This window comes from Haemorhous mexicanus, chromosome 2 (genome assembly GCF_027477595.1).
Source record: "Haemorhous mexicanus isolate bHaeMex1 chromosome 2, bHaeMex1.pri, whole genome shotgun sequence".
NCBI classification, from domain to species: Eukaryota; Metazoa; Chordata; class Aves; order Passeriformes; family Fringillidae; genus Haemorhous; species Haemorhous mexicanus.
Window position 1 is genome coordinate 11804198 of NC_082342.1, and position 71345 is coordinate 11875542.

At 46.3% G+C, this 71345-nt stretch overlaps 2 protein-coding genes across 4 annotated transcripts; both read right to left on the minus strand.

The window, feature by feature from the left end:
• Nucleotides 1-30255: 30255 nt before the first annotated feature.
• LOC132339743 (ragulator complex protein LAMTOR1-like) lies at nt 30256-32725 on the minus strand. The gene is made up of 4 exons (XM_059870221.1): nt 32668-32725; nt 32227-32350; nt 31252-31378; nt 30256-30977 (listed from the first exon to the last, which is right to left on the minus strand). Exons 1-4 carry the CDS (start codon nt 32723-32725, stop codon nt 30885-30887), a joined length of 402 nt encoding a protein of 133 aa, XP_059726204.1. The 3' UTR covers nt 30256-30884.
• Nucleotides 32726-34052: 1327 nt separating this feature from the next.
• On the minus strand, nt 34053-52536 carry C2H21orf91 (chromosome 2 C21orf91 homolog). 3 transcript variants are annotated; one of them, XM_059872984.1, is made up of 5 exons: nt 52437-52536; nt 51904-52033; nt 39180-39695; nt 36100-36162; nt 34053-35073 (listed from the first exon to the last, which is right to left on the minus strand). In XM_059872984.1, the coding sequence occupies exons 2-5, from the start codon at nt 52025-52027 to the stop codon at nt 34913-34915; spliced, it is 864 nt and encodes a 287-aa protein (XP_059728967.1). In that variant the 5' UTR covers nt 52028-52033; nt 52437-52536; the 3' UTR covers nt 34053-34912. The 3 variants fall into 3 exon arrangements, with proteins under 3 accessions (XP_059728967.1, XP_059728974.1, XP_059728957.1); XM_059872991.1 differs by lacking the exon at nt 52437-52536 and adding an exon at nt 52372-52393; XM_059872974.1 differs by lacking the exons at nt 36100-36162; nt 52437-52536.
• Nucleotides 52537-71345: the final 18809 nt, after the last annotated feature.

Here is a 71345-nt window from a genome sequence, read left to right on the forward strand (position 1 = left end):
ATTGTTAGCTTTTCTGTGGGAGCTCAGCACATCACTCCTGATGTCCAGAGCTACCGAGAGAACCCTTGGGGGGCTCGGGAGTCTTGGAATGTAGCCAAAAGCACTTGGTGGCTTGATTTTGATCCATCTAGGGATGTGCCACTGATGTATGAGGAGATGGAACCTGTGAGAATCACTTGGGTGTGAATGGTGAAGGGAAGACATCATTATAGGGTAAATCACAGATTTTGGGGTTTTGGTACAGGGGGATTGTGGAGACAAGATGGAGGAATCAGGGTGTGTCACAAGGCTCTTCTTTCTTCTTCTTGTCTTCCATCTTCTGTTCTGGTGTTGGCTCTTGTGGATTGGTCTAGGGTGAGGGTGTACTTGGTGACAAGGGTGATAGGTATTGGGGACAAAAAGTAAATATGATATACGTAGTTCTTGTTATAAAAGATGCGACCGCCTTGGGGGTGGGCAGAGTGCCTTTGGCTGCCATGCTGGTCAGATCCTTCGGGCAGAGAAGAGACTTTGTAGATAAGAAACAATAAACAATTCTGAAGACCAAAAAAACCTAGAGTCCAGACTCATCTTTTGAGGCCCAGAGTGCAGGAACCATCCTAAGCGTGTGTCGGAGCAGAGACAGACAGCCGAACCCCATACTCTTCCATGAACTTGCACAATTAATTTTTCGCAGCACAGGGTGTTGCAATCACAAATATGTTACAGAGCAAAGCCAAGAATAAGTGAAGAACCTCTGGACGGGATCACAGTGTTCACTCATGGCTCAGGGAAGACACACAAGTCAGTGATCACGTGGATGAACTCAACGACAGGGGAATGGGACTCAAACGTGAAGATGGTTCAAGGCTCTCCACAAACTGTGGAGTTGGCAGCTGTCGTCCAAGCATTTCAGTTGTTCAAGCAACCTCTCAACTTGGTCACAGATTCTGCATATGACGCGGGTGTGGTCAGGCGATTGGAAGGTTTGCTTTTGAAAGAGGCCAGCAATGAAGTTTTATATTCATATCTGGCGAGCATGAAAACATTGCTAGAAAGCAGGGAGCATGAATATTTTATCACTCACATCAGAGCTCACACAACACTTCCAGGATTTCTAGCGGAAGGGAATGCTCGAGCAGACAGGTTGACAATGCCCATTTCACAAACACTTCCAGACATTTTTGAGCAGGCAAGACTAAGTCATGCGTTTTTTCATCAGAATGCACAGGCGCTGATGGAATCCTTCCATCTCACAAAAACTCAGGTGAGGGAAATCATTAGTGCTTGTCCGGATTGTCAGCTTGTGCAGCCATGTGCTTCCACAGGAGCAGTCAATCCACAAGGACTGCAAAGTCTTCAACTGTGGCAAGCTGACGTCACAAAATATCCATCATTTGGGAGGTTTAAAAATGTTCATGCTTCAGTAGACACATTCTCAGAAGCAGTCTTTGCTTCAGCACATGCAGGGGAAACAGCAGATCACGCTTGTCAACATTTCTTGCAAGCATTTGCATCATTAGGCGTACCTCAAGAAATAAAAACAGACAATGGCCCAACATATACAGGCAGGGTGTGGATGCCATGGGACAGGGAGAGAGAAACGGCAAGTGTTTCTCACAGCGGCTTGTGAGAGGTTTTAGGGAGTTGGAAAGATGTAATAACCTGTTGACCATAAACAACTTGCAGGTGCTGTTTTTCTACCTTGTTTCTCCGTTCCTCTCAAGGACAGTGCGTGAGAAAGATGTTTGTGTTTGTTAGCCAATAGAATAGAATCTATCGTACCTCTCTATAAAAACCGCGCGGTTCATTTGAATAAAGCGCTTCTTCGCCTTTGCTACGATCCTGCCTCTCGTTTCTTCCTGCCCTGACCTCGGCTTGCGAGCGACAGGCAGGGTGCTTGACCCGGCGTGTGTCCTGCATCAATTGGCCTTCGCAGAGTGCGGCGGACCCCAAGGACCTTTGCTGGACTCCGCAGGGGCGCGTTGTGCCCACGCGGCTTGACCATGCTCAGACACTTTCTTTCCCCAGAGAAGTACCTGCCTTTTCCCCGCGCCCTTCTCCTTGGGCTTTTGCCTGCGGGGCTGCCCTGGTCGTTGGGACTCGCAGGTGGGGGCTGCTTTCCCGGGACTTGCATGCTTTGCGAATTGTTGGGGTTGGGTGCCGGTTTTTCTGCGAAGGGGGATCAGCAAGCAGAAGAGGACTGGGTTTTCTCCGTGTGGAGGCACCTTCTTTCCTTTGGGGGGTTTTCGGTGCCTGACACCTCGCTGATTGACTTGCTGGTATGGGCCAGGGTTCATGAAGTCCCGATGGGCATGACTGATGCTTTTGACCTGGGGCGGTGTCAGGTACTGTGTGCTCGGCTTGCGAAGGGGTTTTACAGTGGGGACGACACAGTATCCCCGCTGTTGGCTGTGTGAGATTTCTTATGCATGGCTCTCTGGGAGCAGGCCAAAGGACCGGACATGGGCAGTTTGAGAGGTGGGGGTGTTGCTGGCGATTTGGAGGCGCGGTCGTCCGGTCGCAGCTCGCCGTCAGTGCGCAGCTTGTCCCCCTCGTTCCCGGCGGCTCGGCCCCGCCCCCCTTCAGAAGATGGGGCTGGGAGTTGGCTGCAGCAGAAGATCCGCCTTTCCCTGCCTCTGCTGCCGAGGAGTCGGGATTCTCCTGTGTGGAAACTCAGCACATCACTCCTGATGTCTAGAGCTACCAAGAGAACCTCTGGGGGGGCTCAGGAGTCTTGGAATGTTGCCAGAAGCACTTGGTGGCTTGATTTTGATCCATCTAGAGATGTGCCACTTGTGTATGAAGAGATGAAACTTGTTAGAATCACTCAAGTGTGAATGGTGAAGAGAAGACATAATTATAGGGTGAAACACAAATTTTGGAGTTTTAGTACAGAGAAGTTATGGAGACAAGATAGAAAAATCAGGGCGTGTCACAAGGCTCTTCTTTCTTCTTCTTGTCGTCCATCTTCTGTAGTAATGTTGGCACTTGCAGATTAGTCTGGAGTGAAGGTGCACATAGTGACGAGAGTGATAAGTATTGAGAATGAAGAGTAAATATGATATACGTAGTTTTTACTATAAAAAGACGCGACCGCCTCGTGGGCGGTCAGAGTGCCTTCGGCTGCCGTGCTGGTCAGATCCAAGTCAGGCAGTGAAAGAACTTTGTAGATAAGAAACAATAAACAATTCTGAAGACCGAAAAACCTAGAGTCCAGACTCATCTTTTGAGGCCCAGCGTGCAAAGAACCATCCTACGTGTGTGTGGGAGGAGAGACGGACATCCGAACCCCATACCTGGCATCCCTGGGTGGGCCACAAAGTTGGGCTGCAAGGACTGCGCTGCAAGGGCTGCAAGGGCAGTGCCCAAGCGGGCAGCTCCCGGCGGGCAACTCCCGGAGCTGGGCAGGTTCCCAGGAGACCACTGATAACTCCTTGGGAAAGCAGCCAGAGTGATCCGAAGAAGCGGCAGCCAAAAAGGACATCGCACTCCATTTCTGACGAAGGAGACTCGTACCAGAACAACTCGGATCGGGATTGGAAAGGCACCTCCGACCCCATCTCCTGCGACCTGCTGGACAGAGACCGGGAGCCTTCGGACTGCTCTGACGACGCAAATTCGGTAAGAAGGTCAAAAATTAAGAACATGGAGAACACATACTCCCAGGAACAAACAGGTTCTGTCAGCTTTACAAAGCGTGGCAGAGGCAAACACAAAGGGAATTCCCTAAGAGAGCGCTCAAAGATTTATTGCTGTGGGTGAGATTTAATTATCCACATTTGGAAACCCGTGTGTTATTCGAAGTGGGTTTCTGGCAAGAAGTTAATAGGCACGTATATATTTTGGCCACAAAAGGCGATGAGAGGGCCTTGAAATTGCTGTCTCCAGCAAGGACCATGTTAGAAGCTATCACGGCAAGATCTCGGAGGATGGCCAGGAGATCATTAGTTGTGAATCCCACAGGGGTGGGGGGAGGAGAGCAAGGCTCGAAGCAGAGATTGCCTCTGGTCCCAACCGGCCCTGGGGAAACAGATCCTGATGAAAGGGAGCAGGGAGCAGTTTTGCTGCCTCCAGTCCCACTACCCCGAAAGTCCAAGAGGCCTCCAAAACGCCCTGAAACCCCAGAAACAGCAGGGAGTTCAGGTTCCGATTTGGACGCAAATACAGTCCTTACCCCAGATGAATTAAGATTTTCATCCAGCGAACCTGAGGAGTCAGGGCGCCCTGTAGGGGCGAACCTTCCCAGTTCGCGAAAACAACAGGGGAAGGGGACGGGAAAAGCGTCGAAGTCGGGAAGGGGGGTCGAAGGGGGACCAGAAGGGGAGGAGAGATTGCTCTCTAGCGGCGGGCGTGGCTGCGTGGCGGCGGCGGGAGCCTGGAGGCAGTGGGGGACGCGAGTTTCGGCGTGGGGTTTGAGAGCAAAACGCCAACAGCGGCAGCCTAAGCTGGCACAGTGCCAAAGACGCGCGCGGAGAGCGGGACCCACAGGACGTCTAGGAAGGGCTCTCAGAATATGGCGTCCACGTCGGACGCGGGCAGTGGGCTGGGAGCAGCTGCAGAGCCCCAAGCGGCACCCGTAGGTAGACGTAGAAGACTTGTGATGATGCAGGACCTGGAAGTCGAGCCGCAGCGGTCTGCTCGGATTGCGCAGTGCATGCAGGCACAGGTGGGGCAGGGGTTGTACGCGCGAGCAGGGGGCGTGGATACAGCGTCAGAGGAGGAGGAGAGAGAGTCAGGGACAGACATAGGGGAGGAGTCATCAGAGGCGGAGTGGGACGGAGACAGTGACGTCAGTTCAGGGGAGACAGGAGGCATTCCCGAACCTGTGCATGCGCGGAGAGTGCGGAAGGAAAGCGGCCGGGGGCGGGCCCTGTGACATTGCGGGCGAGGAGGGGCCGTGCTCAGGGTTCCAGATCCTAGGGCTCCACCCCCTCTCTGGTTCCGGCTTCCCCGATCCCAATCCCTGCGGTTCAAACCTCTCCCACTCCTGAGGGACGTTCATGTATTCAGGCTTCATTGTTGGCTCATTCAAAACCTGTGCGAGCTCGGTTCCAAAAATCAAAAACGCTGCATTCAGCCGAAGCGGCTGAAGAGCCGATTGAGTCTGTGACGTCATCACAGTCATCCAGGCAGACCACAGCGCCACCTAGTGGGGGGAGGACCACAGTGCAGGACATGCCAGATCCGGTCGGTCGCGCCACAGCGCCATCTCGTGGCAAAACAGCAACAATGCAGCAGTTTTTCCCAACAACGTACAAAAAGAAAACAATAACAAAGAAGGAAAAGGCAACACAGCAGACAGATTTTCCGTCAACTTCGGAGCTTCAAGGATTTGAAGACACGTCATCAGAAGTGGAAGAAGAAGAAGAAGAAGGAAAAGACATGATACAAATTAGAGCTTCAGAGGGAACTCCAGCATGGATGTTTACAATAGCAGAAGCAGCAAAAAGCTTTCTGCATTCATTTGATACAACAAAGAAGAAGAAGCCACGAGGATTTGAAATTCCTTTTTCGGATTTGGGGGCGAGACCGAAAACCTCAAGCCAAAAGATGTGGACCAAGGAATCACCAACGACTTCCAGGGTTCCACTGCGCATGCTGTTGCCATCAGAACTACCAGAGGAGGAGTTTCCAGAGGAAGAAGAAGAGCAACCAAAGAGGTCAATAGATTGGAAAAACATCAGAAATAAGCTGTCCGAGGAGAAGGGTTTGCTAAGAGGATCAGGAGATCTGACAATGCCAGTGAGGTATGATGCACAGGGACAGAACCCAAGGTGGGAAAGGCTGGGTCATGACGTGGTCAAAGACTTAGCAAAGGCCATTCAGAACAATGGGTTGAATTCACGGTACTTCAAACAACTGCTGAAGGGGACATTCGACATGTATGAATTTACACCATATGACATCCGAAGCCTTGTGTCAATTATCCTCACAGACACAGAGAATCTCATCTGGGACAGAAGATGGCGAAGATATCTCGAAGAGTTGAGGAACAGTTACCAAGGCGGACCAAATGCGAACCTCACTGTAGCACAGTTGGCAGGGGATCCTCCAAACGACAATCCAGCGGAACAAGCAGCGCGATTTCCGAGGCGAGTGCTGAATGACATCAAGGAAGCAGCGCGAAGAGCGATCCTGCAGATTCCACCAGCAGGAGTTCCAGATATCCCATTCTCATCCATCAAGCAAGGTCCCACAAAACCATTTTCATCATACATAGATCGACTCTCACAAGCTGTGGATCGACAGGTGACAGACAAACAGGTAAAGTGGCCACTCATGGAAAGTTTAGCCTATGGTGGTGCCAACCCGGATTGCCAACGGGTCATCTCAGCAATGCCAGGACGGCCATCCTTGGCAGAGATGGTGGAGGCTTGCAGCAAAGTGGGAACGTCTCAGCATGTTGCGTTGATCGTGAGGGACGAGTTGAGAGGAGAGTGGGAAGAACAGATAAAGGAACAGGTGAAAGGGCATCTAGAAAAACAATCAGAGGAGAAGACGCTGGAAAAGATGCTCCAACAACAGAAGAGCGAAATAATGAGCGAAGTTCATGCAGCCATCAAGAAGAACAACCCATTAGGAGGACAATGTTACAGGTCTTCAAAAACGATCCTCACAGACTTAGAAATAGCAGCACAGATCATCATGAAGGGAAGAACAAGGCTGCTGACGATGGCAGGAAGGGAATTTTCAATCATCCATCTACCTCTGAAGAAAGATTACTTTGAGTGGGTGATGCAGAAATCAAAAGACTTGTTATTTGCATTGTTGGCTGTTCCAGGGATTTGTACAATTCATTTTCCACAACACAGGGTGTTGCAGTCGCAAATATGCTACAGAGCAAAGCCAAGAGTAAGCAAAGAACCTCTGGACAGGATCACAGTGTTCGCAGACGGCTCAGGAAAGACACACAAGTCGGTGATCACATGGATGAACTCAACGACAGGGGAATGGGACTCAAATGTGAAGATGGTTCAGGGCTCTCCACAAACTGTGGAGTTGGCAGCAGTCGTTCGAGCCTTTCAGTTGTTCAAGCAACCTCTCAACTTGGTCACAGATTCTGCATATGTTGCGGGTGTGGTCAGGCGATTGGAGGGTTCGCTTTTGAAAGAAGTCAACAATGAAGTTTCATATTTATATCTGGCGAGCATCAAAACATTGCTAGAGAGCAGGGAACACAAATATTTCATCACTCACATCACGGCTCACACAACTTCCAGGATTTCTAGTGGAAGGGAACGCTCGAGCAGACAGGTTGACAATGCCCATTTCACAGACACTTCCAGACATTTTTGAGCAGACAAGACTAAGTCATGCATTTTTTCATCAGAATGCACAGGCGCTGATGGAATCCTTCCCTCTCACAAAAACTCAGGCGAGAGAGATCATCAGTGCTTGTCCAGACTGTCAACTTGTGCAGCCACCGGCTTCAACAGGGGCAGTCAATCCACGAGGGCTGCAAAGTCTTCAACTATGGCAGGCAGACGTCACAAAGTATCCATCATTTGGGAGGCTCAAAAATGTTCACGTTTCAGTAGATACATTCTCAGGGGCAGTTTTTGCTTCAGCACATGCAGGGGAAACAGCAGATCCTGCTTGTCGGCACTTCCTGCAAGCATTTGCATCGTTAGGCGTGCCTCAGGAGATAAAAACAGATAATGGTCCAACATATACAGGCAGGGTGCTTGACAGGTTCCTGAAGAGGTGGGGAGTCAAACACACGTTCAGTATTCCACATTCACCTACAGGTCAGGCAATCATTGAAAGGACACATCATACCCTGAAATCCCTTCTGGACAGGCAGAGAAGGGGTGAGCCAGAGGCAACGCCTCACATGAAATTGAACAAAGCATTGTATGTGTTGAACTTTCTCAATAGTTCATCTTCAGAGCCCAATCCACCAATCTTGAGACATTTTTCAAACAGCTCTCAGGCAAGATTAAGGGAGAATCCTTTCGTCTTGATCAGAAACCCCTAGTCAGGACAAATAGAGTGTCCTTTCAGACTAATCACTTGGGGCAAGGGTTTTGCTTGTGTTTCCACAGGGTGAGGTCCGAAGTGGGTCAGCGCAGCACGTGAAACTGTTCCGGACAAAAGAACAGGAGAGCACTGATCCCAGAAACAGAGAGACGGGAACCAGACAGAAGAGGAGGTTGAAGTTACGAATGGCGGTTCAGAGAAGACAAAAGGATAAAAGGACTTCAGGGTTTTTTTTTTCTCTTTGGGGAAAAAAGTTTGGGAGGAAAAATGGCAATGTTTTGTTACAGGGATGGGATCATGAGGTTCGTGATACTCATGTGTTTCATTTCATCATCAATCGCTTCAAATGACAAAGCAAATTTACCAGTTAAACAGCCAAAGAAAAATGTTTGGGAAGCTTTAGCTCAGGCAGCAAATTTAGACAGTATTTGCCTGACACATTCCAGACCAGGGAGTCCATTTTCGGCATGCATGATTGGGATGCCGGTGGACAAGTGGCCAATTCCAGGACACGCTCCAGTCAAAATCTGGCAGGTCGTTAAAGATCCTGTGACAGAGTGACGTGCTTGGACGCATCTTATTCCTGTGGATTCTACTGAACCTCAGGAATTGGAGATTTTTGGGTCCATGACAATGGAGCTGTGCATGCAATTCGAGATCTTAAATGTGGCAAAAAATAAGACCATTGATGTCACACCAAATAATGAATATTATAAAAATGCATCAGCTTGGTGCAGAAACACAATAACAACTACAGGGTGTTCTGGATTGCAAGGCAGGATGTATTCTATTACCATCTGTATGGCAGTTGTCTAGGTGTTAAGTGGGCAATTTCCCCTTATCTCTCTCCCTGAGAGATCACAATCACTCCTCCCTCAGCAGGGGGCATCCCGTGATAAGAGGCTATAGAATGTCACTGCATGGCTGATAAGAACTGTAACATCCCATTGTGAGATGGTCCGCCCAGAGGGAGGAGCTGAGCATTGCTATCCAGATATAATCAGGAGATTCTGACACACCAGCACAGCTTCTCCACTGGATTCACCAGAGGAACAGCAGCTGCTTCTACTTCCACGGATCTGCGGAGGAAGAATCACCCTTTTTCTACAGGACCCCCCTGCTCCAACAGAACCACACCTGACACCTCAGGAGGACTGCAGCCACTTTTTCCAACTGGACTGCTGCCAGCACCCTGACCAACAGGGTGTCAGGTTGAGTTCTGACCCTGTCATTTTAGTGTACTGCATTGTTTTTATTTTATCATTTTATGTTTTTTCCCCCCTTCCCTATTAAAGAACTGTTATTTCCTGCTCCCGTATTTTTTTTCTTGCCTGAGAGCCCCTTAATTTAAAATTCATAGCAATTTGGAGGGGTGGGGAGGGTTTGCATTCTCCATCTCAGGGGAAGCTCCTGCCTTCTTTAGCAGGCACCTGTCTTATCCAAACCAAGACAGATTTTGGCGCCCAACTTGAGGCTCGAGGGCACAGAAACAAAAAGGGAATAACAGTTCTTGAGTAATCTAATTTTTGTGTGGCTATACAAACCTCATCAAGTGACACCATGTGGTCCAGTTTACCCTGGTTTGGGTAGCACGTGATCATGGCTGTATTTCTCCCATTTGTAGGCCCTTATCTTAACATGGGTCCTATAACCAAGGCTACTGTGGCTATTATCTGGTTTGTCTTATGGGTGAATAAGGTGAGGAATTCATGGATTTTTAACTTCCTCTGGAAGGCAGGCACATGGATTCACAGCTATCACACCTTAACTATGTGTTTTTGGGGTTACTTTAATAATGGCACCTGCTGTAAGGAAATGACACCAGGGGAAATCTTCTCCCAACCCTTTAATCACCTCTTTGGGTCCACCCCACCAGTTTTTGAAGGGTTCAGATCCAATCTAAACATCAATGATATCATACAGTGGCTGGTGTTGCTGATAGGCCTGTTCTATTTAGCATTTAGAGAGAGAGAGAGACTAACCTGGATAACTACCCTGACACCTACATCAGAACCTAACACGCCACCAGAGTCCAGGGATGCTGTTGCCCCAGAGCCTACTCTTACCCCACAGCCCGCCCCAGATGTGAACTACCCAGATTGGGTGGGGGGTCTGGTGAAGGAGATACGTGAGATAGGCCAGACCCTGAAGGAGTACACTTCCCCAGCTGGTGCAGAGCCCTCCCCCTGCCTTGAAGAGAGAGAATCTAATAGTGCAGCAGCAGAACCCACAGATGTTACAACTGTCCAGGTTCCAGCTGAACTGCAGAGGCAGTCACAGCCAGCAGCAGTTGCCCCTGTAGAAACAAGGAGATCTAAAACAAAAGCAGAGCACCCAGATAGGGGAGGGCCCTCACAACCCACAGGGGAGCCAGAGGTTGCAATCATCACCGAGTCCCTGACTTACGAAAGTCTCCGTAATCTACACAAAGACATTGTACGACGGGGACGTGAGGCTTATACAACCTGGCTACTTCGGGTCTGGGACCTTATGGGTACAGGTGTGCAACTGGATGGTGGTGAGGCAAGGAAATCTGGGACCCTTAACTCAGGACTCTGGTATCAATCAGATTTTTGTAAGGGAGCCAGGGTCTCTTTCCCTCTGGGAGCGGCTTTTAACAAGTGTCAGAGAGAGATTTGTCCACAGGGAAAGAATGCAGGAGCAGCACCACAGAATGTGCTGGAAGACCCTTGAGGAAGGGATCCAACAGCTGAGGGAAGTGGCAGTATTGGAGGTACTCTTTGGGAGGGATGGACAGCATGATAATGACCCCGACCAGGTCAGGTGCACAGGGCAGATGCTGTGGAGTCTGGCAAATCTGGGGCCATCTCAATACACCACTTTCATTGCAACGATCAATGCTGATACCAACCGAGAGACAGTGGGTTCTGCGGCAAACAAACTTAGAAATTATGAAAGTATGATCAATGGCCCCATGCAAGCTCATGTCTCTGCCGTGGTCCAAGAACTCAGAGAGGAGATGAGGGAGATGAGGGAGGCGGTGAGAAGGAACAATTCCCATATTGCACCAGTGCGAGTCACAGGCCCCAGAGTTAGAGCCCAACATTTCCCACCTAGAGAGAGAGGGTACACCCCACGGGCTGACTTGTGGTTCTTTCTGAGGGACCATGGGGAAGACATGGGAAAGTGGGATGGAAAACCCACTTCAGTCCTGGCAGCAAGGGTGCGTCAACTCAAGGAGGGAAACACTAACCGAGAGAACTCCAGTAAAGTGAAGGTAGCCTCAACCTCCCATGACCGAGCTGCTGAGTATGATCCGTCAGATCCCCTTGAGGTTACCTCTACCATGTATGCCCAGGGAAGAAATAATAACCAGGGTTAGGGGGGCCCTGCCTCCAGCCAGGGAGAGGCACGGGAAAATCGGATTTTCTGGACGGTGTGGATCCGATGGCCTGGCACATCAGAACCACAAAGGTACGATGCTTTAGTTGATACTGGTGCACAGTGTACCCTGATACCATCGGGACATGTGGGGGCCGAACCTGTTTCCATTGCCGGGGTGACGGGGGGATCACAGCAATTGACCCTTTTGGAAGCTGAGATGAGCCTGACTGGGAAAGACTGGAAGAACATCCTATTGTGACTGGCCCAGAGGCCCCATGTATTCTAGGCATAGACTTCCTCCGGAATGGCTATTACAAAGACCCAAAAGGACTCAGATGGGCTTTTGGCATAGCTGCTGTAGAGGCAGAGAACATTAAGCAGTTGAACACCTTGCCTGGACTGTCAGAAAACCCATCCGCAGTAGGACTCTTGAATGTGGAAGAGCAACGAGTGCCAATCGCCACCTCGACGGTGCACCGCCGGCAGTATCGGACGAATCGAGACGCCGTGATCCCCATCCACAAAATGATCCGTGAGCTGGAGAGCCAAGGGGTGGTCAGCAAGACTCACTCACCCTTTAACAGTCCCATTTGGCCTGGGCGCAAGTCTGACAAAGAATGGAGATTGACTGTGGACTATCGTGGCTTGAATGAAGTGACTCCACCACTGAGCGCTGCTGTGCCAGACATGCTGGAACTCCAGTACGAGCTGGAGTCCAAGGCAGCAAAGTGGTATGCCACCATTGACATTGCTAAAGCGTTTTTCTCCATTCCTCTGGCAGCAGATTGCAGGCCTCAGTTTGCTTTCTCCTGGAGGGGCATGCAGTACACCTGGAACCGACTGCCCCAGGGGTGGAAGCACAGCCCCACCATCTGCCATGGACTGATCCAGACTGCACTGGAAAAGGGTGAGGCCCCAGAACATCTGCAATACATCGATGACATCATTGTGTGGGGGAACACGGCAGTGGAAGTATTTGAGAAAGGAAAGAAAATCATCCAGATTCTGCTAGAAGCCGGTTGCGCCATCAAGAAGAGCAAAGTCAAGGGACCTGCTCAAGAGATCCAGTTCCTGGGAGTAAAGTGGCAAGATGGACGGCGTCAGATTCCCATTGAGGTCATCAACAAGATCACCGCGATGTCTCCACCAACTAGCAAGAAGGAAACACAAGCTTTCCTGGGTGCCATAGGCTTTTGGAGGATGCACATTCCCGAGTACAGTCAGATCGTGAGCCCTCTTTACCTGGTCACCTGCAAGAAGAACGAGTTCCACTGGGGCCCTGAGCAGCAACAAGCTTTTGCCCAGATTAAGCAAGAAATTGCTCATGCTGTTGCCCTTGGCCCAGTCAGGACGGGACCAGAGGTAAAGAACGTACTCTACTCTGCAGCTGGGAACCATGGTTTGTCCTGGAGCCTTTGGCAGAAGGTGCCTGGGGAGACTCGAGGCCGACCACTGGGATTCTGGAGTCGAAGCTTCAGAGGGTCCGAAGCCAACTACACTCCCACAGAAAAGGAAATCTTGGCTGCCTACGAAGGAGTTCAAGCTGCCTCAGAGGTGACTGGCACGGAAGCACAACTCCTCCTGGCACCCCGACTACCGGTGCTGGGGTGGATGTTCAAAGGAAAGGCTCCCACCACCCACCATGCCACTGATGCTACATGGAGTAAATGGATTGCCCTCATCACACAGCGCACCCGTATTGGAAACCTGAATCGCCCTGGGATTTTAGAGATAATTACAAACTGGCCGGAAGGTGAAGATTTTGGTCTTTCTGATGAAGAGGAACAAGAGCAAGTAACACGTGCCGAAGAAGCTCCACCATACAACCAACTCCCAGCAGAGGAAACACGCTACGCTCTTTTCACTGACGGTTCCTGTCGCATCGTAGGGTTGAACCGGAAGTGGAAAGCAGCCGTATGGAGCCCCACACGACAGGTTGCTCAGGCTATCGAAGGAGAAGGTGGATCAAGTCAACTTGCTGAACTCAAAGCTGTTCAGCTAGCTCTGGACATTGCTGAGAGAGAGAAATGGCCAAAGCTCTATCTTTATACTGATTCGTGGATGGTAGCCAATGCTCTGTGGGGCTGGCTGGAAAGGTGGAAAAAGGCCAACTGGCAGCGTAAGGGAAAACCAATCTGGGCTGCTGAGGAATGGAAAGAAATTGCCGCTCGGTTGGAGAACCTACCTGTGAAAGTCCGCCACGTAGATGCCCACATCCCCAAGAGCCGGGCTAATGAGGAACATCGAAACAACGAACAGGTAGATCAAGCAGCAAAAATAGAGGTGTCGAAGATAGACTTAGATTGGCAACATAAGGGAGAGTTGTTCCTAGCTCAATAGGCCCATAATGCCTCAGGTCATCAAGGTAGAGATGCCACCTATAGGTGGGCACGAGACCAAGGAGTAGATTTAACCAAAGACAGTATTTCTCAGGTTATCCATGACTGTGAAACATGTGCTGCCATCAAGCACGCCAAGAGAGTGAAGCCCCTGTGGTATGGTGGGTGGTGGTCCAAGTACAAGTATGGGGAGGCCTGGCAGATTGACTACATCACACTGCCCCAGACACGCCAAGGCAAGTGCTACGTGCTGACCATGGTGGAAGCCACCACGGGATGGTTGGAGACCCACCCTGTGCCTCACGCCACTGCCCGGAACACCATCCTGGGCCTGGAAAAGCAAGTGCTGTGGAGACATGGAACCCCTGAGAGAATTGAGTCGGACAATGGGACCCATTTCAAGAACGGCCTAATCAACACCTGGGCCAGGGAATGGTATTGAATGGATATACCATATCCCCTACCATGCACCAGCTGCCGGGAAAGTTGAACGGTGCAATGGACTACTCAAGACTACCCTGAAGGCACTTGGTGGGGGGACTTTTAGAAATTGGGAGATGAACTTAGCAAAGGCCACCTGGATGGTCAACACCAGAGGGTCTATCAATTGAGCTGGTCCTGCCCAGTCTGAACCCCTGCACACTGTAGATGGAGATAAAGTCCCTGTTGTACACATGAAAGGTATTTTAGGAAAGACTGTTTGGATCACTCCCACCTCAGGCAAAGACAAACCCATCCGTGGAATTGTTTTTGCTCAAGGACCTGGTTACACTTGGTGGGTAATGCAGAAAGATGGAGAAAGCCATTGTGTACCACAGGGAAACCTAGGCTTAAGTGAGAACTGTGTGTAAGGATTCATTGTGATGCAGATGGAAATAGAATAAGGGGTGGATAATGTTCTGGATTGCAAGGCAGGATGTATTCTATTACCATCTGTATGGCAGTTGTCTAGGTGTTAAGTGGGCAATTTCCCCTTATCTCTCTCCCTGAGAGATCACAATCACTCCTCCCTCAGCAGGGGGCATCCCGTGATAAGAGGCTATTGAATGTCACTGCATGGCTGATAAGAACTGTAACATCCCATTGTGAGATGGTCCGCCCAGAGGGAGGAGCCGAGCATTGCTATCCAGATATAATCAGGAGATTCTGACACACCAGCACAGCTTCTCCACTGGATTCACCAGAGGAACAGCAGCTGCTTCTACTTCCACGGATCTGCGGAGGAAGAATCACCCTTTTTCTACAGGACCCCCCTGCTCCAACAGAACCACACCTGACACCTCAGGAGGACTGCAGCCACTTTTTCCAATTGGACTGCTGCCAGCACCCTGACCAACAGGGTGTCAGGTTGAGTTCTGACCCTGTCATTTTAGTGTACTGCATTGTTTTTATTTTATCATTTTATGTTTTTTCCCCCCTTCCCTATTAAAGAACTGTTATTTCCTGCTCCCGTATTTTTTTTCTTGCCTGAGAGCCCCTTAATTTAAAATTCATAGCAATTTGGAGGGGTGGGGAGGGTTTGCATTGTCCATTTCAGGGGAAGCTCCCGCCTTCTTTAGCAGGCACCCGTCTTATCCAAACCAAGACACAGGGTCACTCCAGGTTCCAATGCAATTGCCAAAGGGGTTGTTTTTGATTTGCGGGGACAGAATTAGGTATGGTGTTCTTGCGAATGCAATGGGAGGTCCATTCAGCATCGGAAAGATTTCAATGTTGTCACCAGATTAAAATATGCTAAAAAAGCCAAAACGCAAAGAAAAAAGAACATTACAACATTACAGCACGAATTGCAATGATGCAGTGTATACTTGGGACAAGGCAAGGAGAACTGCGACAGCAATTTTCTCACCTTAGACAGCGTCGGGGGTGGCCTTGACTCAATTGGACCACATGGGTTGTTGGCCGAGTAAACATGCTCAATCAGTCTCTCTTGCATTGAGTGACATGTTGAAAGACATGAGCAGTGTAAGACAGGCAACTCTGCAAAACAGGGCAGCAGTCGATGATCTGTTGCTTGCCCATGGACATGGATTCAAAGAATTTGCGGGGATGTGTTGCATGAATCTCTCAGATCATTCACAATCAATTACAGAAAATATCAAAAAGATAAAAGACAGCATAGAAAAACTTGGTGAGATCACTGGATCATGGATTGATGATGTAGTGAAGTTTTTTGATCTTTCTCCCATATGGAGAGAGCTCTTGAAGGTAGGGTTTTACATTTTATTAATTCTTGTAGTTCTCATGGTTTTCATAACATGCATCCTTTTGAGTGAACGGCACATTGTATGTTCAGTTACAAAGGAGGTGCTTTTTGTGCAAACAGAAGGGGGAGATGTGGGAGCTCAGCACATCACTCCTGATGTCCAGAGCTACCAAGAGAACTCTTGGGGGGCTCGGGAGTCTTGGAATATTGCCAAAACACTTGGTGGCTTGATTTTGATCCATCTAGGGATGTGCCACCGATGTATGAGGAGATGGAACCTGTGAGAATCACTTGGGTGTGAATGGTGAAGGGAAGACATCATTATAGGGTAAATCACAGATTTTGGGGTTTTGGTACAGGGGGGTTGTGGAGACAAGATGGAGGAATCAGGGCGTGTCACCAGGCTCTTCTTTCTTCTTCTTGTCTTCCATCTTCTGTTGTGGTGTTGGCACTTGTGGATTGGTCTAGGGTGAGGGTGTACTTGGTGACGAGGGTGATAGGTATTGGGGATAAAAAGTAAATATGATATACGTAGTTCTTGTTATAAAAGATGCGACCGCCTTGGGGGTGGGCAGAGTGCCTTTGGCTGCCATGCTGGTCAGATCCTTCAGGCAGAGAAGAGACTTTGTAGATAAAAAACAATAAACAATTCTGAAGACCAAAAAAACCTAGAGTCCAGACTCATCTTTTGAGGCCCAGCGTGCAAGAACCATCCTAAGCGTGTGTCGGAGCAGAGACAGACAGCCGAACCCCATACTCTTCCAGGAACTTGCACAATTAATTTTTCGCAGCACAGGGTGTTGCAATCACAAATATGTTACAGAGCAAAGCCAAGAATAAGTGAAGAACCTCTGGACGGGATCACAGTGTTCACTCATGGCTCAGGGAAGACACACAAGTCGGTGATCACGTGGATGAACTCAGCGACAGGGGAATGGGACTCAAACGTGAAGACGGTTCAAGGCTCTCCACAAACTGTGGAGTTGGCAGCTGTTGTCTGAGCATTTCAGTTGTTCAAGCAACTTCTCAACTTGGTCACAGATTCTGCATATGACGCGGGTGTGGTCAGGCGATTGGAAGGTTTGCTTTTGAAAGAGGCCAGCAATGAAGTTTTATATTCATATCTGGCGAGCATGAAAACATTGCTAGAAAGTAGGGAGCATGAATATTTTACCACTCACATCAGAGCTCACACAACACTTTCAGGATTTCTAGCGGAAGGGAATGCTCGAGCAGACAGGTTGACAATGCCCATTTCACAAACACTTCCAGACATTTTTGAGCAGGCAAGACTAAGTCATGCCTCAAGTTTTTTCATCAGAATGCACAGGCGCTGATGGAATCCTTCCCTCTCACAAAAACTCAGGTGAGGGAAATCATTAGTGCTGGTCCGGATTGTCAGCTTGTGGAGCCATGTGCTTCCACAGGAGCAGTCAATCCACGAGGACTGCAAAGTCTTCAACTGTGGCAAGCTGACATCACAAAATATCCATCATTTGGGAGGTTTAAACATGTTCATGTTTCAGTAGACACATTCTCAGAAGCAGTCTTTGCTTCAGCACATGCAGGGGAAACAGCAGATCCTGCTTGTCGACATTTCTTGCAAGCATTTGCATCATTAGGCGTACCTCAAGAAATAAAAAAAGACAATGGCCCAACATATACAGGCAGGGTGTGGATGCCATGGGACAGGGAGAGAGAAACGGCAAGCGTTTCTCACAGCGGCTTGTGAGAGGTTTTAGGGAGTTGGAAAGATGTGATAACCTGTTGACCATAAACAACTTGCAGATGCTGTTTTTCTACCTTGTTTTTCCACCTTGTTTTTCTGTTCCTCTCAAGGACAGTGCGTGAGAAAGATGTTTGTGTTTGTTAGCCAATAGAATAGAATCTATCGTACCTCTCTATAAAAACCGCGCGGTTCGTTTGAATAAAGTGCTTCTTCGCCTTTGCTACGATCCGGCCTCTCATTTGTTCCTGCCCCGACCCCAGCTTGCGAGCGACAGGCAGGGTGCTTGACCCGGCGTTTGTCCTGCATCAACTGGCCTTCGCAGAGTGCGGCGGACCCCAAGGACCTTTGCTGGACCCCTCGGGGGCGTGTTGTGCCCACATGGCTTGACCGTGCTCGGACACTTTCTTTCCCCAGAGAGGTACCTGCCTTTCCCCCGCGCCCTTCTCCTTGGGCTTTTGCCTGCAGGGCTGCCCTGGTAGTTGGGACTCGCAGGTGGGGGCTGCTTTCCCGGGACTTGCACGCTTTGCGAATTGTTGGGGTTGGGTGCCGGTTTTTCCGCGATGGGGGATCATCAAGCGGAAGAGGACTGGGTTTTCTCCGTGTGGAGGCACCTTCTTTCCTTTGGGGGGTTTTTGGTGCCTGACGCCTCGCTGATTGACTTGCTGGTATGGGCCAGGGTTTATGGGTGGTGATGGACTGAGAGTGGGTGATCTGAGGGGTGGTAACTGAATTGGAAATTTGGTGGGAGGAGGAGGAGGAAATTTGGAAGGTTTTCATCCTGTGTTCTGTGTGTTTCTCTTGTAGTCTTAGGTTAATAAAGTTTTTTTTCCTTTCATTCTTAAGTTGGAGCCTGCTCTGCTCTGTCTCTGATCACATCTCACAGTAGATACCAGGGAAGAGGTATTTTCGTGGGGGCTATGGCATTAGGCCAAGCTCAAACCATGACAGCAGGTCTGGTCTTTGCTATTGTTTTCACACCCTCTCCCCGTCATCATCCCGGCGGGGACTCGGATTACTCATCTTGTGTTTTTTCAGTCGTTTGTCCCCAGGACTGCCTCGCAGACCCATGGGACCGGTGGCTGCGAATCTGACGGACTGCCACGGGCCCTCTGGTCTGCGACCATTTCCGAACAGTGACCCCAGATGATGTGTACCTTGACGCTACCGGGTGTCCACCCGCAGATGATCAGGCTGCAAGGTTTGACTGACACGGGGGCGGACGTGACTACCATCTCCCACTCTCTGTGGCCATCTACATGGCCTTTGGACCCCGTAGGGACGCCCATGTTGGGGGTGGGGGGTCCAGTAGGGTTCTCATCAGCAACACGAGTGGGCAGGTGGTGGCTGTTTGGCCCTATGTCATTTCAACCCTGCTCACTCTGTGGGGGCGGGATGTGTTGGCAGCCTGGGGGGTGCGGATCGGGGTGGATTTTTGGTAGGAGCCACTGCGATGGAGGGCGACAGATACCCAGAGCTGCCTTTACGTTGGCTGGTGGAAAAACCCATTTGGGTTCCTCAGTGGCCCCTGACGGAAGAGAAGTTGTTCGCCCTCCACCAACAGGTAAAGAAGCAGTTGCAGCAGGGGCACATTAAGCCTTCAGTGAGTCCCCGGAATACTCCTGTCTTCGTGATTAGAAAGATGTCTGGGAAGTGGAGGCTGTTACAGGACCTCTGGAGAGTCAGTGAGGTGATGGAGGGCATGGGGGCGCTGCAACCTGTATGCCCTCACCCACCATGATCCCTGAGGGGTGGGTGATCTTGGTCATTGACTTGAAAGATTATTTCTTTACCAATACTTTACACCCAGATGACAAGTTCGCTTCTACGGTGCCTTCTGTCAACAATGCCAAGCCAGCATGGAGATATCAATGGAAGGTTCTACCACAGGGCTGTTGCAACAGCCCAATTATTTGCCAGTGGTACGTGGCTCAGGCCTTATCTGGAGTGCGCGATCAGTTCCTTGACGCGTGTTGTTATCATTACATGGATGACATCCTGGTGGCTGCGCCCAACCAGGATGAGTTGCTGAGGATATGGCCTCAGTTGTTTGCTGCCCTGCATGCTTACAGGCTGCGGGTGGTCCTGGAGAAGGTCCAACAGCAACCTCTGTGGAAATATTTAGGGGTCAAGATTCTTGACTGTACAGTTCAGCATCAGGAGGTGCAGTTTTCGGATTCTGTTCGGACGTTGAATGATGCCCAGAAGTTGATGGGTGTCATCAGCTGGTTGCGTCATTACTTGGGACTGACCAGAGAGCAGTTGTCCCCACTGTATGATAATCTGGTAGGGGACCCTGACCTGAGGTTGCCTCAGGAGCTAAGCCCTGCAGTGCGACGGGTGCTGGAGGAGGTGGAGAGGGCTGTTTCTGCTTGTCAAGTTCACCGAATAGATCCTTCCATTGATATCACTCTTTTTGTCACCAATCCCGATCTTCATCCTATGGGCATCATTGGCCAGTGGAATGATAGGTGGTCTGATTCCCTGCATGTCCTGGAATGGGTCTTTCTACCCCACAGCCAAGGAAAACAGCGCCATCGCTGTACAAGCTGATTGCTCGTTTGATAGTCAAATGCCATCAGCAGTGTTTGCAGTTGATGGCTGCCGATCCAGCAGCAATTGTTCTCCCAGTGGCGCAAGAGGATTTTGAATGGAGTCTTGCTGTTAGTGCTCCTTTGAAAAGCACACTGGAGAACTTCTCTGGGCAGATCACTTATCAGATACCCAGTCATAAGTTGTTGCAGCTGGCAAAGAAAACGAGTTTGTTATTGTGACCGAAGAGCAGCAGGGTGCTGGTTGAGGGGCCCACTGTCTTTACTGATGGTTGGGGGAAAACAGGCAAGGCCACTGTCACCTGGAAGGATGAGTCTGGGTGGCAGACACTGGAGGCCCATGTGTCGGGTTCGGCCCAACTGGTTGAGTTGAAAGCTGTTGCCATGGCTTTCCAGGAATTCTCCCAGGTGCCTCTGAATGTGGTGACTGACTCCGCCTATGTGGCGGACAGGGCTGGGCGTTTGGACTGTGCACTCCTGAAGGAAGTTGACAACGCAGCTTTGTTTCAGTTGTTGAAAGCCTTGTGGAGTGCAATTCAGGCCCGGGTCCATCCCTATTACGTCTTACACACTCGGAGTCACACCAGCTTGCCGGGTTTCATAGCAGAGGGTAATGCCAGGGTTGATAGGTTGGCTAACCCTGCATGGGTAGTGCCTCAGCCTGATGTGATTGCGCAGGTCAGGGCATCACATGACTTTTTCCACCAAAGTGCACATACGCTGCAGAAACAGTTTCATCTGACACCAACTGAAGCTCGTGACATCCCTGTTTTGCTGCGCCTTTGCCGGCGGGGGTGAACCCCAGGGGCTTGAAGGCTTTGCAGCTTTGGCAAACGGACGTCACTCACGTGGCTGAATTTGGCCGACTTAAGTATGTGCACGTGTCTATTAACACATTTTCCTCTGCCGTGTGGGCCACTGCTCACACTGGGGAAAAGAGTCGTGATGTGATTGCCCATTGGAGGATGGCTTTCGCAGTCTTGGGGATACCTTCCTCTGTGAAAACGGACAATGGCCCTGCCTATGTCTCACAGAAGACAAGGCAGTTCCTACGCCAGTGGGGAGTGTCGCACAAGCTTGGTATTGCACACTCCCCAACGGGCCAGGCCATTGTCGAGCGTGCTCACGGTACCTTGAAAAGTGTACTGGGCAGGCAGAAGAGGGGAATGCCTGGAGAAACACCACATAGTAGGTTGGAAAAGGCATTGTACACAATCAACCATTTGACAGTGCCACAGAATTCAGAGAATTCTGTCATTCTGAATCACTTTCTTTCAGTGCGGTCATCGGATGAGGCGCACTTGCCTCGAGCGAAGGTCCAGGTACAGGATCTTCCCACCAATAGGTGGGAGGGCCCGCATGACCTTATCACTTGGGGCCGTGGGTATGCATGTGTCTCCACAGATACTAGAGTGCGATGAGTACCTGCAAAGTGTGTCCGCCCTGACTTGCGACAGCAGAACTGAAATGTGGCCGACAGACAACCTTTGAATGACAATCAAGACAACAACCAAGAAGATGACCAAGATAGCGGCCAAGATGATGACCATCCATCAGATGGCCCATCCATGAGCAGGGACTGAATTCCATCCTGCCTTTGAAAAGGACTGTTCTGAGAACTGGTTTTGGACTGATGGTGTGTTTTATAAAAGACAATCACAAGACCAGATCTCTCTGGCCATTTTAATTGGCATCCAATGAAGGGACCTCGGGAGCCGTGTTTGTTCTCCTTCTGCAAGGGGCCCCACAGAGGACTACAAACATCGCCTCCATTTTTTAAATAAAACTAAAAGGGGTACCTGTGGATGCCATGGGACAGGGAGAGAGAAACGGCAAGCGTTTCTCACAGTGGCTTGTGAGAGATTTCAGGGAGTTGGAAAGATGTGATAACCTGTTGACCACAAACAACTTGCAGGTGCTGTTTTTCTACCTTGTTTTTCCACCTTGTTTTTCCGTTCCTCTCAAGGACAGTGCGTGAGAAAGATGTTTGTGTTTGTTAGCCAATAGAATAGAATCTATCGTACCTCTCTATAAAAACCGCGCGGTTCGTTTGAATAAAGCGCTTCTTCGCCTTTGCTACGATCCGGCCTCTCGTCTGTTCCTGCCCTGACCCCGGCATGCGAGCGACACTGGAACGGTTGGATGGATGGGCAGAATCCAATGGGATGAAGTTCATTAAGTCCAAGTGCCGAGTCCTGCACTTTGGCCACAATAACACCCTGCAACGTTATAGGCTGGGGACGGTGTGGCTGGACAGTGCTCAGGAGGAAAGGGACCAGGGGGTGCTGGTTGACAGTTGGCTGAACACGAGCCAGCAGTGTGCCCAGGTGGCAAAGAGGGCCAATGGCATCCTGGCTAGTATCAGGAATAGTGTGGCCAGCGGGAGCAGGGAGGTCATTCTTCCCCTGTACTCAGCACTGGTGAGGCCTCACCTTGAGTATTGCGTCCAGTTCTGGGCCCCTCAGTTTAGGAGGGACGTTGAGATGCTTGAGCGTGTCCAAAGGAGAGCAACAAGGCTGGTGAGGGGCTTGGAACACAAGCCGTATGAAGAACGACTGAGGGAGCTGGGGTTGTTCAGCCTGGAGAAATGAGACTCAGAGGTGACCTTATCACTCTCTTCAACTTTCTGAAGGGTGGCTGTGGTGAGCTGGGGGTTGGTCTCTTTCTCCGGGCAACAGACAGAACAAGAGGACACAGTCTCAAGCTGTGCCAAGGGAGATAAAGGCTAGAATTAAGGAGGAAGTTTTTCACAGAGAGAGTGGTCAAATAATGGAATCATCTGCCCAGGGAGGTGGTGGAGACACCATCCCTCAATGTGTTTAAAAAAAGACTGGATGTGGCACTTGGATGCCATGTTCTAGTTGAGGTGTTAGAACATGGGTTGGACTTGATGATCTTAAAGGTCTCTTCCAACCTAGAAATTCTGTGATTCTGTCATTCCGTGTAAGTCCCTTCTGGAGTCCCCACTGGCTGAGTCAGCAGCAGGGCTTTGCAAGCAGCGTTTCTGATATCATTAAGTACTACTCTAGGCAGGTATGCTGCTTGATCTTCAGACCTGTCATGTGGAGGGTCTCCTGCTCAATCTGCCAGTGTCAATGCAGCATAGGGGCCCCTGGCATAAATTTCAAGTAATCTATTCAAGAATTTTCTCCATTTCAGGTCCCATAAGATGCATTGTGATTCTGTCAATATTATGGAGGAGATATAGCAACAGTCATATGGTGTTAAATTTACATTACTATATATTCCTTTCAGCAATTGCTTGAAATACAGTGAGCCTAATCCATTTTCCCTTACTTCTTTTCTCAAATATTTAATATCATCATAATTCCATGGTTCCCATCTTGGATTAGCACCTTCTCTAACTGGCTTGGCTAAGAGTGGCTCTTTAGCTAGATCAAAATCTTTTTCTTTTATTGCTTAGCATCTTACTGCTGCCCAGTCTGTTACGGAGTATTGCTGAGTCTTTTTCGGAGGATGTCTTGATGTGGGCAGAGGCAGGGGGAAGATAGGTCTCTTTCCCAGTTTGAGTCTGCTGGGCTTGAGATTGATGAATCTGCTTCTTCCTCAGAAACAAAACAATCATCATCTCCTCCTCTGTCCATAACAGTCCAGTGGTTGCCTTCTTCAATATCATATTCAGTTACTTTGTCCTGACCTCTCTCCTCTCCATGAGTTTCTGTACAGAGACCATGTTCTCTGCAGTGAATTTGTACCTGCAGTGCTCTGCAACATGAAGCAGAATTCCCAGTCACACAGGAGCCCACTGGGCACACCGCTGCCCCTGAGGTGGCACTCATGGGCAGGAGGGCATAGTAATGCATCCCCAGGGAGAAGGGACATGGGGCAGGATGGGCTCCAGAGCTGAGATCCCAGTGGTCAGCCTTGGCCATTAACCATGACCGACTTTCATTCCCCTCCCTGGAATTCCACCCTAAATACCAGTCTCCCCACCTTGGCATCTTCCCTCCAACATCAGCACAAACAGAGAGTTCCATCTCTGGAAGGGGAGATATGAGGTGGGATATGGTGTTTTCCCTCCACAAAAGGCTGAGCAAGAGTGTGAGATACTTCCCATTTCCCCTCCCAGGATTTCTGCTTAGGTAAAGGCTCTCCACTGTGATTTGAAGAACTTGGGTCCAGGTACCCAGCTAGGAAAACTGCTTCAAGGCAGCATCACCAGAGCAGCCACTGGCATCCTGCCCTTCACACCCAGGACCTCCCTTGCTCTGAACCATCTGGAAGTTTTCCATCAGGAAGCTTTCCCTTCCACAGGCTGATGCAGGAAAGCTGCTGGCACCTTGCAAAGCTGTTGATGTGGGGTGAGGGGGTCACTTTGTGGAGAGGGAAGCTGCAGACAGCAGACCAGACTCTCTCAGAGGTCAGGGGCACCGAGCAGGGGCAGTCGCTTTCCCCAGCACCAGCGGAGGGTCTTACTCTGCAGGAAACCATGGATGAAGGAGATCCTCTCTGGCAGTGGCTGCTCCAGCACAGACTCCCCCTCCTTGCTCCCGTGGCTGGAAGAGTGCAGGGTTTGAATTAACTCCTTCTGGAGGGATTAGACCAACGCTGAGTTTTGTGCGGCAGGGTTTGCTGAGCCAGGGGCAGGCTCTGGGGCACTGCTCTGCCTTCAGCCCCCACACCAGGGCCAGCAGAGCCAGGAGCAACTGCATGATGCATGGGAGTGGAATCCCCTGGAATCCCCCTGCTGGGAGAGCAGCTGGAGCCAGGCAGCCAACATCCCCCTCCCCACCCCCCACCACGGGCACTGCTTCCTATTCTGCCTGCCAGCCCCAGCATCCAGCACAGCACAGGGAGTGTGTGGTGGCCCCCTGGCTGGGAAGCCTTGGGCTTTTCTTGCTGGATTTTGAGGAGGCTGAAGCTTCCTCTTGCACTTATTAGTGACTACACTCTTCCTGAGCAGCCACCAGTTAATGGAACATCTTGAGTTGGAAGAGGCCCACAAGGGTCATTGAACCCAACTGCAGCTCAGAAATGGCATGCCCAAAACCCACACCAATCATGCTTGACCAGCACTGCTTCAGTACTGTCACTTACTCCCAAGGTGCCAAAACCAGGAACCTGGTCTGGGACAGGGGCTGCCACGAGGATTTGCTCCTCCTCACAGACTTCCCCTTGTGCCACCAGGAGCTCTTCAGATCAGCCAGCTGCTGTGGCAGCTGCCCTGCTGCCACCCCACTTTATGAAGCAATGGCCAGGCCTCTTTAGAGAGCATGTGCCACCAGGATCCCTACTAATCCGAGCTGGAGCACAGGCCCAGGAGATTAACCAGGTCTGACTAAATATATCTGTGGTGCAGGCAGCTCCTTCCTCCCCACCCACTGCCGGCAGATCCCTGTTCCAGGCAGGCTCTCCTTACCCTGTGCAGGAGGTAATCACAGCAGACAGACTCAAAGTGAGCCTCCCACCAGAAGAGTTTGAAAGCAATGCATGGCAGCCCCACACCCTCTCAATTTGTTTTGCCAGCTCCTTAACCACCAGGCTTCATCCCACCTCTGATGCCCATTATGGCTTGTAGATTTTGGTTGCCCCTTGCTCCCAGGGAACAAACATGATTCTTGAAGGAGGCATTCCTCCCACCCCAGCCCAGCCACCTCAGGTCCCAGGGCAGAGCACACAGGCTCCATCCTGACCACACTATACTCAGCAGCAACCTGACATCCCCAGGCAACAGAAGCACTTCATGAGGCACAAACTGTCATTCTTTACACTGCTTTCCAGATACAAGGTTTCCTCAGGATCCCAAGGCTGCCACTCAGGAAAACTTGCTGGGCTGTTCCCTCATCAGAGCAGCATCAACAGAAATGGATAATGATCAGTGCAGCTGCAGGAACCCCTGTACCACTGGCAGCAGCACTCAGGTCTTTTCTTCAATGCCAGGAGCAAACCCAGATGTTAAGTGCCAGATGTGATAACAAGTCTCAAATGACAGGAGCTCTGACCAAAACATTCCCTGGGCAGCTCTGTGGGATCCAAGAGCTTTGCAGGCAGACCCCAGCTGTGCAGTGGCACAGAGGAGGTGCAGATCCCAGCATCTCATAGACCAGAGGAGGAATAAATACCCCAAGACCCCCCCTCCCACCCTACCCAAGACAGGAGCCTCTTAGCTCCTGGGGGCTGAGGCCATGGCTCCAGGGACAGCACAGACCCAGCTGTGGGTCTGAAATTTCTACACAGCTCCCCATACTCACATTTTGTGGATAATTTTGATGAAGACACTACAGTCCTGGAGCTGGGACGGATCATGGAGGGGAGCAGGACAAACCTTTGTGCTGTTCACCTAGAAATGGAGTGGGACAGTCAGAAGGCAGTAACCAAGATAACTCTGTGCTGTGCCACTCACCACCTCCAGTCCTGGCAGGGGACAGCAAGACTGGTCTGGGAGTGAAATCCACCCCTTTAAACCACCCCTTCCCAGAGAACAGATGAATATGATCCCCACAGCTCCACGTCTGGGAGTCTGGCACAGGTCCCATTTATCACACTGCTGGAGCCCCTCTTCCCTGAAGAGGCTGAGAGACCTGGGGGTGTTCAGCCTGAAGAAAAGAAAGCTCCAGGGAGACCTTATAGCCCCTGCCAGTGCCTAAAGGGGCTCTAAAAGAGCAGGAAAGGGACTTTGGACAAAGGCCTGGAGTGACAGGACAAGAGGGAATGGCTTCCCACTAGCAGAGAGTGGGGTTAGATAGGATATTGGGAAGAAATTCTTCCCTGAGAGGGCTGTCCAGAGAAGCCATGGCTGCCCTATCTCTGGAAGTGTTCAAGGTTAGGCTGGATATGGTTTGGAGCAAGCTGGTCTAGTGGGAGGTCTCCCTGCCCATGGCAAGGCACTCCAGTTGAATGAGCTTAAAAGTCCTTTCTAACCCAAACCATTCTGAGATTTTGCTTGGGCACAGCAGTGCTTTGTGAGACAAATCCAACAACCCCTCTGCAGTACAGCTGCTGCCTGCTTCAGGCTCAGCTCCATCTCCCAGGCAGTTTCCATGACCAGCCCAAGCCATTCCAGCATTTCTGGTTACTCAACAGGAAGGGTGAGCAAGGCTTCTCCTGCAAACACCCACCTGCCCCGGAACAGTAGGAACTGGACTACCCTAGGGCCCGCCCCAGCCACAATTCCTCCTGTGGCAAGCCCTAGCATTGTGCCCCAAAGCTGCCAGAGCTGGCAGCAGCAACAATGCAGCAAGCTCCAGCACAGGAGCGGGAGCTTTCTTAATCAAGGAGAGCAGCAACTCCTGCATCCTGAAGAGACATCGTGGCCAGCCTATCAGGTCCCTGCCCACACCTAAAAACAACAAAAAAGGTAAAGTACAGTAACTATGTTCCAAAACAATTTAGGCCCAGAATCAGGTATTTGTGCCCACCAAGGAAGGATGTGTCCCTGCATCTGGCCAGCTGTGCAGTGGCAGCCAGCATCCTCCTGCTTCCCCACAGGCTCAGAATGGGGAGCAATGCTGAGCAGCAGCCAGGTCTACTCCCACAGATTAGGATCCTGACAAGGGGTCAATGGAAAACTGCTGCTTGAGCTCCTCATTCTACTGCTGTGCCTTCCTCCCTCCCTCACTTCCAAATGTCACTAATATTTCTTGCCCAGCAAGGCAGTGGCCAAGCCATTGAAGCGCTGCCAGCTCCCCTTCCCACTGCTGCTAGTGAAAGAACCACCTGCTGGGGGCACAGAGAGCTCACAGCTGCATTGGGTGGGAGCAGGGATGAGCTGCCCTGATGGGATCTGGGATCACTGCCAGGTCCCCTTCACAGCGACCTTTGCCTCCACGCTGGCTGTCCCCAGTGCCACCCAGGTAGTCTTCCAGGGAAGGGGACTGCTCGGAGCCAAAAAATGACCCAGATGAGGAGGAGGCTCCTCATCCAATATTGCAGCTGGATACCCGCACCATGACTACAGAGCTCCCACTGCTGTCAGCCCAGGTGGGAAGGTTCTCCCTCAAATTTTGGCTAAAACCCAGCTCCTTGGCCTACGACTGGGTCACTCAGCAACTACTGTCCCTCCCCCCGGTGGCATAGCCAAGACTTCTCCGTAAAAATCCGCCTAAAGGCACCGAACAAAGGCACTCGAGTAGCACTGGATGCAGACCCTCGGAGAAAACCGTCGAGCTGGGTTTCATCAGAACCAGTCTGCAAACACACTGATGCCTGATGTGAGATCTGGACGGGCAGGGCCATCCGCTCCTGCCGCGGTCACAGCCTGGCCTGTCACTGGTGACACTGGCCACCGTGAGCGTCTGAGACAACGCCATGACCCGCCGTGAAGGACGTGCCATTCGTGACGGCAGGCGGGAAGTGGTTGGGGAGCCCGCCAGCGGCCGTGAGCGCCTTCCAGCTGCATTCCCGCAGAGAGCAGCTGCAGGGGGGCGGTGGGCACCGGGGAACGAGCTCCGGAGGTGGCGGCGGCCGCGGCGGCATTGTCCTTCCCCTCCTTCCCCTGCGCCGCTCCGGTCACAACAAGGCCAAAGCCCGCGCTACGGAACTCCCGACGTGCCAGCGCGCCGGGGGCTGTCCCGGGCCAGGGGTCCGGCTGCGGGAAGCACCCATGCGGGGTGAGCGACCCACGGCAGCCCCCGACACGGACGGGTCCGCAGCTGGAAGGGGCAGAGGGGGAGAGCAGCCGCCGACCCGAGCGCCCGGGTGTTGGCGAGCCCGGCGCGGCCAGCCGCGGCCCCGGGGACCCGCACCTCGGGGGTTGGCGAGGGGCCGGGCCGGGAGCCGTACGCTGCGGCGAGGCGGCGGAGATGGGGTTAATCTGCCACGAGAGCGGCAAGCCGGGAAGGGCCGGGGAGCCAGCGGCCACGCACCGAAGAAAAGTTGAGCTTTTCTGCAGCGGGGCTGGCAGGTAGCGGCTCCCCTTCCTGGCCCTGCGCCACCCCACGTCACCGCGCCGGGGCCGCGCTCGTTAAAGGCGCACCGCACAGAAACCTCCGTGGGGAGGGGAATCGTCCGAGCCTGGACGCGCTCGCTGCCGTCACCCTGCCCCAGCCGAGTGACGGAGAGCTGTGCCGGTGGGGCCGGCACAGAGCCGCTCCCGGCCCCAGAGCAGCTCGGGGAAGCCGGGGCTCGGCAGAGAATGGCCCCCGATGCTACGTCTCCCTCTAATCTGACTGGAGTCACATCCCAGCTGACCCCTGAAAAACTACCCCGATACGCACACATCCCGCGGCCACAGATTCGACGGGAACGGGACCCTACTGGTCCCCAGCTAGACCAGGGAGGACTCGGACGAGGAAGGGATGCTCACACCTCGCTGGTGTTCCGGAGACCCTCGGAAGGCATCTCCGCAACACCCGGGCTGCCTGAGGAGGCTCGGGGCCGCAGGATGGGGCTGCCCCGAGCACGGCAACAGGAAGGGCACAAGGAGAAGGTTCTTTCAAACCTGCGCTGGGGATAGCAAAGGAACCCGCGAGGAACGCGGCCGTCGAATGCCGCTGGCGAAGCCCAGAGAAACGAAGCCAAGCCCCGAGAAAAGAAGAACCACACTCCCGTCCTTAGGGAAGGGGACCCGCCGAGGGAACCACCGGAGCCCGCCTCGTGTCAGCTTTACCCGTACCATGGCCGGGGAATCCTGTCCGTCTTCATCTCCGGCACCGTTGCCGAGGGTCCAGTTCTAGCCGGGGTCCGGTCCCGGCCCACGGCCGCTCATATTCGAAGGGCCGCGCCGGCCCGCCCCCCCGGCGGCCCGTTGGGCACGGCCCGGCCGGGGCGGGGCCCGGCACCCACGGCGGGCTGCAGGGGGCACGCTCTGCCCGCCGCCGGGACACTGTGAGCATCCCATTCTCAGGGCACGAGAGCTAACGTGTATGTCTCAAACACAGATAACTGGATGGCTGTTGAGTCTAGCCAGGACTGCTGGCAATAAACAACTGTAGGGCGGCGCTGGGAAAACATCCTTGTTGTAGTTCCTGCACTGTAGGATGTGAGCGTAGAATGAGATTAAAACCAAGTGTGTAATTTACTAAGAAAACTTTCTGATTATTTGCAAAGCCTCTGACTTTTGACATTCCTTTTGACCATGAGCATTTATGAATCTTAGCTGCTTCCTTCCCCTTAGCTAGGTCATCATACCTTTTCTGTCCCCTTGTCCTCTTGGCCCTGTGGGACATGACTGAAGAGGTGACAGGGATCAGACAGATGTGTGTACTCCCCCACCAGGGCATGGCTCTCCCATCACGTCCATGCTGTGTCCAACAGAGAACAGTGGAGACAGACACTTCATGAACATGGCTTTATCTACTGTGGCAAAAAATAATAGTAATTATTTTAGTAATTATTTTTAAAAAAACCAACCAAAACCAAACAACCAAAATAAGGTCTAAACATGAAAAAAGGAGAAGGGATGGTGTTGGAGCCACCAGGTCCCACACGGAGCATCACATCTGCCTGGCTCCAGCCCACCCTGCCCAGTTACCTGGCACATGGCGCTGAACCACACCAGGGCCTCCTTGCCTGGCTATTCCCTTTGTGCTTGTCCCTGTGCAAGGCAGCATCCAGCTGACACAGCCTGCTCCCCACACACACCCACCCACCCACCCATGAGGAGAAGAAAGCATCAAGCAATGCAGGTGGGCTCAAAGTGCCAATGACGGGCGCCTTGGCATTTAGTAGGAAACAGGGTATCTGTCCAAGTTCTGTGGCAGCAGCATGGGGAGGGAAGGGATATAAAGAGAAAAAAAAAGGGGCAAAAACTAAAAACAACTAAAAGTGGTGAAGCAGCAGTGGTGGGGGCAGGTTCAGGGGATGCCAAACTGTACAACCAGTTCTTCTTTGGCATCTACACGGATCTGTGAGAGTGCACTGAAGGCATAGGCAGCTATCCAGGACACCTGCAGGCACGAAGACATGTGTCACTGGTGGCTACTGAAACTCCTGGTTAATCCCAAAGAAACTGCTGCAGGAGATTAGCCTCCAGCCCTAAGGCATCCCTAAGCCTGTCCTGGGCTTTGCCCCCACCTCTAACAAGGCCTTAAACCTGACCTAGGCTTTGCCCTCAGCTCTAACAAGTTGTGTCAGGGCTCTGGGCTTTACTGCTCCTCCAGGACGAGGATGTGTCTCTGGGGAGCATCGCAAGGGCTCAGGGCTCAGCCCAGCCCTGCTCACCTGCTGCAGGTCTGCAAAGGGGACAGGGTCGCTGAGGAGCACTTGGTGCGGTTGGTTAGTCAGAGATGGCAGCAGTGGGAGCTTCTTCCAGTGCTTCAGGTTGTTGCTGAGCATGGCCAGGCGTGTGCTGAGAGGGGAGAGCAGCGAACATCAGTGCCGTGCCAAGACATGGGTGTGGTATTCACATGCCCTCTGAACAGAGAGAAACTGTGAGACAAGCAGAGAAGAAGGAAAACACAATTCTTATCTCGCTTGCTGTGCCTGTGTTGTGCTAAAGTAGAATGCAACATGGAGATTGTTTTCCCAAAGTGAGGATGTTTTTTTCCCTTGGCCTATCAGGGCCAAGAAGTGTGTGTGTGGGACTGTCATGGGACAGTCACGAAAGAATCAGAGATGAGTGCGGTTCTGTGCAGTTATGAGCAAGAGTGAGTGCCTGGCAGATTCAGTTTAGATACAATGTACATTGTATAGTATAATAAAGTCATTAGCCTTTGGATGATGGAGTCAGATGCATCATTCTCTCGCCCCTTAGTCAGAGTTGCTGTTGATTTACAATACATGGGGACATCCAGAAGATGGGTGCTGCACCCCCAGGCACCCAGCACCCCCCGAGGGAGAGAAAGGGAGAGCAGTGGTGCTGCACTCCCAGCATCCAGCCCTCTTCACTCCCTGCAGCAGGAGGATGAGGGAGCTTCCAGCTCTCCCACACAGGCACCTTCCAAGCAGAAGCAGTCACATCCAGCCCCCCACCATCTGTCCCAAGGACTGGGTGAACACAGGAGCCCTTTGTCCTGGGCTCTGCTGCCTGCACTGCCATCAGCCTTCCCTGAGCAGGCTGCACCCTGCTCTCTGAGATGAGGCAGCCCTTCTACATGCCGAGTTCACTCCCCCAGGCCAAAACCCCTGGGACCTGCCCAGGGACACACACAGCTGTGAAGGGCTGCAGGCACCCCAGGGGAGAAGTGCAGCTCCCACCTGTACTGCCTGGCTCTGTCCATGTACTCATGCTGCTCCATGCCCTGGGAATCTGCTGCCGACACGTCGATGATGTTGCTGCAGAGACACGAGACAGGGGTTCCCACTGGAGTTCCCTCCCCATCTCAGAGCATCCTCTGACCATGCAGACAAAGTCCATCACCCGCCAGCACCCCAAAACAAACATCTCCAGGTCAGACTGGCCCAATGAATGCTGCCAGCTGGCCACAAGTGTGCCAGGCTGGGCTGGCTGTTTGCCAGGAAGGAAATGCCGGGGACTGTTTGCCCACAGCTGGCCTGGGGCAGAGGGAGGCAGGCAGAGGCTGCAGGAAGCCGGGGGCTGGTCTGGGCTCTGGGGAGCTTGGCATGCAGCCACCTGGAGAAAAAAGGAACCACTGGGAGGACAAAAGTGCTTGGCAGATGTCCTGAGAGCCCCTGTACCAAGCCCTGGGCTCACAGAGGACCTGGGCACTTGCCCAGGGCCCTGCTGCAGCCCCATTGTGCACACCCCACAGCAAAGCAGTGCCAAGAGCTGCTGTGGCCCTGCACGCTGGACACACACCAGTGGCCACTAGCTCTCCAGCGTCAGGCAGGGGAGCAGAGGGGCCTATGAGCATCCCAAAGCCCTTCCAGCCAGGCTGGACACAGCCCTCTCCCCACACTGACCCTGTGCATTTGGGGAAAAGCCTCCTCAGAAGGGGATACAGTGCTGCTGCCCCTCCTGCCACCCTCTCCACATCCCCTTGTACTCACTTTCTTACCCAAACTCTGGCCTCAGGTTGTGCCAGGGAGGTTTAGGATGGCCCCAGATCCCTCAGCCTTTCCTCATAAGAGAGATGCTCCATCCCTTCATCACCTCTGTAACCTCCACTGGAGCTGCTCCAGGAGCTCCCTGTCTCTTTTGGACTGAGGAGCCCAGGACTGTACACACCACTCCAGAGGTACCTCACCAGGGCTGAGCAGAGGGGCAGGATTGCTCCCTGACCTGGCAATGCTCTTCCTAATGCATCCCAGGATCCCCATTGGCCTCCTTGGCCACAAGAATGCTGCTGGCTCAGGGATAATATGTTCTACACCAGGCAGCTCAGGTTCTTCTCAGAGATGCTTCTCTCACCTGACCCTCACCTTGGTACTGAATCAACAAGGTTTACCAACAGACTTGCACATGGAATTAATCCATCTGCTGACAACGAGAATCAGGGATTTTCTGCTGCCCACTTACTCACAGGCCCACAAGCAAGGATGCTACTGATTTTTTCCCCGCCTGAACCACGAAATACTGAGACAAGCTCAAGTCCCTATCATGCATTTGTAGAGGGGCTTTGGAACAGCTGGAGGATATGGAAGAAAACAATAAAAACACAAATAAAACTAACCTGTTCTGACACACAGTTATCACTACACATAGGCCAATCAATAAACCTACTCTGAACTTTGGCTTATTTCTCAGCTTGAGTTTAAAATCAAACCTAAACCTTTCTTCACACTAAGCATGCCTTCAGCTCAGATACAGAAGTTACTCCCTTTTCACTTCAAGAGCTAAAAGCACATAGACTTTTAACTTTTTTTTGTGTGTGTCTGTATCTTCCACTCATCCCATCCTCCCCCACATTTTTTCAGTGCAACTCATCAACTTTCAGCTACTCAAATGCATCCCTGCAGTATTTTTGGCATAGACTAAGATTTCTTGTCATGGCAGACTGACATAAGTTTAAAAAATACAAAGGCTGTTCTGATTCATTATGCATCATTACTACTTGCATTTCAGAATTAAAACACTTTATCAGTCTGATACAACTTAATAAAGAAATCATAACAAGGCTGTGTAGTATTACAAATTTATTGAGTTTTGTCAAAGTAATTTTTCAGCATTGAAAATTTCACACATATAAAACAACTTCTATGCATTAAAACCAAAGTATGGATTCTTTTTTTAATTTAAAGCAAGTGCTGTGCTTTTTTAAACATCTCATGAACCAAATTCTTCAGTTATAAAGCTGATAAAAATAATTGATACACCACTAGAGTTTTTTCTTCAACATGTGAAATTCATCTCTTTGGGAAACAATACTTTTTAAAATTGTATCATGAAAGATACAGACCTGAAAAAGGATAAACAATCATACACAAGGCATAAACGTTACACAGAGTAACTCAGACATTTTATAAAGAGATCTGGAAAAGTACCTAAAATAGTGATATTTATTTAGTATAAAATTTCAATAATAAAATATTGCTCATAATAAATAAGAAAACATGAGTTTCATTAATACTGTTCTCCCCTTAAAGCTCTCTTGGATGTAACAGGATCAGACCTGATCAAAAGTCAAATTTTTATTTTGTCCTCTGTATGAAGGAGGCAGGTTTACAGGCTTCAGGTCATTCTTTGCTAGAAACAATTTTATTATAAACAAAACACAGAATTCATTTCAAGGCTCATGCGTAGTTATGGGAAAAAAAATAATCCCCAGATGTGAATAAACCTTATTACAGTAGATTTTAATACCCAAAATATTTGCCCTTTTTGTTAAACCCAAAGTGGAATAAGACTTCCCACAGATTATGAATACAAAGAGAGAGCTGCCCAAGTTTTCTCAAAAGCTTCTAAATATGGGTGCAGCTGTACTTAAAGGTTATCAATGCTGTTAGGGACAGTTTGCTCTAGGGGGATGGAGGTTGCTTCCCTTTATATGGGGATGTTGGATTTGGTCCCTGCTCTTCCCATCTGCAGACAGGGCAGTTTGGAGCAGTTCTTCAGCAGCTGCTCGATGGCGATGTGGCGCACATTGAGCTCCGAGGCCAGGGAGTCCTTCTCCTGGACCTGCTGTGCCAGCTCCTCAAACACATCTGCAACAACAGCACTGGGTCAATGCACTCGGTCCCTGGACTGACACAGCCTCAGGAAGCAGTGACAAACAACACTGGGGTAGAGGCACAGACATTTAAATGGGATCATGCACAGGAGCTCTGCTTTTCCTGGTTCCAGCACAGCTTTGTATGCATTGCAAACTGAACAGCATCACTTCTTTTTTAGCTATAGACAACCTGAGCCAAGGTGGATCAGTATAGAATTGAAAACAAAGCTGACTCTGGCCTGTATCAGCAGCAGTGTGGCAGCAGGACCAGGGCAGTATGATCATCATACTGCTGCTCATCAGTATGAGGCCACACCTCAGTCCTGTGTTCAGTTTTGGGCCCCTCACAGCACGGACATGGAGGTGCTGGAGTGTGTCCAACAGAGCTGAGGAAGGCTCTGGAGCACAAGTGTGATGAGGAACAGCAGAGGGGGCTCAGCCTGGGGAAAAGGAGGTTCAGGGGGGACATTATCATTCTCTCCAACTGCCTGACAGGAGGGCGAAGCCAAGCGGGATCAGGCTCTTCTCCCAAGTAACAAGTGACAGGATGAGAGGAAATGGCCTTAGTTTGCACCAGGCAAAGTTAGATTGGATATTAGGAAACCTTTCTTCATGGAAAGGGCTGTCATGCACTGGAACAGGCTGCCCAGGAAGTGGTGGAGTCACCATCCCTGGAGGGATTTAACTGACATGGAGTGTGGCATTTAGGAACCACCTGGTTTTGTGGGGGACTTAGTAGTGCTGGACTAGTGGTTGCACTTGATTGTAAGGGTCATTTTCAACCTTAACAATTCTATGGTTCTAGTCAAATTCTTAAAGAGAATACTGTGCCAATTTGCAGCACCAAAGCAGATTACATAATGAAATCTCTCTATATCACACATTTCCATGCAAAACAAGAGATGTCAGTTAAAAACTTAACTGACAGAAAGGCAATCAAAATTTCTTTTTTAAAACCAGACCTTTTTTATGACAAAGCACCACAAACCCAAAACAAAGAGTATTGAAAAGTTCTCACCCTGGATTTGCTTGAGCAGTTTTTCATTAAGTTGCTTTAACTCTCCTAGAGTCATTGTAGTCACTGCAACAATAAAATCTGTTATTACTACTACCAAAGTCAAACAAGCAGACTCCAAAAAGGTGGAAAATCAAGCCCTGAAAACAGCAGCATCCAGAGTCAGAACTGCTTGGCACGTTTAAGTACTATACCCTCCTCTGACTGCAAAACATGATTTCCCCAGTGTAACCCATGAAAGCACATCTGTTCAATTGTGGACAATTAAAAGGGGACAATTCTGAGCTAAGTCTTACTATGTTTCCCAGCCTGAAAGAAGCAACTTCCTGACAGAATTTTCAGCATGTGGCTCCCTGTTTTGGTTATCAAGGTTTGTGCTTTATGCATACAGGAATAACTTGCACAGTTTCCACTGAGTATCTCAGTGACAAATGATGATCCTGGCTTGATATGAAGACCAGCATATAAAAATAGGTTTCCTTCTGTGCTCCTGGTGAGAACTGTAAGATCCTCTGCATCATTCAAAAGCCCTTCTGTATCTCAGGTTGTGTGCATTGATCACCCTCACAGAAGATACACATTAAGCCTCAGAGGAGGGAATTGTGAAAGTGTTCTTCACTGCCCTTGATCAACAGCAGGGAAGCACTGGCCTGCTTCCTAGGGTTCCTTCAACCCTGCAGTGGACACACATGGTGCCATGGCTGCTGCTGAGATGCCCTTGTCACCACGGTGAAAAGTGACAATCTGAACACCACAGGGGGTAGTACTGGGCACTGGCACAAGCTTTAAGACCTTGCAATTCTAAAATATGTTTTTAAACTTCAGCAAAGCTGTTTCTGCTGCAGCTTAGCAAAGCTCTCATCGCATACTTGAGAGAAAAAACGATGGTGCAGCTTTTTTCCAGAGATTTCTCTGTGCAAAAGGTTTCTACATGGCAAATTTAAAGTCCTAAATTCTGAAAAGATGGGGTTTAGCTACCCACTGGATTATTTGATTATCCTAAGCCTTCCCTTTCCAACTTTCTCACAGCTGGCAGTTGTGGGATGTTAAATTGCTGACAGTACTGCCAAAGCAAAGAAGCTGGCAATAGCTAAGACTTGGTACTTGAGACATAATCCCAGCTAAGAATAAAGAGGATTCACCTTTCTCCTCCATCAGTCAGGTAAAATGGTGCTCCTGCCTACCTTCAGCTATCAATAAACCTGAAAAGTCCCTTCTCACACTTTAAGCACCATAAAAACCCTGACCAAATTTAATATAGTAATTAACACCTAAAAATGCCAAGATTTCCTCCCCCTTTTATACCCAGTGGTAGGATGTTAATTCCCCATCCTTCAGTATTTTCATTAACATTTTGTCATCTGGCAGACAGACTGGTTCACATGTTTCATGTGAGTGTTTTGGGACAGGACTGTTTCATGGCACATTATTCTGATACAGAAGGGAAAGGGAGAAGGAACAGAGCACTGAATTTAAAATGTAAAATTTTATTCTATCCACAGCTGAGGCAAACTCTGAAAAAATACTGGCCAAGCTATTTACATTTTCATTAATACTGTTTTTCAGTAGACAGCTATGTTAAGACTGAAAGAATTGCAGTAAGAAGGTACCTAATTCTGGCAGTCTAAATTTACATCTAACATACAAACTTAATCATAGAGTCTCCAAATGAATGCCTTTTAAAAGTAAATACTGCAAAATACAAGCAAAAATGCCTCAAAGCTGCATTATGTAGTCAGAAGAAAAAACCTGTTATTGTGCTCAATGCAGATTTAGGTTCCCATCCTGAAATCAAAGACTGGAGATAAATTCCAAGTCACTAACTTCAGTTAGACAACCCCATAAACCAGGTCAAGCTTCCATAATTCCTCTGTTATATGCTGTCCTGATTGATGTAATCCCGGTTTATGACTCCAGTGGACAGGTGGTCAAACAGCCCAGTGTATCTGTTTTGATTTATGGCTTTATGGTTACTAATTCACTACAAATGCAACATGACATATCATGCAGCAGTTAAGTCAAATCCTTTCATAAAGAATGAGAAATGACTCAGCTTTTCAAGGATGGAGTTGTCAGTTTGTTAAAAAAAAAAAAAAAGGGAGGCTAAAGAAGCCAATTCCAACTTTTTACAGTACCTCTTTCTCTGACTCTTCTGACATTCTGATTCCATTATTCCCTTGTTTTTCATCACCTGTTTTTCCCTGGAATATTTTATCAGTGCTTTTGGTTTCTTTCTCAGGGCTTTTGAAATTCAGAAACCCTCTCCAATTACTTTCCTCATCTACAAATGCAGGAGTGGACATACACCAGTTCGGGACCAAGTACTGCCTAAAAAGCAGGATGGTAACAGCACATACCTCTAGGAATCTATTCCTAACACATTTTATGCAGCCTGATTCCAGAGACAATAAAGCATCCTAGCTTTTTCTAAAGATTTCTTCTAGTGATCTCCTTAACAGGGAAACTAATTTTCTGTTATTTTCACCATCACCACAGTCGTCAAAAGACAGTTCAGGTCTTCTGCTACAGCCTTTAAGAGGATATGGTGGCAGAAGAACCTTCCCAGTTTCTTAAGTTCAACAAACACAAGGAAAAAACAAATCCAGTAAAATGCACTGGAAAGTCTGCTACTATTATTTCACAAGTTTGTTCTGCTACTTGATCTCTAATTTCCCCTGCTGTTTAGGGCAGATCTCTGTGAAATGGAATTCAGGGCACTGTGCAAGTTCAATAAGAGAGAGATGTGCAGGGGCTGAGTAACCTCCACCTCCACAGGCAGGGCTGTGCAACTCCCAGGAATGACATATGGAAATTAAATTTTTTGCATAAATTAGACATGTCCTGTATCACACTGGGCTACAGTTAAGATTAAAATAAAATAAGAAAAAAAAACCAAACCAAAACAAAAAACACCAGCCAAACCACCCTATTTGCTCAGCCAGGCAGCTTTTTTTTTCCCCAAAGATTTTACATGCTGGACTTCAGGATGAGAACTAATGCCCTGTGGAGACATGAAGTGGTCAATAGGTATTTGAAAGAATGCCCTTGCTTGCTAGGCTGTGTGAAAAGGGATGTATACTCACGTTCCTCCCTGCTGTGTTGAGGATGTCTCCTATGAACACTGGCAAGTGGATCACCTTCAGCTTTTTCAGCTTTCTGGACCTGGCTGCGGTTGGACCACAAAACGCTGCTGCAGCAGAAGGTAGCACCGAGTCTGAAATCAGTGGATTCTCTTGGTTCCAGCAGAGTTTGTGAGCAGCTTGAGATGCTTCCAGATTTCCCATCTATCCATTTTGCAGAGTATCTAGGTACTGGGGAGTCAAACTGTGGGAGTAATTTTCTATCAGTCTGATGTCTGAAGCTAAAAAGCTGGTGTTGGGATGGTTTTGAGCTTTCAGAATCAGAGTCTAAATCTTTGTTTTGTGCATATTGTATGATCCAGTTAATTTTTTTGCTCAAGATATTTTTTACTTCTGCATAAGGACTTTTAGAGAGCTTGGATCGTGGACAGTCCTGATTTGCTATTAAGTGGAATTTTTCAAAGCAGTCTCTGTGCCCCCTTAAAGATCTTGTATGTAGAAGATCTGACTTTGGTACTCCTGTAAAGACACAACAGAAAGAAGTTCACTTACTGCTAATTGTTTAATATCTTTACTCACAAGCAACCAAGAAAACAAAAACTTTAGTGATGCTTTCCTACTAACAGTCTTATCACTGAAGCAAACAAGGGTAACTCACAGTCCAAAATTTGTAAAGTTTCCCTCAGGCTTGAGTCCTTGTCACGCAAAGTGTTTTGCACACCATAATCTCTGGAGCAGGACTTCAGCGTGTGCCTCTTGCACGGTGACAGGGATGAAGCAAACTGACAACTCCACACATGCTGTATCCCCCCTACACACAAGTGTATAAGCTGCAGAAGTAAAATAAACCCAACTGTGTACCAGCAAGTTCTATAGAACAAACCTGAAGAGCAGTCTGACAGCACTCAAACAAGCTCCCATCTTCTATGCATAATGTTATGAGCCATCTGCTCAAATACTGCAGGGAGCAGGCTTGTCTCATTCAAGTGGTCAAACGTAACTCAGATGTCAGTCATAGTTTATTATTTTGCACTGGTACAAGCCTGCAGCCTAGCTAGGGAAGCAAGCTCTAATAGTATCAATGCCTGCCAACATTAAACTGTCCCAAAATTCATTTGAGGTGTGCTGGTTTTGGCTGGGATGGAGTTAATTTTTATCGCAGTGCAATACGGGGCTGTGTTTTGGATTTGTGCTGCACTGTTTTCATTATCACTGAGCAGGGCTTACACACAGTCAAGGCCCTTTCTGCCTCTCTCACCACCCCGACAGTGAGCGGGCTGGGGGCATGCAAGGAGCTGGGAAAGGACACAGGTGGAACAGCTGATCCCAACTGATTCAAGGGATATTCCACACCAGATGGCATCATGCTCAGTGTATAAAGCTGGGGGAAGAAGGTGGAAGGGAGGAATGCTTGAAGTGATGGCATTTGTCATCCCAAGTCATCGATATGCATGACAGAGCCCTGCTCTCCTGGGGATGGCTGAACACCTGCACAACCATGGGAAGCAGTGAATGAATTCCTTATTTTGCTTTGCTTGTATAGGCAGCTTTTGCTCTCCCTTTGAAAGTGTCTTAGTCTCAACCCACAAGCTGAAATTCTCTCCCCATCCCACGGGGGTTAAACCATGACATCACACAAGATGGATGTTTATTCTCCTCTTTGCTCATCCTCCCTCAAAGACTGTTCAAATAGCTACAGCAGGTAACTTAAACCTCTAAGTAACAGCTAGTGATTGACAGGTTAAAAAGGAACACAATCTGTGAAGATTTGCAGTTGGTGAGTGAACACAGATGGTATGAGAAATGACTATTCCAGAAAGTTAATAGTGCCCCACTACAAAATTACTTTCTGCAACTTCAGTGGATATTTATTTTTCTTCACGCACACAGTAGATTCAGAATCCAAGTCCAGAACAATAAACAGTTTGCCATTTATCTCAGCGCCCCATATATTACTTGGGAGGGTTTCAATGCATTAAAACCAATTCTGTCTAACAAGTTTGTCACTGCAAATAACAACAACATACCTGTGAACCAGAGGTTGAAAGTGTATGAAATTAAATCCTGAAGTATTTAACACAACAAACGATGTAACTGGATCTCTGAATCTAGGCAACATGAACCAACCTGCAGCAATCCTATCTTTGAGCCATTAAAGGTGACTAAAATAAAAGAAAACCCATGAAATGCAACAGGTAACAAAATCTGGTAACAGAGACATTTACAGACAGTTGGAACAAAGCTACATGTTACAACAAGTCTCAGTTCTAGTTGATTTACTCTCTTAAATTCTTCTGGTAAAGTGTAATCACCCCACCCCATACAATTAACAAATGATATAATGTTTTTGTTAAGTTACTGAATCCCACAAAATCCCACGCTACTCTCAAAACTAACCTGAAATGGTAAAATTTTTAACATGAAATTGAAAACAAATCTAAGCACTTCATTTTGATTGTCTCACTTGCTGGTATCTGCAGTTTGAAGCTGGGGAGTTCAAATATCTAGAGTAGCCATTACAAATTGTTGATTTTCCACTCTTTGGGCAGTACTGAAATTTAAGTACATTACTTTATGGCTGAGTTCCCAAGAGTGCACACAATTTACAGGGCAAAAATATCTAGAAAACTGGAAAATAGAAAACAGCAGTGGAATTAATTTTGTTCTTAGCATCAGGGGGAAAAGGTAAAGTCATGAAAACAGATGTTCCTTCTGTTCATGAGGTAACTATTAGAAGAAACAAAACTCACATACTAACCAGAGGTAACTTTTAAGAAGGAAGTTCTGGAGTAAAGTACACTCTTTACTCCAGAAGTAAGAGTAAGAGGGCACTATGTGCCCCTTTCAGTGGGCAGCCAAGATTCTCACTCCACACCTCAAAACACTTTTCAACCTCTTTCAGCAAACAAATACCAACTTTTCTTAAACTCTGCATAATCTGCTGCCTACTTGCAATGCTTTACAGAGTCTTTTTTAAGACTCTGTAAAGTCTCTCTATCTTTACAGAGACTTAAAAAACCCCAACAAACATTTTTACTGAAAACAAGAAAGACAAGTCATTTGTTTTCATGACTTATTAGCACCATTTAAATAGAACAAGCCTGCTTAACTCAAGTAGCATGATGGAAACCTTAAGTCTTTAAGCCATCAAGGGAAAGCAAATGCTGTCAAGTGAAATTATAAGGCAAATATATTCACAACACTAAAAACCCTAGAAAACTAGAGTGATTTGTTAAATGTTACCTCTTTTACCCAAGTGATTCTTCAACATTCTACTTTGCTGCTGCTCATAGTGCTTTCTTTTACTTACAGAAAATAATCAATGGGCTGAAAAACATGCTTTGCACAATTTTCCATACAACAATGCCCAGGAACCCACCTAACAAACACACCCGTACAATAAATGACAGAATACTGATGGTATCACTTAAAAAAAGAAATTCCTTTGAGGCTGCTTCATAATTTCAATGAGAATTAATTTGTGCAGTAGGAGAGGAGCATAATTTGTCCAGTAGGAGAGGAGCTACTCGTCCAGTAGGAGAGAAGCATAAGACCACACAAAATAGCCAGCACACAAATTGTTACACGAAGAAAGAACAAGTGCAGCATGACCTCATGAATCCCCAACTGAATTATGTCCAAGTCTTAAGCTCAAGGTTATTCAAGTGTTTCTTTCTGATGAATTTATCTTTTAAGTGTTCTGAACATTGCTAACTTCCCCATTCTAAAGGCATGCTGCTCAAAGAGATCTTTTTTATCTGAACTCGGTAATAGAGTGCCTGAAATGAGCAATTATTACAGAAGAAAAAAAACCCCATGCTACTTCAAGAGTTTAAGCTTTGCTATTTATATGCCACACATTAGCCACAATGTCCCTCTTTCTAAGCACAGGGTAGGTTACTGCAAAACACTTCCAGTATACAAGATCAGAATTTACATCCTACCCCTTCTCCTATTTCACTGCAAAACCCCCAAAGGGGTTCTATCTAAGGAATCTTGAATAAAGTAAGGAACTGAAAATGTGCAAATCCAAAACAGTTTTGCAGAGAACAGCTAGCAGACCTGCTTCAGCTTTCACATAACTGGTTTGGATTTTTACTGTAACAATCACACACAAAAGTAAAACAACCATCCATCTCTCTTTTGTCCTAAGGTGACAATTAGTCCTTTCCTATGCAGAGAACATCAGCCATAACCTTCTGGAAGAGCTGAGCAGGGACAGCAGCTGCTGTGCCAGCACAAACTAACAACCACACACCAGAATGACAGCAAGTTAGAGTATGGTCCTTTGGAACAAATCCTTCTGTTGTGGGCAATACCATCAGCCTTATGAGGCAGAAAAGATGTCCATTTCTTTTTGGGAAGACTTCATACTCCGCTCAGACTACTTCATATTTTTCCCTTCATCACAACTGCAGAAAAAGCTACAATCTGGTGAGCTGGCATGGACCAAGTGACATATAAAAATGATTCAGTGTTATTGCTTTATTCAACACTATACACCAACAGATGAATAAAGCATGGCAAGATTTCTGTACAAAACAAGAAGCAATACTGTAATTTTGATAAACAGCTATTGTGAGTTTCGGGGCCTTTCACAGGGTTTCAGTTCTGTCTCCATATTCCTGTTTGCTAACATCAACCTCAACCTTTCTTACTTTTTGTCTGGTTCTTCAAGTCTGCCATCATAAACCCATCAACTTCCCCGCTCTGCTCCCCCATTTGCAGGTATGTACATTTGTTCTTTGTCTTACTTTCCAAGAACAGGATTGCACACTATGTCCAAGTACACCCTAAGTTTCACGTTTACTTTTTCAGAGAAGGAAAAAAAACATTTGAAAAGCAACAAAAAACCCATCCAACAACCACCCAGAGAAATTTAATCTGCAGGGGAAAAAAAAATCCCATAAAATTCACTAATATCTAGAAGACCATATCTAACAAACTTAAGACAGCACAGATGCTATTAGGAAACAAGTTCATGCCAGAGATCATTCCTCAAGTGCACATGAGTCACAGGCTGATGCCAAACCTCCAGACAAATCATAAAAAAACATAAGTGCTTGCAATCCATTATTTGTTTCTGATTCTAGTAACTCATGTGTCCTAGATGAAATATGAACATATCACTTCACTCAACAAAATATTTGTATATTGACTTGAAGAACAGGACCTCCTACATAAGTGCCTAATGCTTAGGCAAAAAAAAAACAAAAAAAAACTCAACCCAAACCCTGACTTTCAACTTATAAGCTATGCAAGGCAGCCAGTCAACATGACTCCTAATTCACTCCTACAAAGTAATTTTGTTAATGCATGACTAGCAATCAGGCAGTTTAATACATATTTTTGTAACTTCTATTTATTCATAACTGTAAAGTAGCTGTGAGCAGGGAGAATATTTACAAGATAACCAGGTGAGCAATCACATCTCAACAAATTCTACTCCATTTTAAGGCATTTGTACTTGAAAGTAAATGAGTTTCCATCATATTAAAATTTTTGCTTTCTGGCTCTTTTTAGAGTAAGAAACCTACAAAGACTATTTCTGCCTTTGCAACTGATTCACTGAGAACTATGTATAACTCTTCTTCATTATAAAGATACAGAACTAAAAGTGAAATGTTTGCTCAAGCTGGCTAGAAGAGTTGTCCTATTTGGAGATTATAATAGTAATCAACAAATCAACCAATTCAAAAGGAATGTTCTTGAATATCAAGATTATTCCACATCCCTTCACAAATGTTTCCATAGAAAAAAATAAATCAGTGGTCATTAGCCTGCTTATCTTCAACAGCGCAGTCTTTTTTCATTTGTTTGCTATTCTCTTAAAACAAAACAACAACCAAACTTCTTATTTGGTCTTTTAAATCCATCAGCTGGAAATAATGTTAAAGAAAGCCTACATTCTCTTCTTAGCATTTTCTAATGTACTGCTGTAAACTAATTGTTTTTTGCAATGGTAAATAGCAGCTGAAGTAGAAAATCCCCCCCGAATCTAAGATGGACTAAAATTAACAGGAATACTTGTAGACACATGAATAGTCAATGATAAGTTTGTACTATGCCATTAGTTACTTAAAGCCTCTTTCCAGAATTTACAAATACTTATGGGTAAGATTTATACCTGACCATCTCTTCTGCCTCCAGTCTGAGTTAGCTGTGGAGAACTGTCTTCACAGCCAGTGAAGAAATGCTTCTCTGGCACAATTCACCCCACCTGAAACAGTGAACTCCAGAGAGATTTGTGACAGACACCTCTGCTCTTCTCCTTTAATCCTAGGGTAAGGAAGAACCCTTGCCTGTGGCTGCCCACTTTCAGAGCCCTGGTCTTCACTGTGTGCTCCAGGATGTTCCAGCTGCTGCTCCCCTCAGCTGTCCACCTCAGGAGCACTCTGTAAACAGGGATGTTCAGCCAGCTCATGGAACAGCTCCCGGACATCTGTGAGTGTCCACGAGGAACACAAAGGTCAGATGAGCTCCAGTGTGGTTAACTTTGTGTGCAGGGCCAAGACCTGCAGCAGACAGAAAAGCTTCACAAGACATTCAATGTTCATGTCTATCTATTTTAAGCCACTGCTGCACAGGCTGCTCACCAAGAGTGCTGAAAGAGGGGGGTTCCCAGAAAACTAGATCCCAAGACCTGTTCAAAATGCATGAGACAAAAGCAGCCCATGATAACCTAAGACAACAAGTTATCCACATGTCTAAATGACAAAAGCCTGCTACTCTTCAGCTGTACAGTTCTGCCAACATTGAAAAGCAGGATCATTAGAGATGTGTATCTCCAGTACATCTGCTTGACAAGATGTAAAGCCAACTGCTATTTTTAAGGGTTTACATGCAATCTCATTTGAGAGTTAAATCTTATGATTTATTAGACTGGCTAGAAGGAAGATGTCAGTGCCATTCATTAACTTCTAAAACAGACACTTTGCAAATACTAGATATTATCTTGTTCATAAATTAAAGTTCTCTCCTCACTTTCATATGATAATGCCAGTACTTTCCATACATCAAGTGTGCACACAAATCACCTCCCACTTCATTCCTATCAGCTCGTTTGTATTTTAGCACAGAGCAAAAATATCAGACAGAACAGAAATCCAGCTGGCCCCTTAAATATATTTTCAAAAATCATGTTCCTTATAAACTACTTTACTAAAAAGAATTTGCTACTGTATTAAACAAAGCAATGCACTCTGATGAAACTCCACTACAGAAAATATTATGCCACATACTTTGTAAGAAAAATCAGTTAAATAGACCTAGAAGTGAGTGGAAGTCAGAAGCTGGTATTTCTGCAGTCTGGATGATGCCAGGTAACAAAAATACTCAATTATCTTGTTTGCATGGACAAACCTCCCAAATTTGCACATTAAGAATGTAAAAAAGTTTTTACTGAACCAGCTCCACATCTTGGCATTACTCAGTGGTACCTGTACAGCATTCAGAGTAAGAATAGCATCTCCAATCATGTTCAGACTTGAATTTGTAGTTTAGAGTTTTAGTGGAAACTGCAGCTAATTTCACATGTCCATTCAACTTTGCAGAAATGAGTCATACCCCTGGCCTGCAAATGCTACCTTGAAACAAGTTCTCATCTGGCTAGTCTAAAGGGCAATGATGGAAATTTTTAGCTTTTGTTGCCAGAATAATCTATTTTACTGTTTACCATTTCATTAACAATGAAAAAATAAGGTTGTGTAATATTCTGGAACAGAATAAAATCAAACAATGATTTCCACTTGTTTCAACTATACCTTACAACACATTTTATTTCAGTGAGATATTCTTCTGTAGGGTGTAAAAAGGAAAAAAAACTGAAATTTGAATGCTTACATGTTTGCAACAACTAAACCCACCCCTCCTTGTTTTTTTTTTTTTAAATGAACACAGAATGAGAATATTATACAGGATTTTATAAACCTTAACAGGAAAAAAGCTATGTGGTAAGACAGATTTATTTATAATATCCTTGTCTCAGCCTGGAGACTCAGATGCACTAACCTGATGCTGAAATTGCCTCAAAAACTGAGTCTATCAGCACTTTAGAGGACCATGGAAACCTAACTACTTCAACATAAATCAGGGGAATGGATGCCCAGCACTTATACTGTCCCTTATATTACAGGACCAGGGATGGGAACTGTCATTTGCTATTCAGCTGTTCAGCTCTAAACAGAAATGGAAGTGAGCCAGTTTGCTTGTCAGCCAGCATTATCCAAGATGTTATTGTAGTTAGCAGCACTGGACAAGCAAAAGAGTAAAAAATCACCTCAAACAATCATGTTTTCCACTTTTATTACCATTTGTCTCCATTACAACACTTGAATGTGAAGAAATGCAGGTTTTTAAATAATTCTGCATTAAGAAATACCAGCATAAACCCAGTTAAAGACAGATACACTAGGTAAAGTAATGCAAAAGTAAGTCATAATTATTATAGACTTCTAAGTTTGATGTTCAAACAAAAACATTCAAGTATTAATATCCTGAAGCTGGGATTTCCACAGGTGTCCAGAGGATCCCAGGACAAAGCAATGCCTTCCCATGGGAAGAAACCTGAACACCTCTAAGCAGCACCACAGGCAGGACCCTCTGGCTTCTGCTGTGTGATGGGTGAGACACAAGATACATGGTCACACAGAGCCACAGACTGGCTTGGGCTGGAAGGAACCTTAAAGATCATCTCATTCCAGCTCCCTGCCATGGGTAGGGACACCTTCCACTAGAGCAGGGTGCTCAGAGATCCATCCCACCTGTCCTTAAAACACTTCTAGGGATGGAGCATCCACAACTTGGAGATGCTACTACTGGAGTTTCAAAACACCATATTCTGGCAGAGGATTTTGTTTTGTTGATGTGTACATTTACAGACAGTTTTTATACATACACAAGCATGTATTTTTCAGTTTTCATGCATTTCTCCCCACCCTTGAGGTATCACTGCAGATTTGTTGTTAGTACTGTATCTCTGCTAGCAGAGTTCACTTCATCATTTTTTCATATTCTAATGAAATTAAAAAGAAGAACTTTGTTTCCACTAGCGCACAACACGTGATTTCCTGGCTTATGCAAACCAGTCACAGATGAATTTAAAACATTTCCTGTTTCAATCCACTGATTACTACTGTGACACCTACTCAGAAAAGCAAACAATGCACCATCTCTGATGCCGGCTTCATCTGCACAAGGCAAACAAAGCCCAACATTAAAGTCCAGCAGATCCTGCCCACCAGGATATTCTAAAGCCCATGTAAAACTTTAAAACACTGTCCACAATCAGCCTCATTTTTCAAAATGTTTAGTATTTGACATGTAAGTACTTTGCACATTTAAAAGCACATTAATATTCTGTTGTGTTATAGCATCTGACTACGAACCATCAGACACAAAAGCTAGTTTGGCAACAGAAGTATTTAGTTGTAGCTTAGTACACTCAGCTTTCCTGAGCGTGAATCCTCAAACTAAGTGAGCTGGATGAGCCAGTGCAACAGGAAAAAAATACTGCCCTTTGCAGAGACAACACTGCTCTCACCCCTTCTAGACTGAAGACCAGACCTACTAAACTCTGCTGAGCATGTTGCTCTTTCCTTGTTCAAGAAAGACAGATGACATTTAACAGGGTTAAGTTTAAACCTGAATATTGGCTTTAGTTATTTCAATACCCACGTTCTCTTTTCTTCTCCCCTTGCTATCACTCTTTCAGTCAGCTTCAGAGAAATAGATCCTATAATCCATATATATCAGTCCTGAATAAATTCTGGGACAGACACCACAGCTGATCTCCCAGATACAGTCAAACCAGCAGTTTTTGTGAATTAACAGAACTTAGTAAGAAGCATAACCACAGTTTATTTCACTAAAATATTAAAAATCTATTATTAGAAAAATCACGATGGAGACTTGATATCTGATAAAAACCAAAAGTTTTATGGCACAGTAACTGACTTCCTTATACAGAAATTCATCAGCTATTTAACCAAGACAGATTAAGCTTTCTGTATAGCAGTATTCTCTATAAAGAACTATAAAAGAAACACAATTTTTCCCCCAGTTATGTAACATTACCAATATACTGTCGAAACATAATAAAGGTTACAAATAAACACTCCAATGTCAGGAAGGTAAGGGCTGAGCAACACTAATCCAGACATGAGTCATTATTGGAGATGGGGATGGTCTCCAAGACTCCCATTTCTAATTCCTCTTCTTACTGACCCAAGCCAATCAACATCACCATTGAGACACAGGCAAAGAAGACCTTCAAGATCATTGAAACCTAGGACAGCCAAGCCCACTGCTAGCCCTTGCACATCCATCTGTAATGCCCCTTTCTAACCTGACCCAGCTCCTGGTGCAGACTGCACGGTCAGGAAAGATGGAAGAGGTGCCACACATTCCAATTAAGTCAGACAGCACTTAACACATGGAAGTTAACAGGGTGCTGCAAACAGTGGGAGTACTCAGGCATCCTGCAAGATGCTGAGCTGTGACTAATAGCCTGCCTGCTCTCCAACAGCAGCTATTTCCTGCTTCTCTGAGGGAGCAGTTCCACATGCGCATCAACACCAAAAATGAGCAAGCCTGTCTTAGCTGTTGCATGAGTATCTTTTTAGAATTGCCTACTTCACTTCCTGAAATACTTAATATATGGATGGGTTTTAATTGCTGACAGTTTTAAATATGATGCTACATAAAAAGACAAGCTATCAGCGAGATCGACACTCATTTGTAAGTGTGGGATCTACAGGAGTTGATGCAACTTGCAGCTGATTCTGTTCAACAAGTTTTAATGCATCTGAACTCCATTAAAACATAACCAGGAGGTCAGTATGAAAACACACAGCATAACATGGTGCTTTAGTGAATTACCCAGTTCATGCTGTACCCAGGGCTGCCAAAAGACTTATTTGAGACACATAGAAAAATTCAGGAATGTAGAGATATGTCAAAAGTAGGAAAAGTGTGACCACAGATATGGTAAAGAGCTGACTCATGCAGTAGTTCAGCTAAAAAGCCTTATAATGACTCTATATAAAAAGTCACTGACACAGCCTCTGCCACCTTTAATCCTCCTCTCCCTATGAGCAGTAACAGTACATCTTTTTAAAGTGGCACACAAAAGACAGACTATCAGAAATTGAGGCATTTTGATGCTCACATGATCAAAGATATGTACACTTTTATTATGCAAAATAGAAGAATTGCAATGGCCTATGTAACTTCGGGGAAGCTTTTATCCCTATTCTCTTCCATGCAGCCTCCTTTTAAAATTAACTGGAAATTTAGAAGATTATGTAAAGGCTTGCACAGATTAAGTCTTTCCTACCACCAAGGCTATTTAGAGCAAAAAATCCCAAACCTATTCCACTTAAAACACATGATCACTTTGGAAAGTCACAGCCATAACAAGGAGCTCTGACAAATCCACAGCTTATCTCAAACAACAGAGCACAGAAACCATCCAGCAATTTTTTAATGTGTTCTATCACTTTCAACACTTTCAAAACAAAATTAGATTAGTAGTGTAATGGAAGCACTTAATTCTCAGTGTGCTGGTATGTTTTCAAAGCTGAGAGAGAAACATCCTCTCTCCATATTGAGAAGTCTAAACCTAACATTCTAAAGCATGAAGAAAACTCAAGCAGACTGACAGGTTGTCTTAGGTTAGACAGCTGCCCCTGAGTTTTAACAAAACCTGCAAGAACACAGGCATGTCTCTTCTAAACAAAAGCAACAAACATGGCAATTAGTTCTGAAGTATCAAAGTAGTGGTCAGATTGAAATACACTGCCTCTACTAGCAACAAAAGTCTACTATCTGTTATCAAGAAATTATAACAGAAATTATGGGATTAGTCACATAACACTGTTGAGAGCCTCATATTCAATTGCCTCACAGCAACATAAATTACTCTGGGTGGTCATATCCACATATAATTGGCAAAGACCACTCTATGTAAGGGGGAGAAGTTACTTTGCTGCTCCAAAGAAAAGCAATTTGACTTAAAAAGGGACTAAGATAATCTACTGCTCATTCATGCATGAAAAAAAGCAACAAGATGGGCAAATTCTTTACCAAAACAGGTTTAAAATTTTAAAAATACTATTCTGGAGGCCAAAATGGTTCTACAAGATTAGTCTTTTAAAAGATGGCAAAAATTCCTACTTTACAATCTGCTGACTTTAGGAAGCTTTGATAATGAACCCTGTTTTATCACATTACACATAGCAACATTTTATGAAAGCAAAAAGAAATTCTGAAATTTATTTCATAATTTCAAAAAGAAAATACGAAAACAAAAATTCTGTTCCCCTGAGCCAATCTAGTGAAAGCAAAGTGACCTGCTTCCAAAACCCCTGAATATTATGCTATAAAACTTGCAATTTAAGCTTGCATTATACATAGACCCCTTTAATTATTGAGCAAACCCACTGAATAAAGGCAGAACGTGATTCAGACCCCAAGTCCAACATCAGAGGTCTAATGCCAGGAGATGGAATAAACACCAGGGTATTTCAGAGGCTCTGGAAAGAGGGGGCTCACCCTCTGGAGGAGCAGCACCCACCTTTACCAGAAACGAGCTAGAAAACAAACTGATTTAAAACTTTATCTACAGACAGACGTTTCCCAACCCGAACCCGATGGAGCTTTCGAGGAGCCGTCTGTGCTCTCATCCCCGGCCGGGCTGGCCCAGGAAGGCTCCTGCTCCCAATCTCACCTTCGATGTTCAGCTCGAAACAGACGTGGCAGAAGGAGAGCGTTTCCTTCTCGGTGCCCAGCTTGCAGACGCTACAGATGTTGTCATCATCCAAGTCGATGCTCACGAACTGCTCCTCGTTCATAGTGCCCTGGGGAGGGGGACGGCGGCGACAAGGGACAGCAGGGTTACTGCGGGAGCCACCCGGGCGCCGGGCCGCGCCGCCGAGGGGGAGGGCCCGCAACGGGGGCGGGAGAGTCCCGGCAAAGTTTTCCCCTCTGAGAAACTGAGGCCAGGCCGCACAGACCGAGATTTCCCCCTTCCCTCGCCCGAAGGCTGCCCCGTCCCGTCCCGTCCTGTTCCCCAGCAACTCCATCACCAGCTCCATCATCGCTGCCCCCTCCCTCCCTTCCTCCCTCGCGCACCAGCGGCGCGGACTCCCCTCCACCGCCCGTACCGCGATATCCCCGGCTCTGCCCTAACCCCTACCGCTAATCCTACTCCGATCCGGAATACCAGCCCCGATCCCGACTGCCAGCCCCGTCCCCTCTCACCGCCGCCCGCCCCGGCTGAGCTCCGCTTTGTCCGCCCTCCCGCGCCGCCGCCGCCGCCGCCGGAGCTCTCGGCGCCGGGCACCGCCCGCCGCTTCGGGCCGCCACCACGGCCCGGCGGCACGGGGGGCACCGGGGGACTCAGACCGCGCCCCGCCGCACCCGAGCGGTTGGAGTCGCCTCGGAGCTGGGCAGCGAAGCGCGAGCAGCCAGGAACTCCGGTTCTCGCCGGGCCTCCGGGCGGGCAGGGCGGCGCAGAGCGGCCGCGCTCCCCCCGCAGCAGTTGGTCTGCGCCGCGCGGGCGGCGGGCGGGGCTTCTGTCGCGACTGGGGCTGATCGGCGTGACTCACCCGGAGCGCGGCTGCACCGGAGACACTGATGCTGAGCGCGCCCGGCATCCCGGGCGGCTGGGTTGTGCTAGAGGTCGGGGCTAAAAACAAAAAAGGTGCAGTGGTGGAATATCGATTCCCATCAGGAAACGATATTAACACCTGGCCAGGGCTCTGCTGGCGCTCGGAATCACAGATTCTGAGTTTGTTTGGAAGGGACCACAGAGGGTCATTGGTCCCACCTCCCTGCCCAAGCAGGGTCATCCCAGAGCACATGGCACAGGATTGCACCCAGATACTTCTGGAATATCTCCAGCGAGGGAGACACCACACCCTCTCTGGGCAACCTGTTTCAGCATGTGTTCGCTTGCGCAGAAAAGTTCTTCCTCAAGTTTAGGTGGAACTTCCTGGGCACCAGTTTTTGCCTGTTCCCTCTTTTTCTGTTGGTTGGCAACACTGGGAAAAGGTCGATCCTTTCCTCTGGGGAATTTCCACAGCTGAAGGAAATTATGTACAGCACATTCCTACATTCAAAGTGGGATTATTTATGGGAGAGCTAAGTAATCTTCCAGAGGCTCTTGTGTTGAAACATATCTCTGCAGTTTTGATTGTTTCTTTCATTGTGTTTTCTCGCGGTGTTTTCTTTGATTTTTATCAAAAAAAAGACAAACGCATGGGATGCCATCCAGGGGTATCTGGACAAGCTCAAGAAGTGGCCCATGGGAATCTCGTGATGTTTGACAAGATGAAGTCCAAGGTGCTGCACCTGGGTCAGGGCAGCCCCAGTACCAATCCAGGCTGGGGATGAGCAGATCCAGAGCAGCCCTGGGAGAAGGACCTGGGGGTGCTGGTGGGTGAGAGGCTGGACATGCCCCGGCCATTGGGAGCCCAGAGCCCCCCGTGTGCTGGGCTCATCCAGAGCCCCGTGGGCAGCAGGGCAGGGAGGGGATTCTGCCCCTCTGCCCCCTCTGCTGAGACCCCACCTGCAGGGCTGCATCCAGCTCTGGGCTCCCAGCACAGCAAGGACAGGGACCTGCTGGAGCCAGGCCAGAGGAGGCACCAAGGTGATGAGAGGGCTGGAGCAGCTCTGCTGGGAGGAAAGCCTGAGAGAACTGGGGTTGTTCAGGCTGGAAAAGAGAAGGCTTTGGGATGACCTAATTGCAGTTTTCCCAAAGGGTGCCTACAAGAAAGATGGAGAAAGATTCTTTACAAGGGTCTGGAGTGACAGGACAAGAGGGAATGGCTTCAAACTGACAGAAAACAGATTTAGATTAGATATTAGGAAAAATTCTTTACTATGAGAGTGGTGCAGCACTGGAACAGGTTTCCTGGAGATGCTGTGGATGCCCAGTCCCTGGAAGTGTTTAAGGCGAGTTTGGATGGGGGTTTGAGCAACCTGGTCTAGTGTGAGGTGTCCCTGCATGGCTGAAACTAGAATATCATTAAGATCCCTTTCAAGCCAGGCCATTCTATGATTCTATAACTTCCTGAAGAAAAAGAAGTCCTGCAGTGTGCTGGGGTTCCATCCTTTACTGCTCTTAGGCAGCAAGTTGACTTTAGATTTGCTTCTGTTGGGGGATGATGGAGCTCACAGATTCCATCACAGAGCTCACTGGAATCTTCCTAAAATTGTTACTGCCACAAGCTAAGAACTGGATCTGGGAGAGGGGATGCATCTCCTTCTCTCCTTGTCATCTGCTTTTTTGGTGAAGGGCAGCAAAGAAGCAGCAACTTGGCTTCAGTGCAGAAGAAATATTAAGACAGAAAAAGACACATCAGCCTGAGTTGGAAGATTAAGAAACAGAAAGGGAGACTGGACAAGTGATGGTGGAGCTTTATAAAATCTATAATTATTGAAGTGTTTTCCCCTCCAGAATCTGTTGTCTATTGAGTCTCAACAGCTCATTGCCACAGTGCAGTGGCAGCTGCTGTGAAATCCAAGGGCAAAAAAGTCATGAATCTTGTTAATAAATGACATGTGGGAGACCGTATGGCTCTTGGTAACTGAGCTGCTTTTCTTGTCAAATATTGCTCTAAAATATAGAGGTCATTGCAGTAAAAATAGTGAAGGAGAACTAATGTTTCAGGCACAAATTTCTGAAGAAAGCTAGCAAATACCAAGATGAAGATTGTGATATCGTAACTGCTGCCCGTGGTGTGGTTTATATTTATTCATACACATTTGTATTTCCTCCCTTGGTTTATCAGTGCATGTGATTCTAGCTAACAGTTTACTTACACTGGAAAATTATTTTAGTGGGAAACAAATCTGTTCTGTCTTTCTATGTTTCTTTTTCCCTACTGAGTTTGCATTTTCTTAACAGGGAGGCTTTGGCAGTGATTGTGTTTCAGTAATTCCCACTGCTTCACCTTCCCCCAGCTGCTTGGTCATATTCCCACACTGTTTTCTCTCGGTGTTTCTGTGTTTGTGAGGTGACACAAGGGACTGGATGGCTGGTTTAAAGGAGGAGAGTTAATTCTGCCTCAGGCTGATTCACTGTGGTTCACAGTGCAGCCCTACAAGCACTGGGGGAAGGCAGCTGATGGGGTAATGCATAGATGACAATGAATGCTCTTGGACACTGTATCATAAAATCACAGCTTGAGCTCCATCAGGGTCTTCCCTCCAAATACCAAAGTTTTGGAAAGGCAAGTTTGTGGCAGTGTTTTATAGACATACTGAGTTCCAGCTTTGTGAGCAAAGATTTAGGAGTTCTAAAGCTAACAGTCATTTTTACTGAAAAATAAAGTGTTAAACAGGACTCCAGGGGCAGGTGGGGCAAAATACTGCAGTGGAGATTCCCAGTGGAGACCTCGAATAATATTGACACTGCCCAATGCACAAAACCTATGTAGGTTTGCATATTAAAAGAGAGTCAAGAAATGAGAAAAGTTTGTCAAAAATCTGAATGTTAATCTCAGACTAGGTGAAGTAGGTCTGCCTCCCTGAAAATTAAGAAGTAACATATTGAAATCAGCCTGACTTCTTTGTCTGCCCTCTCTGCTTTTCTTCCTTCTGCTCTCCCCTGGGCTTGGGATATTTTTCCCCTCGGTAGGTCAGGTGACTGTGGGTTTTCCAGGAACTCTGGCAGATCTTCATGTTCCTCAGGCATTTCTGTCTGCATTTAATAAACACATGCATTTTCTCCAACTCATCTGTTTTGCTTTTTTTTTTATTTTTTTCTTTTTGTATTCTAGTGGATTTTTTCCTAGTTTCTTTTACTTGTTGCTGATCATTTTTTTACAGATCTTTTGTTCTTGTGTTCTCTGACCTTTCCTAGTTTACTTTATCTTTCACCCCTGGAAGACAAGTATAGATAGGAATGATTTGCTGTACCCCCCAGTTGTCTATTTTGTGACCTGTTATATCTTCTTATTCTCCCAGTCCTCTTTCAACTTTATTCAGTGTGCAACCTTTACTATAATGTCCTATTTAAAATCTTTATTGACTGGTCTTTGCCCCCTTAGTGTGTGGCATAAAACCTAATTGAAAAGAGGTAGTTCCACATTCCCTATCCCTGCTGTTTCCTTTGTGTTGGATCTGGTGGTCCCATGGCTGCTGCAAGGTGAAATGAGTCACTGAGGTGATAAAAAAGAGAAGAAAACAAAATTAAAGAGAAAAATCAAAGGCTTTTTCCACCAGCTCATTGAAATATCTCTGTGTTCAGCTATATCAGTGCTAGATGTGGTGTAAGGGTTTTTGGGGTGGGAATGCAACTGACTTTTCAGCAGCTTGAAATTTCATCAGACTTGATGTAACCACTAGTTTGATCTCTTGCTCCTAGTCCTTCTGTTCCTTCATCCACTCCCTTTGCTTGATCTTCCCTCCAGGCCCTGATCTCATGATCCTCTTTTTTGGCAGCAGTGCTGGCTGAAGTATTTATTCACTGCTTCTACCCATTTTCCACCCTGGATTTTTTAGGGTTTTTCTGGGATATGTGCTGAAAAGTAACCAGCATCTGTCAAATTCCTGTCCAGTTTCCTGATGACTGCCCAGACCCTCAAGAGAGTGATAGTAGAGTCAATTTAAGCCAACTGCCTGAATACCTGAGTAAAGACACCCAGAGAAAGACCAGAATCTTTCTTCTCCTGCTTTTTTCTGGTTTTCCCTTCTTCCCCTTATGACTTTTTTCTCCTGTCCCTTTCCTCCATGTCCCTCTGGTTCTGCCATGTGAAACCACACCGTTTTCTCCACTCCTCTTTCTGTGACACACCCCTGTCTGTGCTTTAGCACACCACCAAACTTTATCTCTTATCTCTTCTTTTTCTCCCCGAGCTCACTGAACTGCATGCCTTCGTTAAGGTCTCCTCCTGTGCAAGTTTAGTTCTGTTCATTAATCAGTGGCAGAAGATACAGGGCTGTTCAGAATGCTAAGTGAACTCAGCAAAGGAAAATTTCAAAAGCTTACTGTAATACCACTGGTCTGATTCATAGATGTCATCTCAGCAAAGCAGTGAGAAAAGGATGGGTTACTCATTGGTTTTTGGCTTCATGGTTGGCCTCTAAAATTAAATACCAAGCTAGTGTGGAAAAGTGTTCCTTGGAAAGTCATGTCCTGTATTTTTTGAGGTTAGAAAAACAAATCTGCGACTCATCTAATAGGCCACAAAATGAAGGAAGCTGAGCCAACCTAAAATTACATGAAAGTCACAGCAAACAAGGGTGGAGCAACAACTCATGTCTTATAAACAAAGGCTTGTAGCAGGTTGCTGGCTACAGTGGATCAGAGACGTGATAGATGAGTGTGTGTGTATTCAAACAAATCATGAATGAGAGACAGAGGAGGGGAGTGACTTCTATGCCTTCACACACTCTGGTAAAAGGCTTTCTAGTAACTAGTTTATCCTGATTTTCTAGTTAGATGAACACATACAAGATTTCCTAATCCTGGCAAGATCTCATTGATTAATTGTAATGATGAAATAGTGCTTAATTTCTAAGTGGTGTTTATGCATTCCTTTTTCATCCATAGATTTAGATATCCTTTACAATGTCTCTTGCCCCTTTAATGATCAACTGTGCTCTTTAAAGCTCTTTTGACTTTTTTCCCTAAGGTAATGGAATGTGTTGTCCACTGCCACAGCCTTGTTTCTGGCACAGCCTCATTTTCCTTCTTGATCATCACAACAATCCATAAAGATGTGGATGTCTGCAAGTCACAGAAAATGCTGTCCCAAGCTGAGCATGCCTTCCTCCTGCCCAGATCTCAGCCCTCCAGTTCCACCTGAATCTCACTTGGCCTCTCAGTGTCATCTGACAATTCAAGTCATTCCATCACTTCCAAAATCAAGATTTCATATTGGCTTTTGTGTTTTGTCCAGTGTGCCTTCTAATTCTTGGCTATTTCTCTTAAAGCAGCTGATTCTTGTTAATCAGCTTTTAATCAGAATCTGTAATACATCCCCTGAAGTCCTCATGGCTGGGAGCCCACTCTTGGTCTTTTTTCCATGAGTTTGGCATTGGCTCATATCTAAATGTGGTGATTCACAGCTCTTCCCCTCTGTTGCTGGCCTGTCTTTTCATGCCCTGTTAAAGTCAGTACTTTTTAACACCTCCTTGAGGGCAGCTACCACAGCTTATACTTGGCACAATACATTCAGGTCCTGGTTTTTTTTTTGCTGTCACAAACCTCTTTTTCTCCATCTTTGTACTGTAAATGCCTCACTGCCCTTCAAGCCATCTAGGTCTTTAAATTGAATAGAATGATGCCTTAAGTTTTAGCTTTCATATTTTCCAGATTCTGTACTGCATTAATATATAACTCTGAACTTCATACGAAATGTTAGCAAGTTCTCCTAACAGTTTAGTCAGACAAAACAATCCTTTTCCAGCCTGAGAACCAAGGACACTCTTGCAGCTTCAGGCCCAAAAAGTATAAAAACCAGCAAATTGAGGAGAGCAGTCTGGGAGGATGGGACTTCATAACCTGAAGCTGCAATTGGACAATTAATCCCAATGTGTAAATGGACCAAAACTTAGAAAAGTGTGAAAACACGTGACCTGTCATCCATCTTGGATATAGCTTTGGCCAGGCTCTTGTGCTGCCCAAGGTGTGTCCTTTGAAGGCTTTTATTAAATGCCTCCTTCATTCCTTTAACTCTGTCCAGTCTCTGTTCTAGGCAGCCTCTCAAGGCTTCAGATCTTGCAGTCTCTGTGGAGCTATACATGAACAATGTGCCATTAATATTTTATTTCTTCCTACAAGTCAGTTAAGAGATTCAGCCTTGTTGACTGTCCCAGTGTCTCTGTCACTTCACACCTCAGCTGTTCCCAACTTCTCAGTGCATCTCCTGGGACTTCCATTCTGTTCTCCGAAAGCTCATTCAGAATTGCACTGGGAGGATTACCTTCCTTGCTGACATAATGTCTGTGGTTCTCTTCTGGCTTTCTGGTTCACCAGCATGAAAGGCAAGCTCATTGTCCTCTTCAAAGTTTCTGAACAATTGACTCTGCAGTGGCTCAGCATTATTGTCACATTGAGCACAGCTCTCTGTCAGTAACACTTGTCCTCACTGGCTCGTTAGTTGTTTCTCACACAGCCACCTCTGGCCTTTTTACAAAGTGCCTCCTCCTTTGTTGGAAGTTCCTTACAAACTTCAAAGGAATTAGTTTGTGCTGTTGTCTCACCCAAGACTTATTTCTGCATCGTTTCCCAGAGTTGAATGTGTAAAATGCAGTCATTGTGCTCTCTACCCGCCATTCTCTTTGCCAGTTTTACTCCTCCTATTTTTGCAACCTAGAAATTTTAGTCTTCTATTTATTAAAATACTAATGCAGCTCCTAACACGCCTTGCAGACACCTAACTGTGGTCTTCTGAAAATCATCTAAGATAGTCTGCTAGTCTACTCTTGCTTGAGTAAAAGTATTGTGAAAGTTTTGGTAAATACTATTATGTGAGAAATTTTGGGAAGAGCCAAAGTGCCACTGGCTCCTTAAATGTGAGGGCCACTGAGTAGTACAGAAAGCCCTGATTTTTGATAAGGAGAATCTTTGTAACAACATCTTGTAACAACATCAATACAGCATTATGAAACCTCCATATACACCTACATGATGAAAGTTTTGTGGTCTTTAATGGCTTTCCACAGGTTGAAATGTCAACGTGAAAAGGACACAATCAGGTAGTTACCTGTCTGAGAGAGCAGAGACAAGTGTATCACTACCTAATATACAGATTGAGGAGTGGCTTCTGAAGCCTGTTGGTGTTTCAGTATCTTGGCAAATGCTCCATACTTTCCTAGAGATCTGGCAGCATCACCTGTGCTATTGGAATACTGAGTATGCTGTCCTCATACTAGTCTTCTGTAGCAGCAAATGCAAGGAAAACAGCATCCTCACACTACTGTCCTCACAATTTCTTTTTAATCCTAAACTGTTCTTTAACAGGATATCAGAAGGGGCTGATCCATTACATGGTTCCTTCCCCTTTTCATTTCCCAGAGTAAAATTTCAGTAGATTAAAAAGAAAAAGGAAAAATCAGATGCCTATGTAAAATTGTACAAACTATGACAAACCTTTAGGGAAGGTTGTCAAAAATGAGTACCACCTTCTCTTTCAATTATGTTGTTTGAATTATTTCTTCTCTATCCTCTGTATTTTGGGGACAATGATCCTCCAAGTGGTAGGATTCCCCTGTGATGGTAAGGCTTGCCTCAAGAAACACATACTCACTTGAAATGTGTGATTTTTTCACTACAAAGCCAACTCCAGTTACTGCTGCAACACAATCATCCTCTTTGGAAACTCATTTAACCAGTGACTCTGCTGCTACTTATGCCTCTTGTTGCTGCCACTGTTTATGTATTTATGCACACACACACACATTTAAGGAAATGAGTTGATAGGGCATCAGAGGGGATGCACTTGCAGAAGAAAGCAGCAGTATGCACTTGCACTTGTGTGGATGGTGATCCCACCATAATACTCTGGCCACTGAGTTTCCCTGTTGCAAATGCTTTTCCTGTGTGTTTCTGTGGAGACAGTTTCACTGTAAGCATGGCTGTTGTCTTCCCTGTGTGCAGGTTGTTGGCTTAGCCCTGCCTTCCAGCTTTGGTGGATGTGTCTGGGTGTATTTGCACCAACTGTACATCCAGAAACTGCCCACATCAGCAAAAGGAAGAGTTAGTGCCATACCAAGGTGTTCAAAGAGACCATTACTAATCCAGCCTAGATGCCTAAGTACTGGAGAAAATGAAAAATGAGGCAGAATGTAGGCTGTCAATTTTAGAATCACCTGGGCATGACACACTGCAGTATTTGCAATCACACACTCATCTGGGGCTGGCTGAGGCAGGAAGGTACCTCAGGAGATTGCCTGCTCCAACCCCTGCTCAGAGCAGGTCAGCCAGAGCAGGTTCCTCAGGGCTGTGTCTGCCTGGAATTTCAATACCTTCAAGGCTGCAGACTGCTTGGCCTCTGGGCACCCTGTGCCAGTGTCCAACCACCCTCACAGTAAAAAGGTTTCAGTGAGATTTCCCATATTTCACTTAGTACCCATTGCCTCTTGTCTTGTTCCTGGATACCACTATGAGCAGCCTGGCTCCCTCCTCCTCAATCCCATCCTCAGGTCTTTTTTACACACTGAAGAGATCCCTCTGAGCCTTCTCTGCTCCAGGCTGGACACTCTCAGCTCTCTGTGTCTCCCTGCGGGACAAATGCCTTCAGTCCCTGAGACACTCACAGGCTGCCTGCAGGGACACTGCTCCTCTGCTGCAGTGGAGAGCCCAGTGCCTGACCCAGCCCTCCAGGGTGTGGATGTTCTCACCAGGGCTGAGGAGAGGGAAAGGATTACCTTCCTTGACCTGCTGGCAACACTCTGCTTAATCCAGCTCAGGAGGCCGTTGGCCTTCTGTACAGCAAGGGCACTTTTCTGGATTATGTCCCACTTGCCCACCAGAGACCTCAGCTCCTTTTCTGCAAAGCTGTTTTCCAGCCAAGTTGTTCCAGCTTGTCCTGGTCCACGGGTTATTCTTCCTGGAGTTCAGGACTTTGCACTTCTGTGTCAAACTTTGAACACCAGCTCGTTTCTCCTGCCTGTCAAGGACTATCTGAAGGGCAGCCCACCCCTCCCAGTTTTGTGCCAATAGCAGACTGGCTGAAGACACACTGTCCCATCATCCAGGCTGGTGAAGATGTCAAACAGTCTTGGCTCTGCATCAGCCCCTGGGTTGCAACTTCAGGACTGGTTTCCAGCTGAACTAACAGCTGCTGATCACAACTCTTTGAGCCCAGTTGCATCAGTTTTGAGTCCATCTCATGTACTTTTATCTAGTCCATATACCACCAGTTTCTCTACAAGGATGTTAACAGAGACAGTGTTGAAAGCCTTGTTAAAGTCAAGATAAAGAGTTCCCCTGCTTGTACCTCATCCTCTCAACTACTTATTTTATGGAAGAAGGCTTTCAGGCCATGGGGCATGATTCTCCTTTCCTAAATCCTTGCTGGTCCTAGTCACTTTCTTGTCATTCATGTGTTTGGAAATGATTTCCAGGATTATAGTTCTCATCCTCTTCCCAGATATCAAGGCAAGGCTGACCAGCCTGTAGCTCTCCTTCATGCACCTGATGGCTCTTCTTGAAGATAGGGGTGATGTTTGCTTTGTTCCAGTGCTCAGAAACCCCTCCTGATTGCCATGGCCTTCCAAAGATGATGGAGAGTGGCATCACAGTGACACTGTCCAGCTCCATCAGCAGTCGTGGGTGGGTCCCATCAGGTATCAGGGCTTTGGGTATGGCCAGGTTGTTTATATACTCCCTAACTGATTCTCCCCCAGTGAGGGTTAAGCCCTCATTGCTCCAGACTTTCCCACTAGGTCCCAGGTCTCGTGGGCCTGTGATTTCTGTTTTTACTGGTAGTCAAAGGCATTCCATACCATGGCCTTTTCCATGTCCTGTGTCACCAGATCCCTTGTTCTGTTAAGTAGTGAGCTCACATTTTTCCTGAAGAAGCCCTTGTTGTCCTTCACATCCCTCACTAGACTCAAAAACCTGTTGTGGTTGGGTTTCCTGACCCTATCTCTGGACATGCCAGATTCCTAACTATCTTGTTTCCCTTTATCAGCCTCTGGAAAATACAGGTGGTGCTCCATGCAGCTGCCCAACACACATGTTGTCTCTAATAAACCTAATGAGAAGCAAAGGCTGTGTTTAGCTGTGTCTTTTTACTCAATTAAAATTAAAATGACATGTCACTCTATGTGCTGGCCGAGCCTTAATCTCCAAAAGTGCCAGTTAGTATTAGGCTCACTATTGACAGTGGCCTAGTTTCCATTGATGGAGTCATTAAAAGTTTTAGTCTGCAAAGTCAGGAAAAAGTGGTGGCTGATAGTCCTGATCTGAAATAAGGGGGAAAGAAAAAAAGCTCAAACCCAACCTGTTTTGTTAATCCATCCATGTACATGAAAACAGCACAGCAGGATTGGGGAACTAATCCCATTTCAAATCAGATGCCTGCTGGTTCTATTTAATGAGCATTATGTCTGTTTCTTTTTTAACCCTAAAATGTCTTAATTCATATAACAGCATTCTGCTTTTTTTAAAAAAAAATTATATTTTTATCAATTCTGTTAAGATATTTGCTTCTCTAGCTGGACCAAAGATTAATTGCTAACTACCGTCTTTACTGCCAAATCACACGCTGAACTTCATTCATATGGAAATATCCAGAAAATGGAATTGGCAGAGGGGCCTGTGAGCATTAGTACTAATGAAATTTCCTACAGATTTGTACCTTTTGAGTAAACTCTGGTGTGTGGGAAGAGATAAAGTTATGGGAGATTGCCCTTGAGCTGAGACATTAAAAACATCTTTCTCTTCACGTATCTTTAGTACTCAATAAATATTTTATACCCTCACACTCTACTCTTCTCCTGTGTAGATGCTTTGTCAAGATCTCATCACCCTACATGCCCACTTTCATTAAATTTGCAAAAATATATTGTGACTTTTGTCTCACTCCCAAATAAGCCTAAAATTGGAGAAAGATCTAAAACCTATTGGCAGAGGTTAAGGAGGGGCATTTTTCATTCCCCTCTACCAAAGGCCATGTCAGCAGAATGAGAGAATGTGTCACATACCATTTTAATTCAGCAATGTTTATACCCCTTGATAGCAATGCTTGCACAGAGTCCAGGATAATGAAGTAATGATCCAATTCTATTGATTATCAATATTAGCTTGATATTATTCTAATAGCTATATAGTGATATTAGGGGAAATAAAAGTATATTTATGTAAATTTTATTATTCAGTGTGGACATCAGCTATTATCCTAGTATTATTTATTCTTTCAATATCTACCTTATTAATTTTTTATGTGCTTCATAATTCCTGGGGGAAAAAATTCTCATTCCTCAAAATATCTTTATCTTGGATGATATCTAGAAATTTGTTAAAATAATATAGAACATGTTAAAATGTGTAGAGACTTAATTTAAAAGTACATATACATATACATATACATATACACATACAGGTGTCTATGTAAGGGAATGCCTGTAGTAATAATTTGTTCAGGTCTCTTCAGCCTAGACATCCTCATCATGCTCTGTTGTTTTATTTGTTTAGTTTTCAAGCCAGAACAGCCTATTCATGTATACAAGCAGCCTAAAGAGTTTCCTCAATAGCAAAATACTTGCAGCAGCATATTTTTCAAAATACCTGATGTCATGAATAGGAAACTTGTGACATTAAAAGTCAGGTAAATAATGCCAGTGCATTCAGTCACTTCAACACACGATTGTCAGCTGACCAATTTTTATATTTTTCATGCATTTCAGACTTTGCATCTTGGGATCTGTGACTTGCATAAAGGTATTTATCATCATCTCAAGTCTTTGCTGGTTTCCCATGCAGTTTGAATGATTCTTCCTTCTTCTGTGCAGCAGTTTAAAGGGCAAAATGTTTTTTGGGTGGATGAAACAAAAGCTTAGCAATTCTTCCTTTTTGCTATGATATTTGTCATAACATTGAGAAAATAACACAAGTTTGGAAATGATGGGCTGTCATGGTCAGCAGAAGCCTTAGAAGTGGCTGGAACCAAAGGAGATTTCCACCTGTAAATGTATGTGAAAAATGCCAATCACTTGTTTTTAAAATTTTAAAAGTTTCATAGTAATAAAATGGTTATAAAAATAGAAATATAATTAGAGTAATAAAAATTTGGACAATTTGGATTAGGACAATATGAGACAATAGAAACAAAGAGTTACGGAAGTCCAGGTACCTTTTTCCTGGCAGCATAAGCCCAAAAAGGACACCCGTTAACAGAGGATTAACCCTTAAAAACAATAGCCTGTTGCATATTCATACACCTCATACATGATGCATAAATTCTATTCAAAGAAAGGATTCTGTCTGGTCAGTGTCAGCTTCTTCCTCTTAATCCTGACAGTGTCTTCATCGCTAAGTGAGGCAGGAAGAAGTTCGTTTCTTCTGATAATGGAGCAATAAATTCTTTTCCTCTGAAAGATTTAGGTGTCCTGTGGCTGCTATCTTACTGCGAGTCCTTTCTTACAAAAAGGTATCTTACATAGCACAGTTTCTATTTTAACATTATGTTATAACCTAAAACTGTATTTAAGACACTACTTAAGAAAATTAATACAGAATCACTTTCTAACATAACACATATAATATTCATTTTAATATTTGTGAAAGGCCAATCATAAAATATGCATTTTTCACATGTATGTCAAGTAGCAAGTCATGTTTCAGTACAGAAGAGCTCACTCCATGGAGCAGAGCAGTGAGAGGACAGACACGCCGCAGCGGCAGCACGGCAGTGCTGACCTACTTGAGCAGGCTGTGCAGCAACCAGCATGCAGCTCTGGCTCTATTTCAGCAAAACAGTGTGTGACCTCCCAAACTGGAATGTAATTTGAAACATTAAATGACTAGACATATCTTTTGGCAATGCACTTATTAACTTTTGACTTTATCTCCAGCCCACAAGGCCTCCTTTTACATCACAGTAATGCAATGCCTCCTAATTGAAAGTCAGTTTTCTGCCAGCCAAGGACACTGCCAAGGCTACAAAAAGCAGACATAAATGTGTGCAGAGGCGAGATATTATCATTATTTCTTCCTCTGACTCCCTCACTCTACCTGCCACCTCTCTCTGCCAGTCTTTCTCTCTCCCATCTGCCCACACATAAAAAACCCTTACAGCACAGCTTCTTAGGGAAGGAAAAAAATGGAATGAAGTATTCTGGCCATAAGGAATGGTCTCGCTGTGAGAAACTGTTAAAAATTTATTCCTTAGGATGTTTCTTGGCAAAGTGAACTAGTGAACATGTGTGTTAAATAACACTGCTGCTTGTTTTTTGAAGGAAAAGGTAACAACTGTCTTGATGAAATCTTGAGCAAAGCCTGAATGAAACTTCTCTTGCTTTTCAGTGCAGGTTTGCTTAGATCCTGTTTATATTCAGAAGACGTACAGGATTTAGAACTAACATTTCACAAGTCTGCCAAATGCTCTGTCAGCTTTTAATATTTTGGTTAGTGTTTTTAAAAAAATTGGTTCACTCATTCTCTATCCTTCCTGATATATTTATCAAAGGCACATTTTTTGTACCAGCTATAAAAATCCTAACAGAGAAAGATTGTTGACCTAGAGGTTTTCTGGATCATAAGCATTTAGAAATCTCTTTCATAAGTAGAATTAAATTCTTGCTGAGTGCAGGAGATGCCAAGGTAGCATGTTTCTCTTTTGAATTGCAGCAGGTTTTGAACATAGCATGATCCTGAATGCAGCTTCTGACTGCTCACATTGGGAAAAGCACCCAAGAAAGATTAATGCCAAAATCTGGAGGGAGCTGCCTGGCTGAATAGAGGCAGAAGCAACCAAAACTATTGGAACATGGTTGGAAGGACTAGTAAGATGCAGCTGGAAGAAAGTGCAAATCACAGTCTGCTATTGGGAAGTGACTTGTCTCATGAGTATCTCAAATTTTGGTGCTACCATGTAGTTATACAGCTCACTCACATAAAACTTCATTAATTCAATGAAAGGATTCCCAGTCATATCAGTGGGTTTTGACTCAAAAGGTAGTTGTCCATTCAGTTGTTGTCCCTCTCAGTTTTCCATAAGGTCTCTCATTTGGATGTATGGAAACTTCCTGTTTCTTGCTGCAAATCAGTTGGATACTCAACCAATGTGCTAATGCAGAAAACTTGGCCAAATCCAGAAAGCTGAAAATTGTACAAAATACAATGAATAGTGATATCCAAAGCTGCATTATAGCTTTAGCAGACACAAACATGACTGATATGTTTTCTAAGTTGGGGAGAGCTCCAGACCCTCTTCCACACCCAGTAGTGCCATTCTGGCATATCTTTATGTTTAAGAGTGTGAGGGAGGCTTGAGGGTATTTTGTGCTTCATCACTTTCTCATCTCACAACTATGTTTTTCTCTTTGCTGTCTTTAGGCTATTTAGAGAACACCTGATGCTGAAGTTCAGCAGGTGAAGTGTTAACTAATCCAAGGGAGCCTGCCTGACTTGCATGCTGATGTAAATGAAGCTATGAATTGTGTCATATTAGCCTCATTTGCTTCCCATATGCTTACTCTCATTTTCCTCTCAGAAGCTGCAACTTCACTTTTTGTCTTCATTTGTATGCCCAAAATGCAGCAAGCTTAATTACCAATTATAACCTTGCTCATTTAAAGGCTAAATCAACTGGAAACAATGCTAAAAAGTGTTTCCCTTGAGGAGAACTGAAGGCTTTGTGTTAATTTACTTCACATATTTTAATTCGTATAAAGCACTGTGTAACTTACAAGTTAATCTCCCCAAATGATGTTAATTTTAAATTGAAATGACACGTGCCCACTCGTGGGATGACAGCCTGAGGAACCTGCCTTGTCTTCCTCCTTCAACTCTGACCTGCCCTGCAAAATTATCTCTCCCTGGGAAGCTCTCAGTGGAGCACCAGAGAACCCAGGTCTGCCAGCAGCTTTTTATTTATGGCCACCTTTTCCTGCTTCTTTTTTTTTTTAACTGCTTGGCTTGTGCCATTTTCTTGACTTTGGAAGTCCCTTGAGAGTTTCTTCTAAATGCAATTTCTTCCATTGTAGGAAATGAGAAGTCCATAAACTTCCAGGTAGGTTTCATGGGACCCATGGAATGGGTAATAGCTGCTTGGGCTGATATGCTAGTGATTGCCACATAGCATCCCTCCAATCAATACTGCAAAACTCTCAGACACTCTTTAGCTCCTGAGTGAATTTACAGTTCCTAGTGACCATCTCCAATACAGCAATAAAGACCAGTGGAGCTGGAAGAAAAGAAAACTAGATTTGGAAAGCTGCAATAATTATTTACGGAAAAATTGCATGCTGTAATTCATCAACTACTTGGAGTGTGCCACCCTCTGTTCATGGCAGATGTAAGACATGTTTTTCAGCTGTTATTTTTGTTTTGCAGAGCAAAAACTCTAAGGTATTGAAAACTGTGTGCTTTTTAAATAAAAATAACAGAAAATAAAGCAAGTATTTGGAACTGGTCATGAGCTCAGTGCATTGACATTGCCTGTTGCTCAAGCTTGAGCAGAACCTAAGACTGTAATGGTTGTTGTGTGCCCCAAATTTGTTGGCAACCTATGTTTTCCATACAGAACCACCTGCACCCATCCCTTATCTTCTTCTGAAAATAAAAAATTTGCAACCCTGCTTCCATCCTGCTTCCACAAAGCATTCACAGCCCCCTCAACTTGTGGGGTTCATACAGTTCTTTAGCTTCTGACTAAGAGGAAAAGTCCTCTTTCATACACCCAGAGATGACTGAGCACAACCTCATAATAGGACTAAGATGTTACACTGGTTTGTCCCTCTTTGATTATGTGACCTAGAAGAGGTTTATGGACCATGACTGTAATGGATAAATAAAAAAGAGTTTTGTCATTTTTCCAGGCAGAGTTGTGATTTTTCCCTATGCTTCTCTTTTCCTATTAATTATACTGTCCTTTCTCTAAAAGTGTGAAGGTAAACCTTTGCTCTGTTCAGATTGTAGCAGGAAGGCCTGAAGGGATGTGATTGTTCTGTTTTAGTACTCTGAGCAAATGAATGGGATGGAAAAAGCTCTGAAGAATGGTGGGGATGTAGAAACAAATGTGTACAAGCTGGCACAGTTCATCTTGAAATCTAGCAAAATGATCTTGAAATCAGGAAAAATAAGGTTCTTGAAGCAGAGTGATGAGAAATCTAGACAGCTTTTTTATGGGAATTTCTAAAGTTTAATAGTTGAATCAATATCTGTGAGAGCACTATGTTGGACTAAGGGACTGAAATTTTCCATTCTTGTCTAATTCTGAGGTCCTTTGTCATTAGTATCATCATGAAAGGACATGGACCTGTTGGAGCCAGTCCAGAGGAGGGCACCAACTTGGTCAGAGGGATGGAGCAGCTCTGCTGTGAGGAAAGGCTGAGAGAAATTTGGATTGTTCAGGCTGGAACAGAGAAGGCTTTGGAGTGAGCTAATTGTGGCCTTCCCGTGCCTGAAGGGAGCCCACAGGAAAGATGGAGAGAGACTATTTACAAGGGTCTGGAGTGTCAGGACAAGGGTGAATAGCTTCAAACTGACAGAGAACAGGTTTAGATTAGAGGTTGGGAAGAAATTCTTCCCTCTGAAGGTGGTGAGGCATTGGCACAGGCTGCCCAGAGAAGCTGTGGCTGCCCCATTCCTGGAAGTGTTCAAGGCCAGGCTGGATGGGTCTCTGAGCCACCTGGTCTGATGGAAGGTGTCCTTGCCCTTGGCAGGGGTTGGAACCAGGTGATCTTTGAGGTCCCTTTCAGCTCAGGCCATTTGATGATTCTGTGATCATGGTGTGCACATATAAAACACACAAATGTACATGAAGCTACAGTGCAGGAAATTTATGTTAACCTTCCACCAGTTTTTCACATTTTAGCTTCCCTTTTTTCAGGCCACCTGACGTTTTTATTTAATTCTCCATTCCTGAGATGTATATGACTTTGTTTTTTCTTTTAGCTAAAAGGCAGGCTTACAAATCCCTGTTAAGAGCAGGAGTGCACTGCACTGAAGAACTGGCAGGCAAGAAAAAAGATTTGGAACTGCTAAAGGTACCTAGATGGGGAGTTTCCCACAAAGATCTAGACAGTGGCTTTAAATGTTGGTTTTGAGGGAATTTCCTCCCAGGCAGTTACCAGGAGCTTACTCTTGGGAAGAGCTGCTGCTTTTGGAAGCACTGAGGCAGAAATTCACACTTATGCACCACATTAGACTGGAGTTGATGGTGTGGCTCAGTAGTCATCTTCTGGCCTTATATTTTTTAGCATGTACCCATGCCATGAAAGCTCTGCACAGAGTGTTTCAATATGCTTCAAAATAACAAATTACAGGGGTTTTGCAGCAACACTGGCATTTCTGTCACCCATGCCCCACTCTGCAGTGGATGGATCATCTTAATGCCTAGGGATTCCTATAAGCTTTTTTTCTTCATGGTACTCAGCACCTTGGGTGAGGATTAAATTCTGAGAGCACAGCAGGTGTGTCCCTAAGTTTAGCTGCTCTATTTATAGTGTTTTCCTGTAAGCACAACACTGCAATTGTCACTCACACCGCCTTCTTCCAGTTCTGCATGGCACCAGGTTGGGGATGTAATAAACATCCTTTTATGAATATGGCCTTCTTGGAGAAATGAAAATTAATTGCCTAAGTGCCACCACATGTAATTAAACAGAAAAAGCTTGTTATGAAGGGAATTTAAAGTAAATGGTCATCAAGAAATTCTGAGCTGAATTTGAATACAGCAATTCATTTTACTTTTTAATCTCTACTTTACAGTGATAAATTTACATCAAATTACCTGTGAAAATGATATATTATAAATTTGTATATGTACAAATTCATATGGACATATTTTATGCACAACAGAGTGAACAAAAATAAGAACACTGCAGAAGTGATTATTGCATTTCAAAATCAGTCATTAATTTCCCCTTAGCTGTCCTGTAATTTGTAGCATAAGTTACAAGAGCACACAGACCAGTGCAAATATTTATTTTGTTCTGAAGCTGTTTTGAAGTGCAGACTGTAGTAAATAATTTTGGGGGAAAGAACTACAGCAAGAGATAAGAACATCTAAATCTTATTTCAATTCATGCTTTATGTACAGGACATGTTAACAGTGGTGTGGTTAGTGATACCTGTTTGCTAAAGAAATTCTTGTGGACCCCTGGAAGCAGCTTTGTTGTTGTGCTCTGTGCTTCAGTTCTGCAGCAGACACAGGTGGTGGAGGGAAAGTCAGCAGAAAACAGCAGAGGTCAAAACAGGAAATCATCTGTGCACAGACCATGTCCTTGCTCTTTGAGGAACCTTTACAACACCTCAGCAGTGTGAAAAAACATCAGTAAAACTGGAAACAGGCTTTGATTTTTCAAATCATTTGCTGCTTAAGGAGAGTGATAGGCTATGGGGTTTAGTAAGGTGACATTTTGAAGTCTTTATTCACAGCAGAGGCGCAGAAATGTAATCTGCTGGTTTAGATAAAAACATAGGTTTTGGAGCACCATTTTATAAGAGGGAATTAAGATTGCAATGAATATTACTGCAGCTAAATT

Bases quoted from the DNA above. Each gene is read 5' to 3' on its own strand.
- LOC132339743 (XM_059870221.1), bottom strand. From the start codon at position 32,725: ATGGGGCTGCAGCAGGGCCCTGGGCAAGTGCCCAGGTCCTCTGTGAGC. The intron at 32,351-32,667 runs GTACAGGGGCTC...GGATGCTCTGAG, and splicing joins CTCTGTGAGCCCAGGGCTTG to ATGGGGAGGGAACTCCAGTG. The intron at 31,379-32,226 runs GTGGGAGCTGCA...CTCCCCTCTCAG, and splicing joins GACAGAGCCAGGCAGTACAG to CACACGCCTGGCCATGCTCA.
- C2H21orf91 (XM_059872984.1), bottom strand. From the start codon at position 52,027: ATGAACGAGGAGCAGTTCGTGAGCATCGACTTGGATGATGACAACATC. The intron at 36,163-39,179 runs GTGAGTATACAT...TTATTGTTGCAG, and splicing joins TCAACACAGCAGGGAGGAAC to TGACTACAATGACTCTAGGA. The intron at 35,074-36,099 runs GTGAGAACTTTT...CTGTTGTTGCAG, and splicing joins ACTGCTCAAGCAAATCCAGG to ATGTGTTTGAGGAGCTGGCA.